The sequence below is a fragment of the Primulina eburnea genome, chromosome 15, assembly GCF_022965805.1.
Source record: "Primulina eburnea isolate SZY01 chromosome 15, ASM2296580v1, whole genome shotgun sequence".
In the NCBI taxonomy this organism is placed as follows: domain Eukaryota; kingdom Viridiplantae; phylum Streptophyta; class Magnoliopsida; order Lamiales; family Gesneriaceae; genus Primulina; species Primulina eburnea.
In genome coordinates, this window is record NC_133115.1 from 4,402,835 (window position 1) to 4,474,568 (window position 71,734).

General features: G+C 37.0%; 6 protein-coding genes and 2 long non-coding RNA genes across 9 annotated transcripts in view; 5 read left to right on the forward strand and 3 right to left on the reverse strand.

Annotated features, from left to right (window-relative positions):
- Positions 1 to 12,770: 12,770 nt before the first annotated feature.
- LOC140815392 (lysine histidine transporter-like 7) lies at positions 12,771 to 14,865 on the reverse strand. The gene is made up of 4 exons (XM_073174518.1): positions 14,423 to 14,865; positions 14,075 to 14,208; positions 13,383 to 13,966; positions 12,771 to 13,286 (listed from the first exon to the last, which is right to left on the reverse strand). Exons 1-4 carry the CDS (start codon positions 14,698 to 14,700, stop codon positions 12,771 to 12,773), a joined length of 1,512 nt encoding a protein of 503 aa, XP_073030619.1. The 5' UTR covers positions 14,701 to 14,865.
- A 15,927-nt stretch (positions 14,866 to 30,792) lies between these two features.
- Positions 30,793 to 32,293, forward strand: LOC140815216 (expansin-like A1). 2 transcript variants are annotated; one of them, XM_073174336.1, is made up of 5 exons: positions 30,793 to 31,010; positions 31,101 to 31,216; positions 31,308 to 31,486; positions 31,652 to 31,787; positions 31,871 to 32,293. In XM_073174336.1, exons 1-5 carry the CDS (start codon positions 30,893 to 30,895, stop codon positions 32,114 to 32,116), a joined length of 795 nt encoding a protein of 264 aa, XP_073030437.1. In that variant the 5' UTR covers positions 30,793 to 30,892; the 3' UTR covers positions 32,117 to 32,293. The 2 variants fall into 2 exon arrangements, with proteins under 2 accessions (XP_073030437.1, XP_073030438.1); XM_073174337.1 differs by having other exon boundaries at positions 30,794 to 31,010; positions 31,107 to 31,216.
- A 1,858-nt stretch (positions 32,294 to 34,151) lies between these two features.
- Positions 34,152 to 35,439, forward strand: LOC140815157 (uncharacterized). Its single transcript, XR_012114275.1, has 3 exons — positions 34,152 to 34,272; positions 34,371 to 34,477; positions 35,155 to 35,439. It is a non-coding gene; the product is annotated as an uncharacterized lncRNA (long non-coding RNA).
- Positions 35,440 to 37,212: 1,773 nt separating this feature from the next.
- LOC140815393 (uncharacterized) lies at positions 37,213 to 39,757 on the forward strand. Its single transcript, XM_073174519.1, has 4 exons — positions 37,213 to 38,427; positions 38,494 to 38,648; positions 38,797 to 39,236; positions 39,333 to 39,757. The coding sequence occupies exons 1-4, from the start codon at positions 37,213 to 37,215 to the stop codon at positions 39,755 to 39,757; spliced, it is 2,235 nt and encodes a 744-aa protein (XP_073030620.1).
- Positions 39,758 to 41,643: 1,886 nt separating this feature from the next.
- On the forward strand, positions 41,644 to 42,870 carry LOC140815279 (uncharacterized). The gene is made up of 3 exons (XR_012114321.1): positions 41,644 to 41,764; positions 41,863 to 41,969; positions 42,647 to 42,870. It is a non-coding gene; the product is annotated as an uncharacterized lncRNA (long non-coding RNA).
- A 2,914-nt stretch (positions 42,871 to 45,784) lies between these two features.
- Positions 45,785 to 50,715, reverse strand: LOC140815253 (uncharacterized). The gene is made up of 4 exons (XM_073174376.1): positions 49,153 to 50,715; positions 48,794 to 48,981; positions 47,930 to 48,153; positions 45,785 to 47,353 (listed from the first exon to the last, which is right to left on the reverse strand). Exons 1-4 carry the CDS (start codon positions 50,480 to 50,482, stop codon positions 46,606 to 46,608), a joined length of 2,490 nt encoding a protein of 829 aa, XP_073030477.1. The 5' UTR covers positions 50,483 to 50,715; the 3' UTR covers positions 45,785 to 46,605.
- Positions 50,716 to 60,546: 9,831 nt separating this feature from the next.
- Positions 60,547 to 62,589, forward strand: LOC140815395 (uncharacterized). Its single transcript, XM_073174520.1, has 2 exons — positions 60,547 to 61,079; positions 61,131 to 62,589. Exons 1-2 carry the CDS (start codon positions 60,547 to 60,549, stop codon positions 62,587 to 62,589), a joined length of 1,992 nt encoding a protein of 663 aa, XP_073030621.1.
- A 7,344-nt stretch (positions 62,590 to 69,933) lies between these two features.
- The window catches only part of LOC140814459 (protein ROOT HAIR SPECIFIC 17-like), a 3,643-nt gene continuing 1,842 nt past the window's right edge, over positions 69,934 to 71,734 (reverse strand). The window contains exons 6-10 of the mRNA XM_073173458.1: positions 71,565 to 71,734; positions 71,292 to 71,479; positions 71,088 to 71,190; positions 70,672 to 71,003; positions 69,934 to 70,588 (exon numbers count right to left, since the gene is read on the reverse strand). The exon at positions 71,565 to 71,734 is cut by the window's right edge and continues 5 nt beyond it. Of these exons, the coding sequence (XP_073029559.1) occupies positions 70,264 to 70,588; positions 70,672 to 71,003; positions 71,088 to 71,190; positions 71,292 to 71,479; positions 71,565 to 71,734 (1,118 nt within the window). The 3' untranslated portion in view covers positions 69,934 to 70,263. The remainder of the gene's footprint in view (positions 70,589 to 70,671; positions 71,004 to 71,087; positions 71,191 to 71,291; positions 71,480 to 71,564) is intronic.

Genomic DNA, 71,734 nt, shown 5'->3' on the forward strand with positions numbered 1-71,734 from the left:
TATAGCTGCCGTGATGTCGAACTCGCATGCCTTCGTCAACCTGCTGGAAGAAGATGAAAAAACAGGGTCCATCTTCCTCAAAGATGTCCCTGTTTGGGGAACCTATGTTTTGGCTCTTGGTTCTTACCTTGTAGGCGCTGCCACAAGGAACCCGCCTGCTCCAGAGACACTTGGGAAGATAAATAGGGCTGCGAAGGCTGTTGAGGGTACCGCTCTTCTTGTAGAAGAGTTGTTTGAGGCAAGCAACTGGGTAGGTAAACTTTTGGGGAAACCACATAACCCGGAGACGGTCAACAAAATAAAATCAGCTGCAACATCTATTGCTGCTATGGCTGTCGTGGTGAAAGAGGTGGCTGAAGAGTGACTAGAGTGGTGGCTGTCAGTAGTGTAGTGGTTTTTGTCCATGTTTTAGTCTTGTTTTTGATATTTTTTGTGCAATTCTTTGATATACTTAGGTTACCATCCACTAATTACATGTTACATATCTTATTATGAGACATCTATAAACTCTTTTACATTTTTATATGAAGATTTTATCATGAAAAATTGTAAAAAAAAAAGAAAAAGAAATCTTTCTCTAATAATTTGTAACCTCATTTGAAAATTTTCATCTATTATCAAAATATTTTTAAAGTGAATTTCAAATTTATGTACAATTATTTTTTAAAATTAAGTGCAGTCATGCAGGCACGCACGGGGCGTGACAAAATGATATCAAAGACGATCACCGGGAAATAAGTGTTATGCGCGGTAAATAGCTACGTGGATGAGAGCTACCTCTTAAACCTGCGGGCGATGTGCTACATGAAGTGAGCCACCTGTTGAACCTGTAGGAGCCACCTCTAGATTCTCGGCGTTGGTGGATCGAGGAGTCAGGCTGCTACGAGGACGTTGCGTTCTGAAGGAGGGATGATTGTGATACCTCTTGTCCCACATGATAAAAATTAAATATTTAAAATGATTTTATAATGAGCTACAATGGACTTCTTTAGAAACTTGAGTTAATCATTTTCGTAAAACGAAGATGAATACGAAGTAGTTGCAATATGAGCCCATTGTGCAGTCATGCAAGCACGGGCTTGGGCTCGGGGCGTGACAGAATGGTATCCGAGATGGTCACCGGCAAGGAACACCGGGAAATAAGTGCTATGTGGGGCAAAGTTCTACGTGCATAGGAGCCACCTCTTGAACTTGCGGGGAAAAGTGCTACATGTCGTGAGCCACCTCTTGAACCTGTACGAGCCAGCTCTAGATTCTCGGCGGTAGTGGATCGAATAGTCAGGCCGCTACGAGGACGTCGCATTCTGACGGATGGATTATTGTGATACTTCTTGTCTCACATGGTAAAAATTAAAGATTTAAAATGACTTTATAATAGGCTACAAATTGGACTTCTTTAGAAACTTGGGTTAATTATTTTCGTAAAACCATGACGAAAACGAAGTGGTTACGATAGGAGCCTATTGTGAAGTCATGTAGGCACAGGCCCGGGCTCGGGGCGTGACAACGTGGTATCATCTGTAGGAGTCACCTCTAGATTTTAGGCGCTGGTGGATCGAGGAGTCAGGCCGCGACGAGGACGTCACGTTTTGAAAGCGGGATGATTGTGAAAACTTTTGTCCTTCATGGTAAAAATAAAAGATTTAAAATGAGTTTATAATTAGCTACAATGGACTTCTTTAGAAACTTGTGTTAATCATTTTCGTAAAACGAAAACGAATATGAATTAGTTCCGATAGGGGCCCATTGTGCGGTCATGGCGGCATCGGCCCGGGCTCGGGGCGTGACAATTGTAATTTTTATATTCAATTATTTGATCATCTATTCTTCCAAATTATTCAATAGCGTAATTCATATGTTCTTCAAAAATTTTTCACAGATAAAGCACCAATACAACAATTACAGCCACCACTTCACTCACTTCACAGCCACAACATCAATTTCAGCAACTTCTTTTGCAGTTGTTCTTATTTTTTTGTCGGTTTCCGGGTTAGGCGTTGTCCCCAAAACATTGTCCGCCCAAGTATTTGCTTCAACCAAGTATTCTACAACAAGGGCCAAGCCCTCAACCGCCTTTGCAACCCTATTTATTTTCTTTAGCATCTCACCAGCAGTTGTCTTCTTTGTGGCCGTGCCTAATAAGTAGCAACCAAGAGCCAACACACATGTTCCTCATAAACTTTAATCATATCCTAACAAAGAAAAATGACGTGGTACTTCAAATTTTTCTATTATAATTTATAATCCATGATTTGGTGTTTTAAAATAATATAAATAAATTAATAATGTTAATTTTTTTTAACATTTTTATATAAAGATTTTGTCATGAAAATTTGTTACAAAAAAAATCTTTCTCTAATAATTTGTAACCTCATTTGAAAATATTCATTTATTATCTTAATTTTTTAAAAGTTAATTTCAAATTTACATACGATTATTATTTAAAATAAAATGCAGTCATGCAGGCACGGGCCCGAGCATGGGGCGTGACAAAATGATATTAGAGCCGATCACCGGCAAGGAACGCCAGGAAATAAGTGTTATGCGCGGCAATTAGCTACGTGCATGAGAGCTGCCTCTTACACCTGCGGGCAATGTGCTACATGACAGGAGCCACCTGTTGAACCTGTAGGAGCCACCTCTAGATTCTCGGCATTGGTGGATCGAGGAGTCAGGCTGCTACGAGGACGTTGCGTTCTGAAGAAGGGATGATTGTTATACCTCTTGTCCCACATGATAAAAATTAAATATTTAAAATGATTTTATAATGAGCTACAATGGACTTCTTTAGAAACTTGAGTTAATCATTTTCGTAAAACGAGGATGAATACGAAGTAGTTGCAATATGAGCTCATTGTGCAGTCATGCAAGCACGGGCTTGGGCTCGGGGCGTGACAGAATGGTATCCGAGATGGTCACCGACAAGGAACACCGGGAAATAAGTGATATGCGGGGCAAAGTGCCATGTGCATAGGAGCCACCTCTTGAACTTGCGGGGAAAAGTGCTACATGACGTGAGCCACCTCTTGAACCTGTACGAGCCAGCTCTAGATTCTCGGCGGTAGTGGATAGAATAGTCAGGCCGCAACGAGGACGTCGCATTCTGACGGAGGGATTATTGTGACACTTCTTGTCTCACATGATAAAAATGAAAGATTTAAAATGACTTTATAATAGACTACAAAATGGACTTCTTTAGAAACTTGGGTTAATCATTTTCGCAAAATCATGACGAAAACGAAGTAGTTACGATAGGAGCCTATTATACAGTCATGCAGGCACATGCATGACTGACAATGTGGTATCATCTGTAGGAGTCACCTCTAGATTTTCAGCGCTGGTGGATCGAGGAGTCAGGCCGCGAAGAGGACGTCACGTTCTGAAAGCGGGACGATTGTGAAACCTTTTGTCCTACATGGTAAAAATAAAATATTTAAAATGAGTTTATAATTAGCTACAATGAACTTCTTTAGAAACTTGTGATAATCATTTTCGTAAAGCGAAAACGAATATGAAGTAGTTCCGATAGGGGCCAATTGTGCGGTCATGCCGGCATCGGCCCGGGCTCGGGGCGTGACAATTGTAATTTTTATATTCAATTATTTGATCATCTTTTCTTCCAAATTATTCAATAGTGTAATTCATCTGTTCTTCAAAAATTTTTCACAGATAAAGCACCACTACAACAATTACAGTCACCACTTCACTCACTTCTCAGCCATAACAGCAATTTCAGCAACTGTTTTTGCAGTTCTTATTTTTTTGTCGGTTTCCAAGTTAGGCGTTGTTTCCAAAACATTGCCCGCCAGGTATTTGCTTCAGCCAGGTCTTCTACAACAAGGGCCAAGCCCTCAACCGCCTTTGCAGCCCTATTTATTTTCTTTAGCATCTCACCAGCGGGTGGCTTCCTTTTGGCCGTGCCTAATAAGTACAACCAAGAGCCAACACACATGTTCCTCATAAAATTTAATCATATCCTAACAAAGAAAAATGATGCGGCACTTCAAATTTTTCTATTATAATTTATAATCCATGATTTGGTGTTTTAAAATAATATAAATAAATTAATAATGTTATTTTTTTTTTAACATTTTTATATAAAGATTTTGTCATGAAAATTTGTAACAAAAAAAATCTTTCTCTAATAATTTGTAACCTCATTTGAAAATATTCATTTATTATCTTAATTTTTTTAAAGTGAATTTCAAATTTACATGCGATTATTTTTTAAAATTAAGCGCAGTCATGCAGGCACGGGGCCGAGCACGTTGCGTGACAAAATGATATCAGAGTCGATCAGCGGCAAGGAACGCCAGGAAATAAGTGTTATGCGCGGCAATTAGCTACGTGCATGAGAGCTACCTCTTAAACCTGTGGGCAATGTGCTACATGACGGGTGCCACCTGTTGAACTTGTAGGAGCCACCTCTAGATTCTCGGCGATGGTGGATCGAAGAGTCAGGCTGCTACGAGTACGTTGCGTTCTGAAGGAGGCGATAAGGGATTTTGCCTAAGGGCCTTCACCCCCTCCCTTTTGAGACTCAGCATCCTCGCTGAGGTTTGCCCCATCATCCCAAACTCATGCGGAGTCTCTCTGATATCAAATGTCACGGTCAAGCCCACTTGTGATATTTTCCGCTTTGGCCATGGCCTCACAGCTTTAAAACGCGTCACAAGGGGTTGCTACACGCTTATTTAAATGCTCAGCGTCTCTCCCGTGGTTTGGCGATGTGGGGTTTCGCCTAAGGGCAAAATCCGGCACAAAATTTACTCAAGTATTGTTATCAAATGTTTGGACGCAAAGGTCCAAATTGAGGATTTAATAGAATGTGGCCCAAATCTAGGAATGGCAAAAGCAAAAATCTTACCCTAGGTTTACGCTTTCAATTTTGGTGTCGCCACTACGAAGACAGCTTGTGTGATCCAAGTTTCCTCGGTTTACGCTTTCAATTTACTATTATTAAATCATTTAGTTGTTTATCGCATTATAACTGTTTTAGCTTTGGTGATTTCTTTTTTAGGTTTTGGATTCGGTTAGGTTTAAGTTTTGAGTAATTGGCTATCGTGCTATAATCGTTTAATTTTGTTGATTTTAATGTTGATTGGTTTTTGAATCATCTATAATATGAGTTTTGAGTTAATTGTTTTCCATATATCAGTTTAGGCTTTGATTCATGTTTGTGATCGAAACCTGATTTGGTTTTAATGTTGATCGGTCCTCGAGTCATATATAATACGAGTTTTGAGTTAATGTTAGGCTTTGATTTATGTTTGTGATCGAAACCTGATTTGGTTTTCATGTTGATTGGTTCTCTGAGTCATCAATGATATGAGTTTTGGGTTAATTGTTTGCAATATATAACTTTAGGTTCAAAGGAATCTAATCTCCGGAATATTTGAGAAAATAAACTTGGTCAAACTTTTTTTAAAAAAATAACCCTCCCATGTAGTGAACAAATACACTACTGGAGGCTATTTTTTTTAAAAAAAGTTTGACCAGGGTTATAAAACAAAACAGCCCCTCATTAATCATTAAACTTGATCAAGAAACTAAAATGAAAGTTCTGCGAATATTTAGGATATAAGCCAAACCTCGAAACTGGTTCAACTTGGCACCAACGAGAATCTTTTACATACCTCTACACACCATCTTTCATTCTTTCCATTCATATAAACGACCCAAAACTGTGAAGGTTTATAAATCATTTACCAATTACTCTTCGTATCATTTTTTTTTTTTTTGAAATCAAAGATTAAACTTCATTAGCAAGATAATAAGTCAAAATATACAAATTTTCTTTAAAAAAAACAGTAATGACAATTTAATATCTAAATTTCTCTTAGTCTGTATACATCTATGAACCAGAAGATATGCAACTTGATTTGCAATCCTTGAGCAATACCGTAAAATAGCCCCTATGTGATTGAGTGCATCGAAATCAAATTTCCTCGGGGATTGGTTCATAAGAGGGTATATTTTGAATGTTTTAGAGTTTTTTGGAATACACATTGATGCTCACGAGAAATTTAAGGTCCGATTCCAGCAAGTGTCACTAGTCCAGACTAGGGGTGTTCATCGGTCGGTTCGGTTCGGTTTTCGGTTTTTTTCGGTTTTACAAATATATAATCCGAAATCCGAACCATTTTTCTTCGGTTCGGTTTGGTTTTCTACCGAAATGGTTCGGTTATTTCGGTTTTGATACAATTATTTAAATTAATAATATAAATATACTATAAAATATAATATGTTATTTTTTAAAATGATTTCTTAGTAAAATATTTAAATATAAAGTACAAATGAATTACATACACAACAATCAACTAAGTATTATTCAAAATAATTCTTTATTCACTAATATCATCTCAATAAATAATATAAAATAAAAATAACATTATTAATTTAATTACATTTCGGTTTTTTCGGTCGGTTCGGTTTTGACATTTATAATCCGAAACCGAACCAAATTAATTTCGGTTTTAACATTTATATCCGAATTATAAAATTCGGTTTTCGGTTCGGTTTAGTGTTCGGTTTTTTCGGTTTGGATTTTCGGTTTTTTCGGTTTTATCCGAAGTTTGAACACCCCTAGTCCAGACGTAGGTTTCGAATTCGTCTTGAACCTGAAATCACAAAGAAGACAGTTAAAAGAGGGGCGAGAGGTGTTCCGACGTAGCCCCTCCGACGCTCAAGTCAGAGACTGAGTATATAGATGGGGAGCAGCTAAGGGTGTTGTTAAAAAATAATATAGTGAATGAATTATTATACGCTCAAACCTGGTATTTATAGGAAAATACTTGGACTTGTCATGAGTCTGTCTTCCATTTGGGCTAAAGATGAGCCAGGATTAGCGAGCCCATCCATGGGATATCACATATATTTTCTAGTAAATCAAATTTGTCAAATACCAAAAATACGAAAACTTCTTAAGAAAATAATTATGAAAATATTAAAAATAATAAGTTGTATAAGAATCTTTCTATATTATTATATTGAAAGCGGACCGGTTACGGTGGCCGGAAGCGCAACGGAAGTCAAAAATTTTATTTAAAATGCAAGAATTTTCGGCCACCCCATCTTTTGTGCAATATTTACAAAATAACACCAAAAACATACATAGGGTGTTAGAAATTTCATTACCTATCAACCTCACAAGGTTGATGAATGGCACCAACTTTGTTGTTAAACAACAAAGCTCTTCAATGGATGATAAGTCTACAAGCTCTCCTCCACCTTCAAAATTAGGCCCACCACTAGCAAGGTAAAACCCCTCTTGACTTGCACTAGAAAATCAAGAGGATTTTTCAATGAGAAGATTTTATTCTCCAAGAAAATGAAGAACAAAAGAAGGAGAAAAATTGAGAGAAATTCCCTCATAAATTTCGGCCAAGTGAGATACAAGAATGGAGGAGTGAAGTCTAGTCTTGGGTGTTGGAAAATTTGGGAGAAAAAGTTGCATGCCATTGCAATTTTTTAATCAAAAAGTATTCAAGACTCTTCACCTCCCAAGCATGCAAGCCCTAGCATGTCTCACATATATTATATGGTTTTTAACACATTAAAAAACCATGGACTAAATTTTAATTATCTGAAACACATTTGAGATTAATTAAATACTACTTGAAATTATTCAAGTCCCACTAGTTAAATAATTATTTTAATTGAGCTCTACAAGGCTCAATATTATTTAATTAATTCAACACTTGAATTAATTTAATTATTTACACTCTACTAGGTCCACTAGTGTTTAATTAATTCAACACTTGAATTAATTTGATTTAGTCCTCAATAATGTTTATGAAAATCACAATTTTCAACTACATTATTTACTTGGCCAAATTTTAATCTTAGGAACACTTCCATAAATTAAAATTTATATTTCTCTCATAGAAGTCATACTTCTATTTTTCTTTACGCTTATAAACACATTTATAAGCCGTTCAACACATTGAACTATTTTACTTCTCATCGGGGTTTACAAAGCCAATACTTGTGTGGCCCTCAATGGTTCATTGATACAACCAGCCGTGGGTTCACATCTCTATGTGATTCGGACTAAACATGTCCTTATTCGAGCATACCCCAATTGCTCCATTCTTACTTATCAACTCCTTGATAGTAAGAACGTCAGAACTCAAGTCTGATAGTACCCAACCAATCACGTTAAACTCCTAGCAGCATCGCTTACGTGATTCCCTAGGTATCACATGATAATGCCTGCAAGAACCATTCAATTATGGTTAGCGTACAGTACGGTCCCTTCAACTCATATATCCCGACCGATTCGACAACTATTGGTTTATCGAGAGTTGTCAATGAATCGATACTATGTGTCATGTTGTGGTTGCATCGATGGTGTAATCTATGAAACCCCTTTCATAATTACCACCATACTCTGATCAGAGATTTCAACCCACACATACATGAAAAATAAACTAAGCGGCCCCCCTCTCTCGAAATCCTAGATCCGCCCCTGTCTGCAACTACCTATTGTATCAGCAACTCCTTTTGTGGTATCAGTGGGAAATGGAGATCGTTTGATCACGGAAGGCACCGTACAACAATCGCCTTTGACAATCCAGGGACACACATTTCAACCCGAATTATTTGTTCTCGTTTTGCATGGGGCTGATGTTATATTGGGTGCTTCGTGGCTCGCTACACTCGGGTGGGTTCGTCAACATTATGATAAATTATTGTTTGAATTTGAGTATGATGGTAAAACCATACAATTGTTTGGCAACTCTCCGGCTCTCCCGACACCGATCCAACTTCATAGTTTCTCTCGAATGGCCTACACTGATGCCATGGCTCTATGTTATCGTCTGGATTTAATTCATGTATCTACCACAGACGATAGCTCAGGTCCACCTGAATTAGAAGATTTATTGAGCCAATTTTCTACGGTGTTTGAGACTACACATAAGTTGCCTCTGTCTCGGGTTTATGATCATGCTATTCCTTTGTTTCCAGGATCCCACCCTGTGAACGTACGACCATATCGTTATCCGCATTTTCAGAAAGCTATTATTGAGAAACTAGTCGGTGAAATGCTGGCAGATGGCATCATCTAGCCTAGCTTGAGCCCATTTTCCTCTCCAGTGGTGTTAATTCAAAAGAAGGATGGCACATGGAGATTTTGCACAGATTATAGAGCTCTAAATGCTATCACAACCAAGGATCGATTTCCTATTCCTACCATGGATGAATTGTTTGATGAACTCAAGGGCGCTAGTTTTTATTCCAAGATTGATTTGAGAGCGGTGTATCACCAAATCCGGCTCAAAGCCGAAGATGTTCCCAAGACGGCTTTTCGAACTCACGAGGGACATTATGAGTATCTTGTTATGCCTTTTGGCCTCACTAATGCCCCGGCCACATTTCAGGCAGCCATGAATCATATTTTCCGGCCCTTTTTGCGACGCTTTGTGATTGTTTTTTTTGACGACATATTGATTTATAGCAGATATTGGCCAGAACATATAGAGCATTTGCGGTTGGTTTTTCAGAATCTATTGGATCATAAATATTTTGCTAAACGGTCTAAATGTCAATTTGGGCGCAAAAGCATTGAGTACCTCGGGCATTGCATTTCATTTCAAGGGATAGAGGTGGACAAGTCTAAAATACAAGCAATAGTAGATTAGCCTCCTCCACAGTCTTTGAAAGCACTTCGGGGTTTTCTCGGTCTTTCGGGATTTTATAGACGTTTTGTCAAGGGATATGCATCTATAGCAGGACCTTTAACAGATCTACTAAAAAAAGATACGTTCATGTGGAATGATACTACAGATGCAACTTTTAAAAATCTCAAGGAAGCCATGACATCTGCCCCAGTGTTGGCCCTCCCTGATTTTTCTCTTCCATTTGTTCTTGAATCTGATGCTTCTGGCACCGGCGTGGGAGCGGTTCTCTGTCAACAAGGGCATCTCATTGCTTTTTTTAGTCAAAAGTTATCTTCACGCATGAAGGGAGCTTCCACATATCACAGGGAAATGTTCGCCATTACACAAGCTGTTAAAAAATGGCGGCACTATTTACTGGGACACAAGTTTTCTATCATTACCGATCAGAAAAGTATTCGTGATCTCACGTCTCAAACCATCCAAACACCTGAACAACAATATTGGCTCTCTAAACTCATTGGGTTTCATTTTGAGATTAAGTACAGACCGGGCCGAGATAACAAGGTTGCTGATGCTCTTTCTCGTGTTCACTGCTATGCCATTTCTCTCCCTCAATTTGATTTCATGGATGAAGTTCGTCTTGCCAATCAACATGATAAGGAATTGAGGGATGTACGCATTCAGGTGCAGGGACATAATGCTACTTTTAGCAAGTTTTCTATCAAGGGTGATTTCTTATACTTCAATGATCGCTTAGTAATTCCTTCCAATGGCTCCTTGAAACATAGATTACTTGCTGAGTTCCACGCATCTGTTCAAGGGGGGCATGCTGGATTCCACCGAACTTTCCATCGTCTAGCTTCAAATTTTTATTGGAAAAATATGAGGGCTGATATTCGCACGTTTGTGGCTCAATGTATGGTTTGTCAACAAGTTAAAACTAGCAACCTTGCACCAGCAGGCCTTCTCCAGCCCTTGCCAATTCCAACTAGAATTTGGGAAGATATATCCTTAGATTTTATCACGGGTCTTCCGAATTCGGGAGGCAAAACCGTCATCTTTGTTGTGGTGGATAGGCTATCCAAGTATGCTCATTTCCTTCCTTTGGTGACTCACTTCTCTAGTACTATGGTTGCTGCTCTATTTGTCAATGAAATTATCCGTCTCCATGGGCTGCCACGTTCGATAGTCAGCGACAGAGATAGAACTTTCATCAGTTCCTTTTGGCGAGAACTATTCCGTCTCCAAGGCACAACATTATCAATGAGTACCGCCTATCATCCGGAATCTGATGGCCAAACGGAAGTCGTAAATCGAACTCTCGAAATGTATTTACGTTGTTTTACGATGGACCGACCTTCTTCTTGGACTCGTTTTTTATCATGGGCAGAATTCTGGTACAATTCATCTTATCACACATCAGCGGGTATGACTCCCTTTGAGGTTGTATACGGGCGTCCCCTACCAACTATTTCCAGGTATTTATTGGATTCAAGTTCAAATGCAGCGGTTGATCAAGAGCTTCGTCAAAGAGATGTCATCTTGCAGCAGCTACGTGTTAACTTGGAAAGAACTCAGAACAGAATGAAGAACTTGGCAGATAAACATAGAACAGACATAAATTTTGATGTAGGAGATTTGGTTTGGGTGCGTTTACAGCCATACAAACAGTTTTCGGTTCGTGGCCATTCTTCTTCTAAACTGAGTCCTCGGTTCTTTGGCCCTTTTCCTGTGATTGAGAAGATTGGCATTGTTGCTTATAGATTACAGCTTCCTAATCATGTCAAGATTCATCCGGTGTTCCATGTTTCGAAACTTAAAAAGTTTGTGGGAGATTCAAATACTCCTCCACAACCTTTACCTAATTTTTCTGATGATTCGCATCCAATACTAAAACCACAAGAAGTTTTAGCAACAAGAGAGATTTTAAAGAAAGGAAAACCAATGCCTCAACTCTTGATTCGTTGGGAAGGGCTGCCCACCGAAGAAGCTACATGGGAAGACTCCGAATCCATGTCCTCTTTTCCTCAGAACCTTGAGGACAAGGTTCTAGTTGGAGATGGGAGTCATGATATGGACCCAAATAAGAGATCTGTCTCACAAAATACGACCTGTGAGACCGTCTCACATAAGTTTTTGTCAACTTGTTTGGTGTGTTTTACCAAATGCACCTAATTCAATCAAGCATTGGTTAAGAATTCAACAGTTGAAGTACCCGTGTCTCGAGCATGAGATTATGTCCTCGAAATGTGCAAGAGTCGAGTTGCTGCTGGAGCTCCTTTTTTTTTATGAGCATGTTGTGTTCTTTATCTGCCGATTTCTTTCTGTTTTGTTTGTGTGTGTGAGTTTTCCTGAATCACCAACAGCTCCATTCCCCACTATCTTCAACCACGATTACAACTGAACTGTTTTCTTCGCTCACTTCTGTCTATCAATATTTCCTATAAAACTTGGATGAATTTAATCGGTCCAAAATAATTTTCAACTCAAACAAATAACTTTATATTTCAAGCCAGCCCTTTCTCTAGATTTCAATAATTTACTAAAGAATATCACTTTACTACTGCCCTTGGCACCATTTGCTTTGGTGACCCATATCCGATAGACCGGTTCGACAAAAGTCGAGAGAACGAGCATCATTTTTGTGATGGATAGGTTCATCAAACCTTTTTTAAAAACAATTTTAAAAACTGCAGAATCCCACATGAATAAGCCACTTTAGACAGAAAAAAGTTGTAACTAGAGAATCCCCAAATCGTTATATTTCTACCAAATTCAGCAGATTTTTGTGTGTCAGCAGTTCCATTATCACCATTTTCTGAAATAAAAATAACATGGCATAATTATACTTGAACAAACCATTTATATTTGTATCAGCAAGGGGTAATAAGAGGCTTATACGAGGATATTACCGCGAGGTTGCATCTAATGTTCTTACATATATATATGTGTAAAGAAAAAAAATGTGGGTTATCTGATATACACTTGAAGGGTGAGTTGATCGAACGGGTCACCGTCCGGTAAACATATCTTATGTATTTAACTGTTTAACTTTTGTTTTTAAACTGATTTGATCATTTCGAGCCGATATCAGTCCATCTTTTACCATAACTTAACTAATTCTAGCAAAAACTGATTCCCCTTGTTTCAGTTAATCAGTTGACACAAACTAAAAGCTCTGGGTTTGAAGAAGTTGGCATCTAACCCGTTAACGATCAAAGACGAAAGAGCTGCGCTGAATAACATTAAGCTCAACACTACACCTAATGAACCAACACTAATGTTTAGGCACCACATTTTACTGAGTGGGAGGGGCTTCTTGATGGCAACCCACATGAAACAGGGATACACCAGCGTTAGAGGAAGTGCGATCGAGCCTAACAAGGCTCCTAAACTTGGTAGAAACGGGAAAGCCATTGCTACGAAATATGTTAATCCTCCGAACGAGACCTTAATGGCAGAACGAAGCCATCTCGGGCATGGCTGGTTTTTCTTGCTCGTGTAGATATGTTCAAATTTGTCGAACACGGGCATGGCGTAGATTTGGAAGGCACACAAGTAGTTGATCAGAATTATGAAATATATGGCACCGGTTATGTACTTTGATGTATGGTTCTGGTGGAACTTTGTAAAGGCACCAAGAATTCCTCCGTCCACTATCACCTGAGAGACAAAAGGACCATATTTTGATTGAGTGTTTCATATATTCGGTATTCAGATCAGGATTCATGGAAATTTATGTCTTAAGTATTTGTTTACCTTGCTTCCGTAAGCCCAATGCCCGACCATTGCCAGCGGATACATACACATAGCAATCAGTAGGTATGAAATAGTCACTCCTCTCCACATGGGCTTACGCGACGGCTGTGTTGGACTTGTAGGCAGGGTTCCCTGTATCTCGAGCACGAGATTATGCCCTCGAAAAGCAAGAGCAATGATTCCAATACCATTCAACACATTCTGAATTCTATCACCAGTATCGGTAGGTTTAACCTCCATCGTCGAATAATCACCCGAAACATGAGCCAGCTGGCCCTTACTGACCGACAGAACCCACAGAAGGCTGCAATATGCAACTGCGGTGACAGACCCGATGAGGGAAACACGGTAGAGTTTGTTGAGATTAGTGAAGAAAAGAGCAGTTAAGGTGGCTGAACATATGAAAACTAGAAACCATTCAGAAAGTTTTAATGCTTTCGCCTCGCATTCGAGCTGGTCATCTCCACAGAGGGCGTGGTGAAGTTGGTCCATGATGTTGCCACCGCTGATTATGTACAACACACATGTACCGGTAGATAGGTACATTGTGGGGAAGATAGCTACCAGCTTTCCCAATTTGTTACCTGTAATTAACCAGATATACGATGCGTTTATAATAATACACACACGTACGTGTATGTGTGTGTATATACACACACACACACATGCAATGTTTTGGTACGGATACTAACCGAAGGCTACCGTAGAGAGGTGGAGAAATCTACTGTAACGAATTCCAGAAGCTGATTCGTGAAGATTAAGAAGAAGCCATATGGTGTAGAGTTGCCACCAGAATACAACAGACAGACAAAGAATCCCTCCCGACCTGTGGACCGTCAAGAGTTTTAATAAAATATTTTGCAATCGCGGACAAAATATCTCCACGAATAAAAGATAAGGCATGATTCTTGATTCTCCATCAATCAATATGTAAAAGGCCATATTCTTGATCATGCATTACTAATCTAACTGTACGCTGTTGAATTCACAATCCTTTCGAACGTGAATTGAATCGATTTATGTTTATTTAACTTGCTCACCATCCGAGATAGGAGAAGGCAACGGGGAGTAGAAGAGGCTGCACTCCTATTCCAGAACATATCAAATGGAATGCAACAGTGGAAGTGTTGCCCTTTCTGGATTCTGTAATGGGTAGCCAAGAGTCTTGCTCGTTCCGCGGCGGCTCTGTTTCCGACACAATTATCACAAATTCTTGTTGGGTTTTGCTTTCTGTCCTGCTCCTCGAGACCTCTCCGGTTTCCTCCGCAACCGGTGCAATTCTTGCTGACCCGCCGCCCATCGCCATTTCTCCGATCATCACGTGATACAGAAAATCTTAGTATGTTTCAATGTTGTATGAGCAATCTCACACCTACGAGGAATCAATATATATAGACACGCACAATTTATCATATGCAATGTTTGTGTCAGAAATTATTTGATTTTTAAATTATTTTCCATTAAAATATACCAAAAATTATATTTAAAAAAAAATCAATACACATAAAACAAAGTTTTAAATTTTAATCTTCTTCTAAATAATCAGAAACCATTTGAAGATTTTTAATGGATACTGAAAAAATGTGATATATATATTGACACGTTTGAATGAATCGGGAAGGGTGTGTTTGGGTAGAGATCGCGATTCGCAAGCCATGATGTAATATTTAGAGCGTCATTGGCCATGACGTCATTATTATAATGTTGGTGTTACATGTTTTATTATTAAATTTCTTACTTTTTTGACAATGTGGGATTGAATTATATTTGTTTTTTTAAATAAAGAATCCATCATTACCGAAGTTGAATAAAAGGCGAAATCAAAGAAAAACACTTCCAAGTTGGGTTTTTTTTTAATCAGTTTAAAGTCATTTTCTAAAATCTTAGTGTTTTTCAAAGGGGAAGTTATTAAAAAATCCCCAATCAAAAAATTTCTTTGGCTTCACTCCCTACCCACAAAATTGTGATACTATGTCATACAAAATGTGGTACACTTCATGTGAAAATGTGGTACAATTCATGTGGAAATGTGGTACTAAAAAAGTACCTAGGGACTGAACACAAAAAAAAATGGCGGCTGGGGACTGAACCCAAATTTCCCGTTTTTCAAAATTGTAACAAAATAATGTGAACTTAAAAAAAAAAAATTGATTCATGCTGTCCCGTCGTAGGAGTAGGCAGGACACCAACAAAACTTTATTTTATAGTCTCGTGACTCTCGTCCATTGTAAAGGCGAGGCTGGTTAATATAAAATAACTATATTATATATATATATATATATATACACACACACTCATAGTGTATTTTATAAGAATTTTTGTTCATTTTATTAATAAAAAATAATAGTGTGCTTATTTTTTTTTATATTTACGAGACTTGTACTACTCAATATATTTTGGTAATATAGTTTCTAGAATTAGAGTTTAAAGTGAGTGAATTTTTTACCATTCTTAGCAGTTTTTAGTCGGCTAAATAATATTTTTGAACGGTTAGTTGGTCGATCACTGAAAAATGAGTAAGTGTGGAAATACTCTGATTTGATTACTGATGAACTATGTTTGACAGTTTAACAAGAAACAGTTTGAAATGTGATGGCAAGAATATAGAGTGTTTAAGAAATAAGACAAATGTAATCGTATGGATGTTTGGAGATAAAACACTTATATCACTACTTCTTCCCACTTAGGTTTTGCAACGATTTGCAACAATTTACTTCAACTAGGTCTTGTCACTGCCTTCTTTGTAATCATTTTACAAATCTGGATCTTTAAAAACCTCGGTTCACCAGAAAATGATACAAATACGAACGGTTAGTTTGACGGCTTGAGTTGTTGGTGTAGCATATAATGATCCTTGAAGATCTAATATATTCTCATATGGGTGTACTAAATGAGGATCTTGAAATCGAAAGATTGAGTATGCTCAAAGTTCTTGAAAATTGCATGCTTGAGAATAATTAACTGTTTTGTTGGTTAAGTTTTTGTAGTCTTCTTCTCTATGAATTCTAAATATTTATAGTTGAAAATCTCTAACGGTCGGAACTATTCAACTGTATTGTTTACTAACTGAATGGAAATGTCATTTTCAATTGCCGTACCTATCATTAAATTCTAATTAATGTTTCTTTTGTGTTTGCGACTTTAAGATCGTCGTTTTTCAAAAAGCCGACACACCATGTCCGAAATAGGTAGCTTTCTATCATTCAACAGTTGGTAGGATAATGTGTAATCATTTTAATATGATAGTTGTGGAATGACTTGACTTGCAGTGTCCTTTTTGAATTGATTGGATTTTCAAAGACATATGAGATCTTGTAGCTTGAGGTCTGACATTCTGTGGCTGGGCTTCTTGCCAAAACGACTTAAACTTCTGATGCTTTTGTCTAAATAACTTGAATTGATTCAACGATCCGTAAAACCTGAAATTAAAATCATTTGATAATTTATTTTAGAAAAGAATAAAAACTGATAAAACTCCTCTTCTAAGTTTTTTTTTAATACAACACATCTAGGGAGGTGGAATCGAACCCGAGAAGCCAACTAATCTAACGGAAAAGTGACCACTGGAATACAAGCTCGGTCTCAACTCCCCTTCTAAGTTAAACAACGCTGACTCCTATGAAAATTTAGTGTATAGTTCATCTACAGCTATAGAAGTTAGGTAGGTTAGCATTCCGATTGGAAAAAAATTAGTTTAATAACTAAAATAGTTTCAAATTTTATTACAACTACTTGAAATGTATTTGAATAACATCATTTTTCAGTTAGGTATGAGTTCTACTATTTCCTCCAACCCACTTTTAGAAATCATATAAACCATTATTCTCATGTATCATGAAATTTTTTTGAAAGAAAAGAATCAAATAATCTTTTGTGGTGGAACAAAATATCTCTAATTTCCCACTCAATAGATTTTTTTCTTTCAAAAGAAACATAGTAAAATAAATGTACATTTGGATTTAAAATCCAATGTTAATTGGATTTTTCTAAACAAAATAATTAGTTTGTTATTATGGATTTGAAATTTCCAACTATAAATTTTATCTATCCAAATGAAATATAATATTTTTGAAATTCAGGTAGAACTCAAAAGATAGGCCCTTGACTAATATAGCATATTCAAAATTTTATTTATTTTTCCATTAAGAAGAGTTTTTCAAAAGTAAATATGTGGATTATAAACTCAAATATATTAACATATAACATAATAATATTAAAACTACTTGTTCTTGTCAAATTTAGTAAAATTATAGTTTTGTTCGCTTCTATCAAAATTTATAAATTTTTCGGTTAGAAAATCACATCAAATGAAACAAGGATAAATTAACCGACATCTTTGGCTAATCCAATTTAGGTAAAAACTTGTGTGAGACAGTCTCACGGGTCGTATTTTATGAGACGGGTCTCTTATTTGGGTCATCCATGAAAAAATATTACTTTTTATGCTAAGAGTATTACTTTTTATTTTGAATATCAACATGATTGACCATCGACATGATTGACCTATCTCAAATATAATGATTCATGAGATCGTCTCACAATAGACATACTCTCCAATTTATATCAACTAAATAGGTGAAGATAAATTATCCACATGCCACAACAACGGCTTGCAATTTGTAAATCACAAAGGTTTGTGGAGCGCCTCTTGTCTCACACAAGTTAGAAAATTAAGTTTAAATTAGTTTATAATGGTTTACCATGAAGTTCTATAACAACTCGAGTTAACTATTTTGTAAAACTAGAACATATACGATCGAAGTAGCCCATTGTGCAGTCGCATGTACGTGAGTCTAGGTCGGATGCATGACAGAATGATGCATGACATGATATCTAGAAAGTACAACGAAAAATAAATGATAGACAAGATAAAGTGTTAAATAGGTTTGAGCCACATCTTGAACCAACTTGACAAAGTGATACGTGTACTGGAGCCACTTCTTGAACATGTACATTCAACTCTAGATTCTGGGTATTTGTGAATCGAGTGTTATGCCTATATGAGTATGTCACATTCTGAATGAGCGATAATTATAACACCCTTTGGCCACGTAAGCTAGAAAAAGATGTTTATGGTAGTTTATAATTAAATTTTATAGCAATTTGAGTTAGTCATTTTGTAAAACGAGAACAAATATGAATTATTTATTATTGGAGCTCCTTGTACAAGAACGCTTGCGGGAACTTGGTCTAGGAGCGTGACGGCTGGTCATTCAATAATTGTACATTGTATTTATAAAATCAAACTAACCATTTTATCTCATTAAAAATACAATCTTCAATGTCACTATTCATCTAGTCTCATACATTTGGAAAGATAAAAAAAAAATAAAGAAAACTAATCAATACAAATAGACAACCATACGTTTAATAAATACTAGCAGCTCGTGACACACACTATTCATGTGATAAGACGACATAAGAAATATAATGGGAAAAAAAATTATAAAAAATAAAATTGAGCGGGGGCAAAAATTTCTGTGAGACGGTCTCATAGGTCGTATTTTGTGAGATATATCTCTTATTTTAGTAATCCATAAAAAAAGTTACTTTTTATGCTAAGAGTATTACTTTTTATTGTGAATATCGGGTATGGTTGACACGTCTCACAGATAAAGATTCGTGAGACCGTCTCACAAAAGACCTACTCTTGAGTTGATAAAAGAGATTTTTGGAATTATGAAAAAAAAAAATCATTCTCATACCAAAAATTGGATATTACGAAAGGTTTAACTTCAATTAATAATACAGACTTAAATTCACCACCTTATAGCAGTTACAAAATTCCTAAAATTAGCATTCACAAGCACAAACAAAAAGCGTATGTTTTCATCTTACATAGGAAACATTTGAATTTTATAAACCCCATGAATATTTTAAAAAATCACTAAAAAAAACATTCTTTTTCATCGAGAATTAAAAAAAAAAGCATGAAATCAACTATTAAATATGGAAGACGAGTTCAAATGATAAACGCGATTCGAAATTTATCAATCCAAATCCAAACACGACTTAAGTTTTTTTTTTCCTCGAAAAATTCTTTATTCAATAAATGACATGTATTCCACAAATTTACGTTAGCAACCCACTGATATTATTGCTCCGCTAGTACTACAAAAATAGATTTATCAATAACGTGAAGATGATACGTAGCATCACATAAAAAGTAGATTTGAACAAAAATATCACAAATTTTAATGTGACACTCAATTATATTTAACCAACCAACTTATCAAATCACCCTAAAATTATCACTAAATCAAGTTCATTCAATTAACCAAGTAGTTGAGCAAAACTGATAACATCGATATTGAAACTCGGTTATGTTGGTTTCACGTGCGGCAACTTGCACTATAATATTTTATGGTGTACGAACACTCAATGTGTTTTCAAAGAGAACATGCATTCTATTAATACAGTAGAACAAACACATCACAAGTATTATATAACTAGCACTCAAATGCTATGAGATGAGATAAAAGAACTAAGAATGGAATGAATGAAATGAGAGGATGAGAGCTCTGTGTATGGAGCTTCTCAACACGTATTGTTGTCGTCATAAATATGACGGTCACAAACTACCATCTGCCAACCTCATCCCCCACATTAATTGCATTAATTTCCGACAGGTTCGACTTACTCGAGATTTGATTTTTTTTCATAAATATCGATTAAACAAAACTGATCCAACTTAAGAAAAACAAAATCTTTTATTTCTTCATTGAACCTAGTTAACAAGCTGTATTATTAAATATACACAATATGTTTTTTTTTTTTTTCGAAAAATCATATATTTTTCTCTCTCGATGTTTTATTATTTGTTGTGAAAATAGACGAATTCAACACCTTTGCCTCAGGCATATATAAGCAACAGAAGAGAGGAAATGTGAGGTGTGCCACTGCCACAGACAGAAGGAATAATCTCCATTGACATAATGGATCAAGGAATGGGATTCACGATATCAGGTTGAGTGATTAATTAGGTGTGTCTAAAATTTAACTTATGATATGATTTTTTTATTAAAATTAATGAATTTGATTTTTGATTTTTAATTTTACTTTTTTTTATATAAAAAAATAAAATCAAAGTTGAGCTTCTGAGCGGGTTCGTAAGTAGCTATACAGAATCTCTTGTCTTAGGTTATCTCTAATCCAAAACTCTATTTTAAAACAACTCTATTTTAAAATATTACAATTTTTGCACCAAATACAATATTCATCTCCAACTCATTTACTTCAACTCTTACTCTAAAAAATAATATTCTCGAAATATTCTTTTTTATTTGATTTATTAAATTTATTTTATTTTTTGAACAGAATGTGAACATTCTTCGATCCATCTATTTGATTTATTTTAACTTTTATGTTTAAATATCTAATTATTAAAATAATATAATAATTGTTGGGTACAATAATTGTCCCTGCTTGGTAAAACGATCGAACCGTGGCGCTTGAGCTGCTGTGCGGTTTAAAAGATTTGAGTTGCACCATTACCACCAGCTATAGCTTTTGGAAAAGCGGCAAACGCTCGGTCCTACAACTGGTATCAGAGTCAAGGTCACGTATTCGGTTCTCATTGATTGCAATGAATGCAATTATTGAGAGGGAAATTGTTGGGTGCAATAACTGTCCCTACTTGTCGTGGTGCTTGAGTTGTTGTGCGGTTTAAAATATTTGAGTTGCACGATTACCACCAGCTATAGCTTTTGGTAAAGCGGCAAGTGTTCGGTCCTACAATAATATTATATTATTATTTAAATAATATTTATAATATGTAATATAAATATTTATAAAAATAAAAATTAAAAAAAAGCTGGACTATTTTGTAAAATAGCGCAGCTTCGTTGGAGAAGGAAACTGAAACGGCATTTTAACGTAGGATTGGAGATGTCTTTAGTAGTAAAGTTGAGGCTGGTTCAAATCTCACCGATGTGTGTGAGATGAGTTGATTAAGTCATATTTATGTAAATATTCCGCACCTTTTGTAAGTAACTAGAGCTAGCCAAAGGATCTGGTGTTACATTTAATCCAAAATTTAAATGTTTACTGATAGATTGATATTTTTTATATATATAAATAAAAACTTATGATTTATATTTAGTTTTGGCCACATATACTGATTTTTTATTTTAATTTTTTTATTAAAAAAATCTTTAACTCGTTAAGAATTATGTGAATAATATTTTTTTATGAGACAAAGAAACCCAAAAGAAGTTGTCGGGGTCGGACAATTTAAAAGTAAAATTTTGTACGTGTTGGCAGTGCTGCTTCATGATTTCTACGACATAATTATGTTCTCGTTGAATATTATTATTTCTTTTCTTTTTTTTGGTATGAAAGATTTTTTTTGAAGTCGTTATGTATTTCGAGAAGAATGAAACTTTTAATGGCACGTTTGTCCAAATAAATTTGTACAAAACCTCGTATGTGTGATCGTGTCACGTATTAATTTCATGAGACGATTCTCTTACTCGACTCCTCTATTAAAAATATTATTTTTTATGTCAAATATTAATTTTCACTGTAAATATAGATTGATCGACTCGTCTCAAATATATAAATTCGTGAGACAATATCACAAAAATCTTATTAGATTGGTTGGTTTTAGTACATTTTAAGTCAAAATTAAGTACACACGCACATAAAGGACATATTATGGAACAACCAAAAAACAGTTGGTTATTCTGAAAAAAAAATACACAAAAAATTGTTTATTGTCCAAATTACATAAAATTATGTACTTCGATAGTATTTTTTTTTTAAAATTATTTATGTTATTGTTTGTAATATAAATAAAAATCAATAGATATTTCATTTACTAATTAGAACGATAAATTCTACAGTAAAAATCATTTAATTAGAATGAATATAATTGAAAAATGCATGATAGGTATGATATAATCTCTAATTATATCTCCATCTAGTAACTTACATTATTTTTATATTTGGTTATGTTTGGATGTTAATTTACAATTTTAGTCCAATAACTTATATTTTTCTTTCGATTTAGCCATTTTTACCGAAGTTCTGCCATGTCTATCGTTAGCGATTGTATAATATACCTTATCTAAAAATTCATATTATATATCGTACCGAATTGTATTAAAAATATTTATATTGATATCTTGCCGAAAATTTTGGTGTACTGAGACTCAATATATTTAAATATCCGGTTCATCCAATTAGCATATGAATTATACTGAAATGTTGTGGAATACCGAGATTCCGATACGATATCAGTATATATCATATCGTTTTATGTTGAAAAATACCTGACATTTTTAAAAAAATTTAACTTTATTATTTAAACATATTATATTTATATATATATATATATATATATATATTATTTTAGTATATATGGAAAATTTTCAAATTTCATATCGTACTATATCATATCGAGAATTTCGTTATTTTTCGGTACAGTATCCTCGATATATCGAAAATTCAATAATTTTCCCATCTTTATCTGTCGCTATATCATTAATTTTTAGTAAAACATAGTAAATTTTCGAAATCATATCAACACTCTGATAAAAAAACATATAAATTATTAAACAAACATCATAAATTACATGATCACATAATTTTCAAGGGTCGTGCTCAAAGTGGAGCAACTAATTTTCCGCTTTCACTCAGCTAGCTGTCTTCTTTGGTGTCAGCATTGAGCTGACGTTGGGAGACCACCACCACTAGGGGAAATTATGAGCAACAACGACCCTTAATTCCACCAACTTGACCTCTTACAAGCTTTCAATTTTGGTAAAAATTCACGTGAGACGGTCTCACGAATCATATTTTATGAGACATATATCTTATTTATGTCATAAATGAAAATGTATTACTTTTTTATGCTAAGGCATAGTTTGGTACACATGATAGGATAAACACGTGATATATAATATAAGAATAAGTTAAGGATAAATAAGATGTAGGATACTATATTTAATGTTTGGTATGATTTTAATAAGAGTGATTAGATTTATATATTAGATTGTAATGACAAAATTAACCTTATAATAATAAATTTTATAATTTCAAAATTGTTGCTTGAGTTTAGCTTTCAATCCCAAAACATGATTTATTTATTTTTACCTAATTTTATATATTATATAATATGATAATTGAGCTCTTAATTTTTTGAATCAAGTCAAATATCAATTTTTAAGGTTAATCGAGTGATAATAATAATTTTATTGAAATTTATAAAAATTATTTATATAATTATCTCGAATTCATTTATATAATTATCATATTATATATTATATAAAAATAAATAAAATATTTATTTGATTTTAATTTCTACCTACTAGCATAGATTTATAAAAAAAATCATTTATAACTTGAGGGTAATTAAGTCATTTGTAGTGTATTTTATCATTAAATTAAAATTATCACACCTTCTATTAGGGATATTTTATCCTTCTAAAAAATTATTTATCAAGTGCCCATGATATTATCATGAGCTTTTTAAAAATGTACCAAACATGGGATAAGGAGAATTATTTATCAATCGCTCTCTTATCTCATGTATCAAACTATGCATAAGAGTATTACTTTTTATTATGAATATCGGTAACACGTATAACAGATAAAGATTCTTGACACCGTCTTACAGGAGACATATTCTTCAATTTTTCCGTTGCCTTCATGAAAGTGACTATTTATTTCAAAGATATTCTTTATATTTAAAATTTAAATTTTTTATCACCATTACTCTTTGGTTAGCATGGTTGATAAATAAAAGATATATAATAATAATGGTAAGAAAATGAAAGATAAGACAAAAAAGTATAATAAAATAAATTATACTGTGTTTGATGTGATTTTAAAATGATAGACTAATTTTGTTTATTTTGTCGTAATGATCAAAATACCCCACTTCCATTTTTTTTTCCTATTTCTTTTATTTTTGAAAATTAAATAGTAATAATTATTATAAATTAGTCTTACAATTTGAATACATTTCCACATATATATTTACTTTTCAAAAAAAAAAAAAAACCAATTATTAAAATTGTTCTCTTCATTGTACATTTGGGTTGCTTCTTCACAATGGATTGCTTGGTTTAAGGTATACAACCATGGTTCGTCGGAACGGCTGCATAACGGGCGGAACGGGCGGAACGGAATGGGAACGGTGGCCACCGTTCCAAAGTTCCAGGCCAAATCGTTTATTGTATTGTAGCGGCGTTATGTGGCGTTTTATCGGCCGCATAACGGGAGAGCGGAATGGAACGGGCGGAACGGAACGCAAGTTGCGATGGATTTGTTTTGAACCGTCGCTACTAGCAACGGTTCATCACGGTTCATCGGCGACGGTTTTGGTAAAACCGTCGCTAAAATCCATGGGAAGTCGCGCACATGCGCCCCCCAATCTCGCGCCTTTGCGCGTGTTGGGCAGAAAATGCGCTCGGAAAGTCGCGCATATGCGCCCCCCAATCTGTAAAAAAAAAAAAACGTGTATGTAGGCACTAAAAGAATTATATGTTGCATTGGCTAGGGCTTCATCATCTATATGGCATGGTGTTGGACGTCATGGTCTCGAGTATAGATCTTCAAGTACAGCTGATAGTTCTACTGTGTATCGTGGATTCGGATACTATAATCGTCGTGACGAAACACTATTACAAAATCAATCATCCCATTCTAATGATATTTCGTCATCTCAATCTAATCAATATCCCTATGTACAATAACGTCAATATCCAAATGTTCGGAATCAATTTAATCTACGAGATAGTGATGAAGAATATAACAATGATCTCGCTCCTCCGCGTCACTCTTCATGGTATTAGCTTTGGTATGTTATAATTTTTAGTGTGTATTTTCTTATTGTGCTATTATTGTAAAATAGTTTTGTATTGATCTATTAATTTGTAATACCTTTATATATTTTATTTTTTAGTATGATGTAATTTATATTTACATTTTTTTACCAATTTTTTGAATTTATTAATTTTTTTATACAACCATTCCGCAACCGTTCCTCAACATAACATTGGAACTGGAACGATCGTTGCCGTTCCAAGCACCGCAACCATTCCGGCGAACCATGTATACAACACCTCCGGTCTGTTCTTACAACATTAGGGCTGATATCATGGTCGTGTTGTCCGAAAAATGAAAACTGAGGGTCACCCTGACTGTTTTACTTTGCATCCCAACGGAGACGAAAATGAATATCATGGTGATTTAAGATGTCTGAGTTTTAGCAGCTATGGTGGTGCTAGAAGTCGAGATAAACCCCATGAAGAGCAGGTTATGTCCACTGTTCGAGAAAGAAATTATGGTGCAGTTGAAGCTGGTTACGTTCATGTGCATGGGTTGCTTGTGTTTTTTTGAACTAGTGTTGGTTGTTCTCTTGTTGAAGTAAAGTGCATGTTGTGTTTAATTGTTGAAAACTATTTACGTTCATGGTTGAAAGATGGTTAGTTTGTGTTTAATTGTATTGTATCAGTGTGTGTTGAATTTGTAGTCAATGACGTTGAAAATGCTAAGCTATGAATTCTGTAATTCGTCGGGATATCAATGTATTTGTTTTTTTATTTATCATTCTTCAATTTATTCATTTTAATTTGAAGCAAAGATACTGATACAAAAATAACTAGAAAAATTGTTTCATATCATCCAAGAATCATTTTAGGAAAAAAAAATTTCATAGATCAAAGAACCATTCTAGATAAATTATTCCATGACCTAACAAACATCGAAGTTACTTGACAAAATACATCAAAGTATGACACAAAATACATCAAAATAGGGTCATGTGTATCCTAGAACCCCCATCTTTACGACCTTGAAACTGTGGTATTCTCTGCTGTAACTCGATTTGAACTTGTTCCTTGGCTCGAACCAGTAATGTTTGCATCTCCACTTGCAGTGGCTCTAGCGCTGGCAAGTCCAGTTGCGTTAGCTGTAGCTCTGGCACTTGCAACTCCAGTAGCTCTTGTACTATAGCTAGCACTAGCATCAGCATCTGATCTTTCTCTTGCATTTGTACGATATGACACAAGAAGCACATTAATATATAATATCATATAATTACCACTTACACTTGGATTTATATCTCACTTTTGACCATGTTTTTTCTTTTGATGATCCCCTTGAGGATTCATGAGATTTTCTTCTTGGTGTTCTGTTTTGAGGACTAGCAGCAGTTTGTGCATGTGTTTTTTTTTTGTCCAACAACTTCTTGATTAGCCCCCTGCATTGAATACTGCCAAAATCGTTGAAATATGAATTTTTAATTCAAATCTATTCATATGAAGCTACTCTAAAATATTTTGATCTTGGATGTATTGGATTTTTACAAGTGAAAACATATACAAGTTCCAAGCATATTCAACATGTATGAGTAATACTCCTTGTCTGTCCTCATCAGCTTGTCTCTTTTCATTTTCTGAGGTCTGCCCTTTTTGTTCTAATAAATCGATGCCTTTAGTTGTTGACATGATGTTTTGCAATGATCACCTTCTCTGAGAAAATCACGTATCATATTCGAGTATACCTTTAAATATGCATCTTTGCCTAGTATTTGTTGACAAAATCATCTAACTTGAGCCTTTTCTCACCAATAGCAGTGCATGAATGAGAGCATGGATAACCATAACCGAAACATCCCACATGTGCAAATCTTATTCACCAAATCAACAACATGTTGGGTTAACACACCTTGGGCCGACAAACACTGGATTTGATACTCATTTTCACCGGAATATATTGAATAAAAGATTCTAGAAAACTATTGATTCTTGTTAATTCTTCTCAAAATGCTAGGACAGATTTCTCCACTGTACTTTTCCATCCCAGCCTTTTTCACTTGAACTATCTTCATCAGCTTGTTTCTTATACACTCGAGCATTGTTATGATAAAGGCTTGTCCCTTACATCCATAATGTAATTGTTGAAGGATTCAAACAAGTTATTAACCACGACGTAAGACAAGCATCCAGTGGAGAAATGGCTTCTAGCTCAATGAATTTGTGGAATTTTCTTCAGCCATTCATATGTTTTTTCTTGGATTTCATTCAATTTAAGATCCACCATTGCCATTTTCTTCAAATGCTCCTCAAACTCATTTTTGTTTCTTGTTGTAGCAACCTTCCAAAACAAGAGATTTAACTCTAAACCTCTGAATTTTTTCTTGAAGTTTTGATATATAAGCCTCAAGCAATATCTATGCTCACAATCAGAAATTTTTTTTCAGTGTTTCTAATATTCTCTTCTTTCTATCTGAGATTAATGACCATTTATTTTCTCTTATTCCTCTTATATCTTCCAATAGAATAGTCAGAAACCATGTCCAATTCTCTATGTTCTCAACTTGTATTACTGCGAAGGCAATGATCACCATATCATCATATTATCATCTAAACCAACAACTGGCCACCATGTATTGTTTTCAAAAAACAACCATGCAGTTCGATAATCGGCTTACAACCTGCTAAGAAGAAAATTTCATTGCATGGAAGCTTACATAAAGATTGTCAAATATTAGGGGATCTAAATCTTCATTTCTCTCGAGGACAAAAGTACTTCCTGGGTTAAATTGTCTCATTGTCTCAAAGTAGTCCCATAGAAGATAGTATTGTATTCTGTCAACCTCCCTAATCAACCTTCCTGCAACAAGAGAAAAGTTATTCATATCCCGCCCATCTTTGAAAATAGGATGTCTAGGCCCCTCTTCATTAGAGTTTGGACATGAAGATCTTCATGATTACCATTAAATAGATCTTCCCCATATGGATCAAATTCAGAAAAGACGAACCAGAACAATCAAATGTTTCACAATTTTTTGTGTTATTTTGCTGCACAGGTATTGGTTTGGAAGCACTAGTTTCAGGATTAATTTGGTCGTATTCATTCTCAACTACTTGGTCAGAGGCTAGAATTTTAGGATCATTGGTACATAAAACATTCTCCAGATTAGGATTATCAGACTCCAAATGAAATGATAAAGTCTTGTTGTTATCATCCATGTTATATTAAATATAACCTACAGGACCAGAATTAACAAATGTTTTTCAACTTCTACCATGTTTCCTAAAGGTTCTAAAACCATTTCAAGGTATGTCATTGTCTCCTCAATCCAAATGGTTACTAAATCTGAATCCTTATACAATGCATACATGTTCGCGGCATCCAAATCTCCATAAATATTTACCAAAAAATGTTCAATCACCATACTAAGAATTCGGTAAAAACATCACATTAAACTTGTTTCCACCACACAACTTGTATAAATCATATAAATCCAAAAAAGCAATTAGCCCTTCAAATTGGGTATTGATTATGTGAATAAATGGAACTTGGGCTGGATTTGTAAACTTCTCCAAGAAAATAAAAATTGCACTACACATATGAAAAACTCACTTCAAATCGAAACAAATACTTTTCAGACAACCTTAGAGATCATTATATTCTTCATTTTCATCGGTTCTTAGAATCTTAATTTGCTTTTCACACTTTTTTCTACTCCAATCTTAGAAATCTCAATCCAATGTCGTGTTCTTATTATCATAAGTAATCGTCAATGAAAATAATGAAGATCATACTATATATGCATATCGTATCTGAATGTATAATCTCTAATATTTTTTTGGCCTAATGTTAAATCCTCCATCTTTTCACTGGTTTGTAAATTGCAATCCCTCTAAACATCCCACGCCTCGCTATAGATATGGTAATTTTCACTTAAAGAAAATATGCATATGCTAAAATGTCATTATTATTATCAAACAAAACCCGAGATTATGGCAATTCAGTAATGTAAAAATATGAGATTACACATATAAAAAAAAATGACGATGAGATTATCTCTATCCATATTCAGACAAAAAGTATGACAAAATTATTGTTCATATTGAAATCCGCACAAAAACATGAACGTTTGGTTTGGAGGATAAAATAAACTAATGATTAGTACGTAAATGATAAAAGAAATGATTGTGATAGAAATGTAATATATAATGTAAAATTGTATGTTGTTTGATATGATTTTTAAGTGTGAGATAATTTTGAATTTTTTGATAAAATGACAAAATTGCCCTTTTATTTTTTTTTCCTTCTTTACTCCGGCGGCGGCGACGGTGTGGTGGTTGGCGGAGGCGGTGGTCGGCGACGGCCGACCTGCGGCGGCTGCGGTATTCCGGCAGTCGGCCTGCAGTAGGCGGCGGTCGGCCGGTAGTAGGCGGCGGCGGCCGGCGGTTGTCGGCGGCGGCAGTCGGCGGCGAGTTTGGATATATGAGAAGGGTAAAATTGGAAAAATAAGATGGATTAAGAGTTGGATAAATAATTCTAGGGAGTGAGGAGTGATTATTTTATCACACCTTATACAACCTAATCATTTATAGGAGGGATTGAGTTGGTTAAATAAAAATCGTACCAAACGCTTGATAAGGTGGGTTTAAAAATTATAAACCCACCTAATCCCATGAACCAAACGCCCCCCAAATGAAATCATGCGTGTCAAGAAGATCAGATTACAACAAATCTTAGCTTAACATTTAATACTTGTTTTTAGTTAAATTTAATCCCTAAAAACAACATTCTTTCCACATCAATACAAGACTTGACACCTTTCACATACACTTCCTTTTGAAGGACCACACATAAAACCAGCTGGTAATTGATGTATATATATATATATATACACACACAAAAATTTTATTATGATGTCTACCAATCGTGTCAAATTTTATACCCATCAATGAGATGATACTTACATATTAAATATAATGAATTATATCAAAATCGATTGGGGAATGTTACCTCATTATAGACACAAAAATTGACACGATTAATAACAATATAACAAAAATATATACATGATCACTCAAGTTGTTAGACAATTGTTTGTTTGTATTTACCGACTTAGTTTTATCTACTATATATATAAACCCCAAATCATATAATGACACCACGATCCACAATTATATGAACAAATTGCATTCACATAGCAAAAGTCACTTTGATGTTGACCAAATTGGCCGTGTTCCTACACAATCACACACTCCATTGTATAATGCAAATTATGTCATATTTCATCTTCGGCAAAAACTTGTGTGAGACGATCTTACATGTCGTATTTTATTAGAAGGATCTCTTATTTGGATCATCCATGAAAAAATATTATTTTTTATGTTAAGAGTATTATTTTTTGTTGTGAATATCGATAGGATTGACACGTCTCACATATAGACTACTCTGTTCATGTTCATCTGCATCTTCATTCACGGAGAAAATGTTTATTTTTTATGTTAACTTGTCCGTTTTTAAGTTTGATTCGTTAACTTTTCAAATTTTGGTTAAGATATTATTGAAAATTTGACCTAACACGCTGTTGCCTGTCTCTTTCCTTCTCGAAAATTAATCAATTTCTGTTGTATGTATGCGTATATAATACATACTAACAGTACGTAAAATTCTATGACCTGTACTCCACTCAAGATCTTCATCATCATCATACCAATCGCATTCTCAACAGATTCAACACCCACAAATATTCAATGGATATGTTTTCCCTTTACTTGGTAATCTTCCATCTCGCCTCGTTCGCTACCGCGTGTGATCGCTGCGTCCACCAAGCTAAAGTTGCCTTCTTTTCCGATGAAAAAGCCCTTCAGTGTAAGCAATTATCAAGAATCAATTGTATTATATCGAACCCAGATGAGAGATATACATATATGTTATCTGTTTGAAAAAACATTGTGCTAGCTGCAGTTGGGGCTTGTGGGTACGGTTCCGTTGCAGTAGGATTGAACGATGGCCGGCTCGCCGCGGCGGCCCCGGCGGTGTACAATCAAGGAGTTGGCTGCGGTGCATGCTTTCAGGTAATAGAAGGAGTAAATTCTATGATTTTTGGTACATATATCTAGTTATCTTATACATGACTACGGAGTTGACTATTACAATTGCGCGCAGATGAGATGCAACAGAGGAAACATCTGCAGTAAAGGAGGGGCAGTTGTGTTGGTGAGTGACAGAAATGGCGATAATGGGACAGATTTCGTGGTGAGCACCAAAGCTTTCGCGGCTATGGCTAAAAAGGGCAAGGAGCATCATCTTTTCCAACTCGGAATCATCCCTGTACAGTACAAGAGGTATTCTGGAATCACAAAAAAAGAGAGAATTCGGTGACATACAAGCAAATCAAATTTGATTAGTTACAAATTATAAGAAGGTTTTTGCAATTTTCCCGTTAGAATTTATCCTTATAACGAGCAGATTTGTATCCTAATAAATCTGAGTTATTATTATGTGTAAAGGGTACCATGTGATTACGCACAGAACAAGAATTTAAGTATTCGGGTTCAAGAAATGAGCCAGAACCCGTATTACCTTGCCATATCTTTCTTGTACCAAGGTGGACAGACAGAAATCGTTTCAGTAGACGTAGCTAAGGTATACATACATTATATGTATCCTAGTTACAAAATCTTGTATTTGGATGACAGGTTGTAATGGCTGATTTGATAATTGTTTAGGTTGGGTCACCAAATTGGAATTTCATGAGTAGGAATAACGGGGCTGTTTGGGACACGAGACGGGTCCCTTCTGGGCCTCTGCAGTTCAGGTTTGTGGTGACTTCTGGGTACGACGGGAAATGGTATTGGGCCAAGCATGTGCTGCCTGCTGACTGGAAAGCTGGTGCCATTTATGATTCGGGTCTACAAATTAATGATACTGCCAAACAGGGTTGTTCTCCATGTGACTACTCTGCCTGGAAATGAAGATTTAAGCCTATCTGATTTTGAGCCAACGACAACAACATAAATATAGGTTTTTTTGGTCTAACAATGTTGATAACTACACTTGCTTGTAATAAAGAGATGCGCACACAGAAACATGCGTGTAAACATAAAATTCGCTTCAATGGTTGAACATTTTTATTGCAAGTCTTTTCTTTTAAGTGGCTTAGTGATATTGAGGGGAACACCAATTGTAGGTGTTTCCGGAGATCTCGATTTAGGTGGGAGGATTTTATTTGGATAAAGAATATCAAATTCGAACCAGATGGCATTGATCTCGATCAGTTTGTTTGAAAATCCGGTAGTTTGAAACTGTTGAAAATCCAAATCCATCGATCCAAGTACACCCTTGTGGGGACCCGGACGTTAATCATCTTCTTAATCGTTATTGGGACTAATTTAATCAATTATAATAAACATGGTCTAATTTTTTTTTTTTAAATGCGGAAGGTAATGGAATCAAACTCCTATACATATCAGTATAAAAGTATAAATCTGATACAATATAAAATCATACACATCTCAGGTTCAACAACTAACTATCAAGTGTTTAAACCCTATCTCTAGTCCAAGTCCATAGTCTCCACTCTACTCGATCTTTCTTCACCTCTGTGACCCTGAACATGTCCCACCTGTTGCCATGCACACATACAGACAAGACAACAGCCGGATAACTCCGGTAAGATATAAATATCCCAGTATAAACAATGTATACATGCAATCATATAAACCATATATAAAAGCATAAACAAACATCAAAACATGTATCTAATCTGACTACATGAATCAATGACTCGTGATCTGATCTTATCTTATCTCTAATCTAGGTATCCCGATCTAATTTAGACTTTGGTATGCTGTATCGAATGTTTACAATAGACGTCGATCTACATCTAAGCTCATCGATACACCGTAAGTCTAGAGTCTTCGTGGTTCTGATAAAGACTCGGCGGTTCTGCCCTAGCTAGGCTGATCTGCCCTAGACTCAAACTCTGACTCTGCTCTAAGTCAATAGATTAACATATCAATCTGATAATCTGCAAATATCAATGCAATAAAATAAAGTATGTGATTTAGGGAAACTCAAGTCAAACCTAACTCGAGTTGTGCAATCCCGAATCAACATTTATTTATACCTTTCGTTCTGTCGCTCTGATACAATTGAAGTCTTGATTCAAATTATGTCATTGTTCAATCTGGCAATGACAATATCAATATATTGTATCAATATTCTAATCACATCAAAACATCTCTGTTTTATCAAATTCCGACAGTATCACAGTATAATCCTGCGATACTGGTGATACCAAACCAGTATCTACTTATTCCAATAATTTACAATCAACCACCGTACAAATCTGACATCACATCTCAGTCAATTTAACTCCGAAATTCATAACAATTCCATAATCAGTCTGTTTCTTAATCTGACTTCGATTCTACGCTGTCTATGTGAAGACCGTGCAAATGGAAGGCACCAATCTTGGAAGAAATTCTTGCAACCGTTACCTTACAATTTAAGGAAATCAAAAATCACTCCATTGCAAGCATGAGTCTCGGACGTGAACTTGGACCAAGAAAAGGCCACATTCAACTTCAAAGTGTAACCAACCTTTGACTAAGCAATCAGCAAAAATCTTGTGGAGTGATTTGAGACTTACCTTGTAGCTGAGCATTCAAACCGTTATATAATAAGTACCGAAGGTAGTAACCCACCTCATCAGTCTGCAATTCCTCCCCCTTAGCTGCAAGGATTCGAAAATATAGCTGCTGGGAAAAAACAGATTTCTTGATCCAATTTCCGGCCAAATTCTAAGCTTTGTGGTAGTATTTCGGAGTCCAGTTGCTGTCGTGATTAATAACCCAGCCTTAGCCTAGTTCCTGCACATTATTTCGAGACCAGTTGCTGCTCGACGTTGGTCCAGGAATAGCCGAGGAGCTTGATCAAACAAGCTATCCAAAAACCCGAGAATTTCCGCAACGGTTCGAAGCAAAGTTGCTGCCCTTTTTCCAGACCACTATCCTGTCCATTTCCGAAGGTGATAGCAGCCGAATTCAGCCAAGATCGAAGCATTGCAGCAGCCTAATTTGAAGCTTTTCCGCAACCTTGTTCGAAATCTTTTCGGTCCAGTTACTAGGTAAATTTCTATCCATTTTTCTAAGCTATGCCGTAGCCTCTTTCGGTCTAGAAATTCCATCAACATTTCAAGTAAACGGTTGTCTCATGCTATCACAGCTTGAACCAAAAATTTAGATCCTAAGTTCCAGCAGCCGTAGAGCCAATTCCAGTAGTTGTTGGAGGTGTATTGGTCCAAGCCTAACAATTCAATCTCAACGATAACAGTAAGTGGGTTTTCTCCTTTGTTTCCTTTTGTTTTATATTATTAAATAAAAATTGCACACTTATATTTATTTAAGTGTCACTTGATATTTATACCCTTTTAACTAAATATGGTTCACTTATTTGATTATTTTAAAGTGGACTTTTGAATATATTAATTATTATAGAAAGGATTTGGCTCACCTATTTTCTCTTTAAGTGAGCATAATATATTTCGAAATAAATTAAATAGGACTTTGAAAATTCGATCGGCATAATTTATTCGTTTTCATTTGGTATAAAATCTCCCTAAATTATTCGTTGTTCGATATCCGCTATAATATTTGAAAGCATGTCGAATTATTTGAAATGCACTGTAATGATTTGATTTAGAAATGGTAAAGGAAATTCCGAACTTTGATATACTTTGTTTAGGCCCTGATGCGGTGGGTTATAATAACCGTTCATTTGGCCTCGCCCCTTAGAGGAGTAACATATAGGGGACTGATCAGTAAAACTATGGAAAATGAAATGATTTTTAGTGCTATATTCGTATTTTTGTTATTATTTGATTCAACATGCTTAATATTGAAAATTCGATAATTTATTCGTATGTATATCCTCGATATTTGTTATGCTCGATCGGCCCCCATTTACTGAGTATTTCCCCAAAATACTCACCCCTTACATTCCCACCCAGATAAGAACGAGGAACAAATCGAGGGTGAAGAGCAAGATTACTTTTGGGGATGGTAATGAAGAAAACTCCATTTGAGACCAGTCGAATTTATTCTGTCTTTAATTTTATCATCATGTATTCCGCTTCCGCATTTTATTTCTATCGCATTGTAAAGACGATTATTGGTTATGAAAAAGACTGGTTATTTTGATTTACTACGAGGCTTGTTGTTTTGCAATTATGTGATTGTGAGACAACGCCGGTGTCGACTAACCCCGGTCTCGGGGCGTGACATTTAAGTGGTATCAGAGCACACCGGGTTCATAATCCGGATGGGAGACTGCCATAGGAAATTTGACGAAGTCAAATTTTGGCAAAAAGCTTAACCATTTTCTAACCAACTTTGTCATCAATATCCTTATGTTTCATTCTTTAGAACCCTTGGAAAATATTCCTCGTTTTGTATAATGTTCCTTGACCACTTTTCCGATACTTGTTAAACCTTTCCTCTCGTTATTTCAGGAAATGGCTCGCATACGTTTAACTGCCTGTAAGAGTGTAGCTTCGATTACTCATAGGGAGACATTTCAGCTAGACAGTCCCCGACCTCGCACGCGCGCTCAGTCTCTTATGCGTTTGGATGATTTGACTCTAGCACGCCACGATAGGACGGCTAGGAGGCTAAGAGCTAGCAACCTGGAGAGGAGGAAGCAAGTGGAGGATCTGACTACCAAGCTATTGGCAGTAGAAAAGAGGATCGATCAGGTATATGAGATGTTTCAACTCGTTAATGAAGATAACGGCGAACTGCGAGAGTCACTACAACTGACGAGGGGCCAAACCAAACGAGCTATGGATGAATTGGACCGACGTACCGTAGAATTGGCTGAAGCTCATCACGCACGGGTAAGAGATAAGGAGAGAGTGGAAGAGTCGTGGAAGGTGGTCATGCAATTGTCAGAAAATAACCAAAGGCTATCAAGGGATATAGACGAAAGGAAGGCAAGGGAGAAGGCACTCATCCAGAAGGATCAAGCAAACTGCGCGCGTGCAAAGAATGAGTTGGACGACGCGATAGGGAAGATTCTGACTCATAGGGAACAGATTGCTGAATTAGAATCGGAGAATCAAGGCCTGCAGATGCAGCTGGCAGAGTTTTTAGACCCGGATGTGCCGGAGGAGGATTCCGAGGAGGAAGAAGCCCCACCTGACGTAGCCGTGGGGAATGGAGAGATATCAGATTAGAATATTTTAGTGAACCATTTTTAGTTTATTTCCGTTGTTGCCATTTTTTTCCATTCCAATAAATTCCCATTCAGTTGTTTATGTTTAATTGAGAAATCAATAAAAGTTGTTAGTTCTATTACTTGTTGGCGTCAATTTATTTTCGCGCAAATTATTCAATGCATTCTATCAATTTGTGCAACAAATATCTTAGAAACTTGTACGCTTGTAGGAAATGGCCGGAAGACCTCCACGAGCCAATCGCAACCCACGGTACGCCAACAACCACAATGACAATAATGGGAATCCGAATCCTGACGGAAATCCACCGCCACCACCTCCCAGAATGGGCCTGAGCCAAGCGGATTTGATGGCTATAGCCACCATAGTGGCAACAACTATCCAGGGCTTGGGAAACCCCAATGGTAACGGTAATCAGCAGCCTCAACCACCACCGGCACAGAATGGAATCAAGTACCATTATGAGTCCCTTCGTAAGAACCGTTGCCCAGTGTTCAAGGGAGACGCCGACCCTGAAAGTAGCCAGAACTGGTTGAAAAGTGTGGAAACCCAGCTGCGATTATTAGAGATACCCGAGGCACTCAAAGTAGAGGTAATAACACCATTCCTGGAAGATAAGGCGAGCAAGTGGTGGGAAACAGTCTCACGTACCCTGACAGCCGCGGAGCAATCACTTGGCGACAATTCAGAGATGTCTTTCTCAAACAATATTTCCCAGCAGAAGTCAGACTACAGAAATTGAGCGAGTTTGAGAACTTCTCGCAAACTCCAGGCATGTCAGTGGTAGAGTAAACCTCCCGATTCAATGACCTTGGAACTTATGCCCCGAAAATCATGGCAGATGGAGTTCTGAAAATGCACAGATACAAAAAGGGATTGAGCAGCCGTATTCAGTCATCCTTAGCAGTGTATCAACCTACGAGCTTTGCTGATTTAATGGGAGCAGCAATAAGAGCTGAGACCGACATCAAGCGTCGGGAGGACGAGAACAAGAATAAACGGCCTCTTACTGGACATCCATCTCAAGGGAAGCCACCATTCAAGAGACCGAATCAGTCCAGTGGACCCTTCAAAGGTGCTTCGTCCCACCCAACTTACCAAGAACCAAAGATGTGCCCCAAATGTAATAACCGTCAATCTGGAGAATGCCACCGACAGACGGGAGCATGTTTCAATTGTGGGAAATTAGGGCATCGAATTACTAATTGCCCCGAGCCATTGAAGAGAAGTACAAAGCCTAATGCTGATGCTAACCCCAACAAGCCAAGGGAGAATAAGCCCAACGCTCGTGTGTTTGCAATAACCCAAGAAGAAGCAGATGATGCAAACGATGTCGTGGCAGGTACCATTTTTGTCAATGAAATGCCAGCTTATGTGTTGTTTGACAGTGGTGCTACTCATTCATTCATATCTAAAAGATTCACTAAGAAACTAGGGCTTACACCTGAATTACTAGTCGAACCATTTAGAGTAGCAACTCCTACTAGTAAGACAATCGAAACACATAGAGTACACCGACAGTGTAAGATCTGTATCCATGAGCACCTATTCCAAGCAGAATTGATACAACTGAAAATGGTGGAATTCGACATCATCTTAGGAATGGATTGGTTAGCAAGAAAAAATGCGATGGTAGATTGCAAGGGAAAGAGTGTTAGGCTCCGAACCCCGAGCCAAAAAGAGGTCGTGTATCATGGCAAATCCAAGGAACGGAAGTCACTTCTTTCCGCATCCCAAGCATGGAAAGCCGTGAAATCCGGAGCAGATATCTATCTAGCAATGATTAACGTAGTGAATGAGGAGATTGAACTTAAACCAGGGGATATCCCTATCGTACAAGAATTCCCAGACGTCTTTCCGGAAGAACTACCAGGGACAATCCCGGATCGTGAAATTGAGTTCGAAATCAACTTAGTGCCCGAAGCGGCACCCATCTCCAAGGCACCGTACAGAATGGCACCAGCTGAACTTAAGGAGCTAAAGGAGCAACTTCAAGAATTGCTAGACAAAAAGCAGATTCGACCAAGTGCGTCTCCGTGGGGAGCTCCAGTACTTTTTGTCAAGAAGAAATATGGGAGCATGAGACTGTGCATTGACTATAGGGAATTGAATAAGATCACTATCAAGAACAAGTACCCTCTTCCGAGAATAGATGACCTGTTTGATCAGCTTAAGGGAGCCACAGTATTTTCCAAGTTGGATTTGAGAACGGGCTACCACCAATTGAAGGTCAGGGCTGAAGACATCCCAAAGACGGCCTTTCGGACAAGGTATGGACACTACGAATTCACAGTGATGCCTTTTGGTCCTGACAAACGCACCAGCAGCCTTTATGGACCTAATGAACAGAGTATTCAAGCCGTTCCTGGATCGGTTCATAGCGGTATTCATTGATGACATCCTTGTCTACTCTCCTAGCAAAGAAGATCACGAAGAGCATCTCCGCCTCACCCTACAAACCTTAAGGGAGAAAGAACTCTATGCCAAGTTCAAGAAATGCGAATTCTGGCTAAACAGTGTGTCCTTTTTAGGGCATGTGATATCGGAAGCAGGAGTATCAGTAGATCCAAAGAAAGTGGAGTCAATTCTAGATTGGCCGAAACCGAGAAACGCCACAGACATTAGAAGTTTTCTTGGATTGGCGGGATATTACAGGAAATTCGTTGAAGGATTCTCTTCCATAGCCGTACCATTAACAAGGCTTACTCAAAAGAATTCTAAATTCATTTGGGATGACAACTGCGAGAAAAGTTTTCAGACATTGAAAGAAAAGCTCGCGTCTACACCAGTGTTAGTCTTGCCCACTGAAGATAAGGATTTCACCATCTACAGTGACGCATCGAAGGAAGGGTTGGGATGTGTACTCATGCAAGAAGGAAGAGTGATTGCCTATGCATCAAGGCAGTTGAAGCCGCATGAACGAAATTATCCCACTCACGACCTCGAACTGGCAGGCAGTTGTCTTTGCTTTAAAGATATGGAGACATTATCTCTATGGCTCCAAGTGCGAAATCTTCACGGACCACCAGAGCCTCAAATACTTGTTCACCCAAAAGAATTAAATATGAGACAAAGGCGATGGATTGAGCTGTTGAAGGATTATGACTTGACTATAAGCTACCATCCAGGCAAGGCAAACAAAGTAGCTGATGCTTTGAGTCGGAGGAATATGAGTAAGGTTACCTTAGCTGCACTCTCCGCTCAACCATGTCTGCGAGAAATCGTCAAGTTGAACCAGGATCGAGACCCAGTTCTAGTAAAACTTAAGGAACAAGCTAAGGAAGCAAAGTCTCAAGATACTCAGATCGACGACAAAGGAGTCCTTTGGATAAAAGACGATTGTGCGTACCAGACATCGATAACCTTCGACAAGAAGTAATGTCAGAAGCACATAAGTCGAAATTTTCAGTCCATCCTGGCAGTACCAAGATGTACAGAGACCTAAAGAAGAATTTCTGGTGGAGTGGAATGAAAAAGGATGTTGCGATATTTGTTTCCAAGTGTCTTGTGTGCCAACAAGTCAAAGCAGAGCACCAAAGACCTGGAGGACTTCTTCAACCTCTAGAGATTCCAGAATGGAAATGGGAACATATCTCCATGGACTTTGTGGTCGGGTTACCAAAGTCTAGACAAAGCCATGATGGCATCTGGGTAATCGTAGACAGACTCACAAAATCTGCGCATTTCTTACCAGTCCGCATGAACTATAATTTGGACAAGCTAGCCACGTTGTACATGAATAATATCGTACGATTACATGGAGTTCCAGTCAGCATCTTGTCAGACAGAGACCCGAGGTTTGTATCTCGTTTTTGGAAGAGTTTTCAACAAGCCATGGGAACTAAGGTCACCCTCAGTACGGCCTACCACCCTCAGACCGATGGTCAAACAGAGAGGACGATTCAAACTTTAGAAGACATGCTGAGAGCATGTGCTCTAGACTTTAGCGGTAATTGGAGTGAACATTTGCCTTTGATTGAGTTTGCTTACAATAACAGTTTTCATAGCAGCATCGGAATGGCGCCGTATGAAGCTCTGTATGGGCGAAAATGTCGGTCACCACTATATTGGGATGAAGTAGGAGAAAAGGCCATCACTGGACCCGAATTGATCCAAGAAACAGTGGATAAAATCGCTATAATCAAGGAGAGACTCAAAGTTGCCCAAGATCGACAGAAAAGTTGGGCTGATTTAAAAAGGAGACCAGTGGAGTTTATAGTGGGAGATAAAGCGTACGTGAAAGTATCACCAATGAAGGGCGTGGTTCGATTCAACAAACCCGGGAAATTGAACCCTAGATATGTTGGACCTTTTGAAATTCTGGAGAAAGTGGGAACTCTTGCTTATAGACTGGCACTCCCACCGAGTATGTCTAGAATCCATAATGTCTTCCATGTGTCACAACTAAGAAGATATGTTTTGGATCCAAGCCACATCCTTGAAGCTGAACCACTCTTAGTCGAGGGAGACTTGAATGAAGGACTGACTTATAAGGAAGTCCCGATCAGAATCGTGGATACAAAGGACCAAGTACTAAGGAGACGAACAATTCCCTACGTCAAGGTACAATGGTCTAATCATACCGAAAGAGAAGCCACTTGGGAACTCGAAGAGAAAATAAAAGATCTATATCCCTACCTGTTTGAAGGACAAGTTAATCCAAGTTTCGAGGACGAAACTTAAAATAAAGAGGGGAGAATGTGAAGACCGTGCAAATGGAAGGCACCAATCTTGGAAGAAATTCTTGCAACCGTTACCTTACAATTTAAGGAAATCAAAAATCACTCCATTGCAAGCATGAGTCTCGGACGTGAACTTGGACCAAGAAAAGGCCACATTCAACTTCAAAGTGTAACCAACCTTTGACTAAGCAATCAACAAAAATCTTGTGGAGTGATTTGAGACTTACCTTGTAGCTGAGCATTCAAACCGTTATATAATAAGTACCGAAGGTAGTAACCCACCTCATCAGTCTGCAATTCCTCCCCCGTAGCTGCAAGGATTCGAAAATATAGCTGCTGGGAAAAAACAGATTTCTTGATCCAATTTCCGGCCAAATTCTAAGCTTTGTGGTAGTATTTCGGAGTCCAGTTGCTGTCGTGATTAATAACCCAGCCTTAGCCTAGTTCCTGCACATTATTTCGAGACCAGTTGCTGCTCGACGTTGGTCCAGGAATAGCCGAGGAGCTTGATCAAACAAGCTATCCAAAAACCCGAGAATTTCCGCAACGGTTCGAAGCAAAGTTGCTGCCCTTTTTCCAGACCACTATCCTGTCCATTTCCGAAGGTGATAGCAGCCGAATTCAGCCAAGATCGAAGCATTGCAGCAGCCTAATTTGAAGCTTTTCCGCAACCTTGTTCGAAATCTTTTCGGTCCAGTTACTAGGTAAATTTCTATCCATTTTTCTAAGCTATGCCGTAGCCTCTTTCGGTCTAGAAATTCCATCAACATTTCAAGTAAACGGTTGTCTCATGCTATCACAGCTTGAACCAAAAATTTAGATCCTAAGTTCCAGCAGCCGTAGAGCCAATTCCAGTAGTTGTTGGAGGTGTATTGGTCCAAGCCTAACAATTCAATCTCAACGATAACAGTAAGTGGGTTTTCTCCTTTGTTTCCTTTTGTTTTATATTATTAAACAAAAATTGCACACTTATATTTATTTAAGTGTCACTTGATATTTATACCCTTTTAACTAAATATGGTTCACTTATTTGATTATTTTAAAGTGGACTTTTGAATATATTAATTATTATAGAAAAGATTTGGCTCACCTATTTTCTCTTTAAGTGAGCATAATATATTTCGAAATAAATTAAATAGGACTTTGAAAATTCGATCGGCATAATTTATTCGTTTTCATTTGGTATAAAATCTCCCTAAATTATTCGTTGTTCGATATCCGCTATAATATTTGAAAGCATGTCGAATTATTTGAAATGCACTGTAATGATTTGATTTAGAAATGGTAAAGGAAATTCCGAACTTTGATATACTTTGTTTAGGCCCTGATGCGGTGGGTTATAATAACCGTTCCTTTGGCCTCGCCCCTTAGAGGAGTAACATATAGGGGACTGATCAGTAAAACCATGGAAAATGAAATGATTTTTAGTGCTATATTCGTATTTTTGTTATTATTTGATTCAACATGCTTAATATTGAAAATTCGATAATTTATTCGTATGTATATCCTCGATATTTGTTATGCTCGATCGGCCCCCATTTACTGAGTATTTCCCCAAAATACTCACCCCTTACATTCCCACTCAGATAAGAACGAGGAACAAATCGAGGGTGAAGAGCAAGATTACTTTTGGGGATGGTAATGAAGAAAACTCCATTTGAGACCAGTCGAATTTATTCTGTCTTTAATTTTATCATCATGTATTCCGCTTCCGCATTTTATTTCTATCGCATTGTAAAGACGATTATTGGTTATGAAAAAGACTGGTTATTTTGATTTACTACGAGGCTTGTTGTTTTGCAATTATGTGATTGTGAGACAACGCCGGTGTCGACTAACCCCGGTCTCGGGGCGTGACAGCCTAATATGTCAAGAACAACATATATGACGTGTATTCAATTCCAACAACATCATAATTTCAAACATGTCTAAACGTAATAAAACTTACGTCATGTAGTAGCCTGCGTTGATATGAACACAGTACCGAAGTCGGATTTAAAATCTAACGGACGGATTTCTCACAAAAGGCGTAAGGATTTTTCACTTCTTTCCCCCAAAGCTTTTCTCGATTTATGTTGTGTCAATTATGAAGTATTATCATATATATATACTCCCCCTGCATGGCAAAGCTACGTGTCTTACATTTCACAACTTGAAAGCGGCGCTCGGGCGGTTAATCTTTACCGTCCAGGCGCGGCACTCTCTGTCCGGCACTTTCAAAGTGCACCCTTGGCGCTCGGGCGGTCAAAAACTACCGCCCGGGCGCCACATCCTCTGCCCGAACATGTTCTTGTTGAACATTGGCGCTCGGGCGGTCACTTTCTACCGCTCGGGCGCCAATCGTTCTGCCTAAGATTTGCACAATTCATATGCTTTGTTCAATCTGGTCTCGGAATGGCCCAGCTATTATCACCTCAGTTTAAAATCAACAATCTCAGATTAATATAATCAAAATATCAGATTAACAGAATCAAGATCTTGGCCCTTACAACCCTCGTCGCAAGAGAAGCTCCGGGAAATAAGCTAACATTCTCTTGCGATTACTCATACATGCGTATATATTTAAAAGCGATTACATATATAAAGAAATAACATTAAACAATATAAGCATTTTTCCCAATTTCTTACATCATCAATCTCTAGCATCACTTCTATTATAGTAGATGTCCCGGACACCAATTTTTGATTCGGACTTTATTGACTATTACATAACAACGATATTTATTTTAATAATTTTTTTCGGTTTTATCTAATTACGACAGAGGCGATGGAGGAAGCGATATTTATAACTGTATTGTTAAATTGCAAGCATATAAAATGTTTTGTCGCAACGAGAATGCAAAACGCATAAACTAAACAATTCAACAACTGACAAAATATCGATATTTGATGTGTAGAACGTGCAGAAATTACGTGATAACAAGCTAGTTAGACAATGCATGCAAGGTGGTGTTCTCTAGGAATGAGAAAACATACCGATTTTTCGATATAGCGAGATTACCGTACTGAAAAAATGTCGAATTTTCGTTATACCGAAGATTTCGGTACGGTACGGTAACAATCAGAGACGGATCTACGCTAGGGCTATACTGGGCTGTTGCCCAGCCCATTTTTTTTATTTAGCGACGGTTTTAGCGACGGTTTTTTGATAACCGTCGCTACTTTTGCGACGGTTTTAGTAAACCTGTCGTCGATGGGGATCGGCGACAGTTTTATCAAAAACCGTCGCAAATATTAGCGACGGTTATTGCTAAAATCGTCGCTAAATTATTAAAAAATAAAAAAAAGGTGGATCGGCGGTTTTAATTAGCGACGGTTTATTCAATAGAACATCATTACCACTTTGATGTTTTTAATGCAGCAATAGATTTCATTTTGATGGAGTTAAATACTCGGTTCAATGAGTTATCGGTGAAACTTCTTTCTCTTAGTATAGCTTTAGATCCTAAAAATTCATTTGACTCATTTAACAGTGATGATATTTGCAAGCTTGCGAAGAAGTTTTATCCTGGAGATTTCACAGATCAAGAAATTGTTGTTTTGAAGTATGAATTGATACATTTATAAACTCGATGTGATGCAGAATTTAAAGGTTTCTACACTTGTTGAGTTGTGTCAGCAATTGACCGAGAGTGGACGGTCAAGTGTTTATGTTATGTTGACTAGATTGATTCATCTTGTTTTGACATTATCTGTGTCTACTGCCACTATTGAACGGGCTTTTTCAACAATGAAGCATGTGAAGACGGCACTTCGCAATAAAATGGAGGATGACTTTCTTGCTGATTGTTTGACACTCTATATTGAACGAGATTTAGCTAAACATATTGATGTAAATTCTATTATTAATGAATTTTATGTTTTAAAATCTCGTAAGGCACAACTTCGTTGAACGATATAATGTACTTTTTTTTTAATAATATATAACTTATCATATTGAGTTCAAGCTCACCCCAACTCTTATTCCTGGTCCCTGGTAACAATACCGCTTTTTTCGGTACGGTAACGGTATGCAATTTGAAAATCTCGATATATACCGGAATACCGAAAAAATATGCAATTTTTTTAAAATATATAATATTTTAAAACAATAAATTTATAAAAAAAAATTAAAATGTAAGGTTTTTTTCGATATAAAATTGTATATGCCGATACCGTACCGAAATTTCGATATATCGTACAATTTCGATATAATCGATATGCCAGTTATATGTATCAAAATTTTCGGTACGATATGAATTTTCTTATACCGTAATTTTGATAAGATATACGATTTTCGATACGATATGATGTCATATTTGGATATGTATCATCCATCATTTTCTTCGTAGGCTTCATAACAAGCAAAACTACTAGGGTCACGTTGTGGTCAAAGAATACATGGAATTCGGTGTAGCTTGTAAGGAACAAAAACATGCAAACATCAAGTTGGGGAAAATTGATTTGTCAAGTTCTATTTAAACACAGTTATATTCTCATTTGTACATATCAATTGCTTAAGTACCTGTCACACGGAATATCCTACCACAGTCCGCATCACTGGTGTGTCTAATGATGTAGCATGTGTTCAAATCCACGCTAGAACAAAAATCTAACCTACACTCAATGTCACGCAAAACAAACGACGAGTTGAGGCGGCAAGCTAGCGAATAGCATACCGCCCCGGGTGGATTAATTCGGTGAACCTGTCTACCTAAAACATAGACATGCACTAACAGATGGTGCTGACCTCAACTACAAAAATAAGATTAATGCAAGGAATCAAGTTGAACAATCCATCAAGGGGGTCAAAAATTTCAAGCCCGTAATAGATAGGACTGAGGAAAGACCCCTCCCTACTTTAAGCAGCTTCTTTTTTTTCGTTTTAACTTCATAAGTTCATATACATCAAATATCCTCATTTAGGATAACTTACACTTGGAAAAAACACCGGAAGGATGATGATGATGATGATGATGCAAAATTGAATACACGTGACCGTGAAAAGGAGGGAATATACACAACCGACACAACCGAGGCACGTTCTATTCATGCAACTGAAACTGTATCCTGCATGGCTCCTTAAATAGCTTCCTCCTCCCCGTATTTGAACGAGAAGACCAACCCATGTTTCAAATGTTTGTCACCCACAACGGTATTTGATATATCTTCATGGTAGATGCAACGAACTTGATAAATCTGATTGGCCCAGAAAAGACATTACGCAGCATCTATAATGATACTTCTGTTGCCAAGGTCCCAGCGCTTTTAAGCTGCCTCCACTAACCTTTCACCGCTTTGCCTATTCAAAGATCATCACACCAATTGATGCTTGGACAAATATCATCGCAAACCAATTGATGGCGCCAAGCGAACCATATCTTGCTTGCATGAAAGGAGACACCAGTTGGATGAATCCACCGAAAGTAGCTCCCTCCCCCCATTTCACGACCAAAAAATAGTCAAGAGTACAGGTGTCGTGGATACAAAGCTTTAAGATTGAAAATTTTATTGGACAAAATCTCGCCAATAGATATGACCTCGGTTTTATCTCAACAGAGCACCACTAAGAAACTCTTTCATGATCCCGGGAAAGATGGTCCTCTTCCATTCGTTGCAACAACTCCTCGTAAACTTTCAATGAGTTGGACGTAAAACCCTCCATGGCCTCAAAAACATGTTGCAAACTTGCCTGCAGGCTTCCCCCTTTGGTGGTCTCACTCTGATACACAGCATGCTCAGTCGATGCCGTACCGTTGTCTTTTGTGGAATTTAATAAAACCATCCTTCTGTCCAAAGCCAGAATCTCCTTTTGTATTTTCTGGTCTTCTTTGTCCAGGCTCTTAATCTTTCTATCATCCTTGTTCACCAACATCCTTTGGCGCATTTCAGCCTTGTCCCTGTCCCACAGCTGAAGAAGATTAGAGGCGAAGTCTCGCATAGAACCAACCACTTCTTTCTCGGAAATCCTTTCCAGGGATTGCCACCACTGATTGCAAACAACAAACACTGGGGGGGCACCAATCCTGCCTGGAGAAAATGGGACTATTCCATCAGCTGTTTCTTCGGGAACATAGAGGAGACAATTCCTGAGCCAGCTATTTAATGCTCGGACAAAACCCTTTTGTGCATCAACCCAATATGAGAACCTCAAAGTCCAATTAACCAGATCACATTCAAATTGACGAGTTGCTTCAAAATGAGCATCACTAAGGTATTTGTGGAACGCAATGGCATCTAACCGTTTGGCTTCTCCAATTGCTTGGCATTGATTACGATGACATTCCAGCATGGACTTCCACATAGTAGTTAACCTAGGATGACAAAATATTTAAAAGATGCATCATGAAACGACATTAACTTAAAGCAATATTGTCAAGGCATACCAAAAAAGCGGTTCAAAAGTATAATGGTAAAACAAAAGAAAGAAAAAGAAGAAAAATAAACACATCGGGAAGTACTGCTGCTTTCTGCGGTAATTTACGGAACATTATCGGACGATCGTAACCGTCTTCATTCAATATTATTCCAGGTGATGGCCATTATATTCTTGAGCTAAAATAATATATTCACCCATCCTAGTTCAACCAGCAAAGCCCTTGTGCATTTCTCACTGATCCCCTTATCATACAACATAAAATCACGACCATGGACCAAATTCTGAATCAAGCTATGAAAGTGCTCCCCTGAGGTTTATTCTGGCTGGTGATTGTGTATCCATTAATTTTTTTACCCAATGCAGATTAGCCAAGTATATGATAAAATGAAAGAAAATAAGGGATAACTGCCGGCTAAAAATTATATCATGCAAAAAATAATGACAGGCAAATTTAGAGCAGTATAATTCATCATAACCAGGGCTTAAAATTTAATAGATAGACCATGCATACCCTTGAATGAAGTCATTTAGCTGCGGCCACAATTCTTCATCCCTCAAGTTATTTATCTTCACTGATATTTTATCCACCACTTGAATAGCAATTTTAATATTTGTGGAAAGACTCCTGACCAAAGTTCTCGTTACATCAACTTTAGAAGCCTCGGCACCTCTTTCATCCAAATGCTTAAGTTTTTTAGACTTGCGATCATGAAGTACCCTCATTTTCTCCTCAGCCTGTAAAAAAGGCTTATAAAAATGGCTAACAAAACTCATTTGGCAAATATTTTGGCCTTTCTTTATATAGGATAGTATTCGGAAATGGCCAAATGGGTACACAGAGAATGGGATGCAGATGAACCACTGGCATTCCTAAAGGGTCCTACATGCTTTACGTTATACTGCAGCTTATTATCCCTTTAAAATGCACCTCATGCAAAAATAAAAGAATAAATCCAATGAAGCACGACGTATTAGTAACATAGGCTGACGCTGATGTTGCTGCTATTTTTAACAAAACAATTGAAGCATACTATGGTTATATTAAAAATGTTTTGGCAATGCAATAATCACGGATTGTTTAATAAACTCCAAGGGTCATAAATTCGAATGCTCTCGTGTAACCAACAAATATGGAGTGAATTTAAAAGTAAATGACAGTAAATGAGCCATCACATTTGATTCTTGAATGATTTCATAGAAAAAAGAGCCACGTTGGGGGGGACCACAAACCATATTAGTCAGCACAAATGCACAATCGAACAACAAGAAGCGTCCAAAACATATTAAATTCAGAGAGGAGGTTGCCAAAGGGGAACACAAGAAGCTAAAGATGAAAGAAAGACCATAGAGTTTATCTAAGCGATTAGCTGTGTACCTTCACTTCTTCGTACAGTTTCTTCTCCCAGAGGTGCAACTTATGTAAAGTAGAAGAAAGATTTCTGGACCTTGTCTCCAATTCCTGATTAGCATCTAAGTATGCAGGATCGGCCATATTAATCTCTGAGCCTTTAGACGCGGAAGGTAGTGAGGACACCATAGGCAGATGCAACATCTTGGAAGACACTGCCACATAAATATCCATCAAATCGAACATCAGAAAGGCATAAAATTTTATCTTAAATCTCTTTTACAACAAACATACGCATATCTCAACTCAACATTAGGTAACAATAAACCATGTTAAAAATCAAATCTTGAAGCTAGAATACACAATATATATATTGTGTCTTTTACCGTGATTGACACCATGCCTTCGTTTATAACGGAGCTTGCCAACCTCCAGAAACTTAGAAAGCTCACTTCCTGACTCTGAAGCTCGGTCAAACTGAAGTTGAATCTCTCTCACAACTTCCAAATCTCCTTTGAGCGCACCTCGAGGCTTGAATCCAGAAGCACTTCCCTGATCTTTTGACCTGTCAGCACCAACTACCTTTTTATCCACGATATGCACCTCATATTCAACTGGATCTGTCTCCATTTCAACTTTCTGCCGCGACCTGAACTGTAATTGGGCATCATTCGCCTCCTGCGCGTCGGATACCCCTGGCTTTGAGTGACTGCTTCTTCCGCTATCAACAAACTTCTGATGGCCGTGAACTTCCTTTACTACCTCATCATCCTCATCTTCCAAATCTGGAATCCCCTCTTCCTCCCTCACATCCCTCGAGTCGCGGCTCGAAGTGGCAGCCGGATAAAATTTTTCGAATCCATCAAAAGGGTTCAAGAAATCCCAACCAGAGCTCCTCGGTGGTGATGGCGGTGCTTTAGAACTTGAAGCCACCGCCGGCTGAGACGAAATCCCGCCACCATACGACACCGGCGTGGCAGAAGAACCACCGTAAAACCCGCCTCCAGCTCCGTAATTGGAGTAACTTGGATAACCACCATAATTATAATTAGTATTAGAAGAAGGGTTGGGATTTCGATTGCTCTCATCCTGATAGGTAGGATAAAGATAGTGAGAAGAAGCGGAAACAGAAGATTCATCAATGTGCGAAGTTTTTAGAGTCATGGGCCGTTGGATATATCCCACAGATGGCGCCGCTTGATTTTTCATATAATTTATGTGCATAAAACCCCCTCCCCCACCCCCGCCGGCCGCAGCTCCTGGGAAATTGAAATTGAGATTCTCGTGACCCGGCATGTAACCAGCGTACGATCGTTGGTTCCGTACCGGCGAGCTGACTTGATTATTATGTAAGGAGTCAGCCTCCTCATCTTCGGATTCGGAGTGGAAGTTCAGGTGGGAGCCGGAGTCGGAGTGTGAGTGGGAGTGGAGGTGGTGGATATTCTCGGAAGAAGAGGAAGAGTGTCCATGAGGATCCCCTTTCCTCTGCGTCGGAAGATTCAGCACCGGAGACAGCGGACGATTGACAGAACCATCGAGATCTTGAATGAAAAACGTGTGCAGAGAGACACCAACCGCCTTAAGCGACTGAAGGTAAGCAGCGTGCGCATCAGCAAGTGCGAAGCGGAGGCGTATGGCCTCATCAAGAAACGCGCAGCGCTCCCGGCACATAGCCACAGCGGGGAGATCATCCAGCTTGGAAGTGGCGCAGCCCATGTGGAAATCGATCAATCCAACATAAATGAAATCTTGCTACAAAAGGAGGGATGAGAAATGGGATACGGCAGTGGAGGAGAGAAGTGGTTTTCAGCAAGGAATTTTGGGAAGAAAAAGGAATCTTCGTTGATAATTGATGGCAGGTGGGGGAGAGAGAGATGGTGATGGGAGATGTATCGTGGACCGCCGTGACCTGTTGGAGATAAGCAATGGAAACACGCACACACTGCTTTTCCAATTTTGATATTACTCGCCGAACCAAATGGGAAATGCTTCGAATATTGCTATTTGATTTAGTATCAATTATTTCTAATATCGATGGTTTTGATGATATATTTGTGAGATTGATTTTACGAAATTTAACATTTGAAAAAGCTATGAATCGGAGTTTCGATATGTTGGAGACTACTCGATTTCGATTCATGACTCGAAAGAGTATCAAGTGGAATCTCACCTTTTTCGTTTTTGTTATTTTGGAACTCTAAGTATTGATAAAAAGAATCGACTATAATTTTGATTCATGATTCGGAAGAGTATCACGTAGAACCTCACTCTTTTTGTTTTTGTTATTTTAGAACTCTCAAGACGAAATATTAATTTTTGGATTCGGACAATGCTTCGATTATTTAATATTGGAGTAAATCTCTTGTGATACGGTCTCATAAATTTTTATCTGTGAGACGGAACAATCCTACCGATATTCATAATAAAAATAATATTTTTTCATGGATGACCCAAATAAGATATATGTCTCACAAAATATTACCCATGAGACAACTCGCAAATATTTTGACCATTTTATTGTAATTTGATTTTATATGTAAGCAAGAGTATTTAATGTGTTGTTCATGTGATTTTTGAACTTTTTCAATGAGTGATATATGATATATCCATTGCTTTGTTTTGATTGATTGTTGAGAAAATATATTATTTTTTAAAAAATAAAGAAAGAAAGAAATAATGGTGATCAGCTTACCAAATCACTACAAAATAATTGTCGTCACCTTTTTTCACGAAAAATGCATGCCAATAAAGAATAACTAGTCATAGAAACACACGCGTGATAGTATAGAAATATGAGATCCCTTGGGTGTGAAATCGAAATAGTTGTGATAGTATAAATTGAATGAAAAATAGAAAAAGAAGTGGAAGGAGATTTGATTAAATCTGATTTTTAAAATATTTTCTTAATAAATTTTATTTTTTATTATAAATATAGACAGAGTTGACCCGTCTCACTAAATCCTATTCAATAGTAATAATTCAATTGGAGTCTGGTAAACATATAAACATAAACAATTAGAGTGAGTCTCATGTGAGATCGTCTCACGGGTCATAATCCGTGAGACGGATCAACCATACCCATATTCACAACAAGAAGTAATACTCTTAGCATAAAAAATAATACTTTTTCATGGGTGACCCAAATAAGAGATCCGTCTCACAAATATGACCCGTGAGACCGTCTCACACAAGTTTTTACCAAACAATTATTGAATCAATGTGAAAAAAGGAAAAATAAAAGCATTAAATAGGGCACACTTTTAATCAATGCACGATAAACGTATATTCCACTTTTGGTGAAATTTGAGTATTGACTAAACCTCTCTTCAAAAGTTCGAAACAATACATACACACAATCAATTACATAGTACTAGAGCTACCTGTTTTATGTCGTAAATCTGACATTCTTTAATTACCTCGTTACCTCATTAATTTTTCAATTCAAAGTTTACATGCTAAGATTTTAGCTTTCCTCCAAAATGAATATCATATTCTTAATTTATTTTTATTTTTTTTGCGAAAAACTTTCGAGCGTGGGTCGATCTTTTGTTTCGATGACTATTGTATACTTTCTAGCATTTGAATTACTCTTGAATTAATGTGTGTAATTGCACATAAAACTAGACGTTACAAATGTATATGATACAAACTAGTTATTTTACTGTTTGTGAGTTATTTCTTATGGTAATTCGATTTTGGCAAAAAATTGTTTGATGCAGTTTCACGGATCGTATTTTGTGAGACATATATCTTATTTGGGTCATCTATAAAAAAATATTACTTTTTATTGTAAATATCAGTATGGTTGACCCGTCTTACAGATAAAAATTCGTGAGACCCTCTCACAAGAAACATACTCTTCGATTTTTCTTATCATATTTTGATTTGTATATGGTTTATCTAAGTAAAATTTTGTATGTTGAATTTCAATACTCATGATCAAGTTCTTTTTTATTAAGCGATAAATTGTATCATTATTATTTTACTATATAATAATAATACTAATACACGTGTTTCATAGCCGATGTAATGGATTTGGAATGACATTTATACATTGTAAATTCCAAATTATATATATATATATATATATATATATATATATATATATATATATATATATATATATATGTGTGTGTGTGTAGAATCTAAATCCAGGCTAGATGCGCACGTGCGAGCCAGATAGGGTGAAGAAATTGGATGAAAAGCTTATTCACATCATGTGGTTTAGAGCTATAAAAAAATAAAGGTAAAAACTTGTCTGAGACGGTCTCACGAATCGTATTTGTGAGACGGATCTCTTATTTGAGTTATCCATGAAAAATTATTATTTTTTACGCTAAGAGTATTACTTTTTATTGTGAATATGAGTAGGATTGACCCGTCTCACAGATTAGGATCCGTGAGACAGTCTCACAGATTAGGATCCGTGAGACAGTCTCACATGGTACTCACTAAAAAATAAAAGAAAATATTATATGTACAAGTAGATTTACAGATTGAGTTACGAAATTATAAAATTATCATTGTATTTTACTTGAAAAACTCTTTCGAAAATGAATTTAGAATAATTTTATCATTTCAAATACACTTTATAAATTAATATGTAACTCTTGCTATACATGTAGTATGACCCTAAAATAATATTATACACTCCCAAATTTTGATTCTTATCATACTTTATTGATGTGGTAGTGAAGCTTCAATTTGGTAATCACACAATATTACACGTTGGGTATGAATTCCTATGGTGTAATACTAACATGACATCGCATATTATTGATACGTTTAACGGTGTATCAATATTTCGGATAAATCATATTAGTTATGAGAAGTGATGATAATTTTCTCTTCCAGTAATTTTATCAATTTTGGTTGGCAAAAACTTGTGTGAAACGATCTCACGGGTCGTATTTTGTTAAACGAATCTCTTATTTGGGTCATCCATAAAAAATATTACTTTTTATGCTAAGAGTATTACTTTTTATTGTGAATATCGGTAACGTTGACCCGTCTCACAGATAAATATTCATGAGACCGTCTCACAAGAGACATACTCTTTTTTGTTTTAGTCTACTATCTTTTAATATCACTACAAGAAAAATGATTTTCCGCAGCACGTCATCAACAGCGTGCATTAAACGCACGCTGCGAATATTACTTTTCACGGCGTGCACCCATATGTGCATCGTTAATAGTGTTGCATTTGATACTATTAACGGCGTTCATTAAAAGCACGCTGCGGATATTACTATGGACGGCGTGCATTAAAAATACGCTGCAGATAGTAACTTGATACTATTAACGACGTGCATTAAAAAAATTATATAAACGATTCTGCAGCGTGCATTAAAAGCACGCTGCGGATAGTAATATCCGCAGCTTGCATTTATGTGTGCTGTTAATAAATTATATAAACGACAGCGCACAATAAAGGCACGCCGTTAATAATATTATTAACGGCGTGCAAGTTTATGTGTGCTGCAAAAGTAAATCATTTTTTTAAAAAAAAATCGTGTTCAGACATTAACGGCGTACATTAATCGTACGCCGTCAATAGTATTATTCACGGCATGCATATTAAAAGTACGCTGCGGAAAATGAGTTCGAATTTTAAAGTAGGGACGGCTTTGTAAAATCGTCGCTAATTTTAAAGTTGCGACGATTTTAAGACCACATTTAGCGACGGTTTAGAACAAACCGTCGTCGGTTTAGAACAAACATTTATTATATTTTATTATATTTTATTTTATTTACTACTATTATTTTTACTTTTACTTTAGGATCCATCCATCCATCAACTCAACATATGCATGGCATTCACAGGGGGCGGTGGATTTGTCTGCCTCGTTTCCGGTCCACTATATAAATTATAATTTATATATATATATATATATATATATATATATATATATATATATATATATATATATATATATATATATATATATTTTAATTCGATAAATTTAATCTTTTGAGTTTACTTTTGGTCGTTTCTTTCAAATAGTAAACGCTTAAAAACTCACGATTCCAATTTTAGATCGAATATTTTTTCTGTTTGATGAAAGTTTTAGTTTATATATTTTTATTTAGGGAAATAATTAATGAAAAATAAGTTGGGACTCCATAATCAAGCTCAATTACAGATGAATAAATTAGAAAATAATTGATATTTTAAAATTTTAATATAATATATATGTGGCTTTTGTTTCTTTTTAATTAAATTATTCAAACATTTTATTATATTTCTTTTTTGTTTTGGTACCTCGAACGCGTTTGAGTTGTTATTTTTCTCTGATATATATATATATATATATAATCTGTGTGTGTGTGTAATTTTTTCAAAAAAATTTATTATTTTGAACATGTATGTTGTCAAATTTCAGTCCGCTATTAATTTTACTCTTTTTTCGATGTGACACCAATGTAATGGTGGAGCACGTCAACACTCGATTTTAAAGATAAATAAAATTTTCAAAAATCAGATGCAATATTAAAACTAAAATCGGAATAAGCAATCCTGATTGAAAATGTCTAAAAACTTCAAAAATAAGAATATTTATATAGGATCAAAATTACATGATCAAAAATATAATTTTAAAAAAATATATAAAAAAATAACGGACAGGAGGAGGAGAAGAAAACCCTCGCTCTTTATCAGTTCCCCAGTCCTTGGTGGCAAAGTGAAATCGAAAGTGGAGTAGAAAAAGCAAGATCCCTCTTCCCCATCGAACAAAACAATTAAGGCGCCACATGTCACATGCACAAATACGTTTATGAGGTGATATTCATCTGTATATTAAATGTACAATTTTGATATAGATGAGTATATATCCCTTGAGGAGCCACAGTAGTCTGGTGGTCCAAATTTTTTTAAAAAAACTTATATGTAAATTTTTGTATAATTTTGGATAAATTTGATATTAGTTCGGGTATATCAATTTAAAATATTAAAAGATTTTAGAGTTTAAAATTCTAGCTCGGGTAGAATCGGATTCCTAGCTCCACCACTGCTTGCATCCTTTATAAAGGCACTGAATATTTTAAGGTCCTTCAATCCATTATTCTCACATATCCCATCTAGCGTGTGTATATGTGTATATATATATTTATACACACACACACATATATATATATATATACATCTGTATTATATCATTAAGTGTAAAAATTTTATAGTAACTATCTTAGAAGAAACCAAAATATTTAATTATATAATTATCCTTCTTATCTTATTAAAAATCTCCTGATCCAGTCACTCCATATTTTACATAGAAAAAACCTAAACAAAATTCTTTTTTAAATCGAACAACTCTTCTAAATTGAAAATAATTTCGTTTTAATTTTTTAGTATTGTTTGATCAGATTCAAAATATCAATAACACATGCAACGTGTATGTATCTCTTTCTGATGTATATATTATGTATGAGCAAAAAAGGAATGAAGATCGATGGATCTCAATATTATAAAAAGTGGAATTGGAGTTTGACATATTTGTTAACATGATCCACTCACACCCCATTTTCAACTTGTTGCTCCGTAGTATATACAAGTCTTGTGGTGTCAAACTAAAGATACATATGGGGGGTAGCTTTTCACACCAAAAGTCGTGAAAAGAAAAGGTATGTTATACAGATGCGACACGAATTTTATTCTCAAAGTAACCACAACATAATTACGAATTCATGATCAATTAATCTCTACTTACGTAGAACAAAATTTTCCACTCATGAAATTCTCCAAAGGTACGTACTATATGATTTGTGTGTCAATTAATGGAAACCGGAACCTAACTGTGAAGACCATGCACCAGCTGAAATCACTCCATGCACCAGCCGAAATCACTCCAGCCGAAATCAAGCCATCGGCGTCATTCATGGAGCCATCAACGCGGCGTCATTCAGGGAGCCATCAACGCGGCGTCATTCAGGGAGCGACTGGAGCCTACCTTGTAGAAGGTTTTCTTGTGCCTATATAAAGGAGGGCTCCTCATTCGAATTGGCATCCACTCTCGAAATCCTCTCTAGCAACACTGTAGTCTCGAAGCTCTTCGCCCTCTAGAAGCTCTGCCGCAATCTCGCCGTTCGTGTTCACGTTTCTTTGAGCAACCGAAATACAGTAAGTGGTTTTTGCTACTATTTCAATTGGCATAATATTTTCGAAATATATTATTCGAAATAAGTGGGTTCTTGACTACTATTTTCGAAATAGCTATGACTTTGATAATTATATCGGCATGATATATTCGTTCTACGTCGTATGTAACCTTTCTTGGAAATTTCGTTCATTGAAAGTATGTTGAGTATTTGTAAAGCACTGTAATGATTCGACTTAGAAATGGTAAAGGAAATTCCGAACTTTGAAATCTTTGTTTAGGCCCTGATGCGGTGGGTTATAATAACCGTTCCTTTGGCCTCACCCCTTAGAGGAGTAACATATAGGGGACTGATCAGTTAAAAACCATCGAAAATGAGATGATTTCAGTGCTGTATCCGTTTTCTTTTATTTCGACATACTAAATATTGACATTGTGATAATTCGTTTATATGTATAACCTCGATATTTTTCGTGCACGATTGGCCCCCATTTACTGAGTATTTCCTCCCAAAATACTCACCCCTTACCTCCCCTCCCAGATAAGAATGAGAAGCAAATTGAGGATGAGGAGCAAGAATACTTTTGGGGATGGTGAAGAGGAGTCTATTTCGTGATCGATTGATTATTCAGTCTTATGATTTCAGTATTATGTATTTACGATTTCAGTATTATGTATTTACGCTTCCGCATTTTATTTCTATCGCATTGTAAAGACGATCATTGGCTATGAAAAAGACTGGTTATTTTGATCTACTACGAGGCTTGTTGTTTTGCAATTATGTGATTGCGAGATAACGCCGGTGTCGACTAACCCCGGTCTCGGGGCGTGACACTAACGGTAAGCCCTTGGTTCCATATTGGTTTCGGAAGCTAGTCCGACTCATGGAAAAATACATTTGGTTTTGATTCTTCAGAGAATATAGGACATTTTTAGTTCTGGTTTACTTTTCTCTTGTAATCAGAGTAGATATTAATTATCCGTCAAAACAAAAAGAATTGATTAGTAAGACTAACTATGCATGGATTCAAGGGCGGAGCCGCCTTATAGCCCACCCGGACTTTCATTTTTATATTGAGATTTTAGTCCAAATTTGTATTTAACTCAGGTAGGTCGAATAGAAAAGAGTAGGTCTCTTGTGAGACAGTCTCATGAATCTTTATCTGTGAGACATGTCAACCTTAACGATATTCACAATAAAAAGTAATACTCTTAGCATAAAAAGTGATACTTTTTCATTGATGACCCACATAAGAGATATGTCTCACAAAATACGACTCATGAGAAACTTAGTATAAGTGTTTTCTTGACCAATCTGAAAGAAGATCATCATAATTAACCTCTCCCCCCACCCATTACATCAATGAAACTTTTAATTATGATGCTTTCATAGGAAAGTGGGAAACTTGATTCAAAAGGACATACATCGATCTAGATACCTTAAAATTTATTAATTCATTTTTATTACATACAAACACACTTCTTACCAATAATATTTAATTCATTGCTTAGTTTGCTGCTTTTTTTTAACGAGGAGATCCAACATAAAAGACGAGACAAGGTGGGAGCATTCACCTCTTATTTGAATAAATCATTTTATGATATTTTATTTCAAACTTTTATAATATATAACATAGGAGGTTTGTTGTTACTAGAGTTTGAATTACGAAGAGATGATTATGTCATTCCAACCACAAAAACGGTTGTTGACAATTCATCGCCCTTCCTTTGCTTTCTAGCAGCATTTTTTGGACTTCTGGTTAAAATTAAAATCATTCACAAGTGTTGAATTTTTTGTGCACTCTTTTATTTTTGAAAGAAAATTTTGCATCACGTGATCTTCGATCGAATAAATTATGGTTTCGTTATAGTAAATTATTATTATTATTATATAAGAAAAACATTTAGTCCGATTTTTTAAGAAAATACTGACATGATATGAGACAAATAATCAACGTCCCACGTCGACATGTGATTTCGATATGACGAATTTTCTCTGGTTATATTTTATTTTTTCATTTTTCACACAGTTGCAAATTTTTGAGGTATTTGAGGCTCTACTATATATGTGTGCATATTTATTTAAAAAAATTATTATTTATGAATAATTTTGTTGTCAGAAATTATTGGTATTATGAACAAAAGAAAAGCATGTGAAAATATGCATTATGTAGTGCACTATATACGGCCTTTCTGCGCGGTCTGTACGGTTCCATCGGTATCGTCTTAAAATCCTCAGACCAGTCGCCCCACAAAACGGGTGGAACATATATAGAGCAAATTAAAACAGTCTTAATATATATATATATATATATATATATATATATATATATATATATATATATATATATAAATATATATATATATATATATATATATGTTATCGTAAGCACCAGTAAGTGTGTAACTATAGACCCCGGCCCAGGAGATGTTCGCTCGACCTATATATCATTAAGTGTGCAATAATGCACGTCGCTAGATGTTCACGTGAACATTTTGTGCAATTCCATGAACATTTCTCAGCAATAGACGTTCATTATATCAAAATTATATATATATATATATGTATGTATATAGTTTTGTTTGATTTACTCATATTAAGGGCTTCTCCAACCCAACTATTTCTTCATTATAGAGAATGAATTTTCCTCCAACCCATCTTTATTTGTCTACTCCATTTTAGAGGAAAGAATAGTAATCCTCTAAAAATAGAGAACAACTATTCAAATGGAAGATGGGGTGAAAGATACAAATAATTACAAAATTGTCATTATAAAGATTGCAATATAACCCTTGTAGTTTTATAAAAAAATTTGGTCAATTTTTTAATAATTTCGAATTTTTTTAATTATTTTTTATGTTAAATAATTTTTTGGCCACTTTTTTTAATTTCTAATTTTTTAAATGTTTTAATTTTAAATAATTTTTTTGTCCATTTTATATTTTATATTTTGAATTATATAATTCTGAAAAATTTATTTTAATTGTTTTTTTTGCATGAATTAGTTATAATTTACAATTTATAATATTCACGAAATATAATTAATGAACAATGTAATGACAACAAATACATAACATAATTTACTACTACAAACATTTATTATCGATTTAACTTAATTTGAAAATGAAATAAATTAGAGAAATGAAATATGTGTGTATTTGAAAATGAAATAAATTGGAGAAATGAACTATTTGGTAATATTTAAAAGATATGAGTTGAAAATGAAATAAATTAAAGAAATAGAGTATTTCTTAATATTTAAAGGAAATGAGTTAAAAATGAAATAAATTAAAGAAATAGAGTATTTGGTAATTGATACCCCATGGATGAGCCCATTACCCCTGGCCCATCCCTAGCCCAAATGAAAGACAGGCCCTTCAAGGGCCCATGTATTCTCTTATAAATACCAGGTTTGATTGTTAATTCAGGCATTCAATTCACTATATTGTTTTCAGCAGCACCCTTAGCTGCTCCCCCCATATATCCTCAGTCACTGACTTGAACGTCGGAGGGGCTACGCCAGGACACCCTCCTGGCCCCCTCTTAACGGTCTTTTTCTTGATTTCAGGCTCAGGGTCATCTTAAAGCCCACGTCTGAACTAGTGACTCTCGTTGGGATCGGACCCTAGATTTCCCGTGAGTATCACTTGGCGCCGTCTGTGGGAAGTTTGAGTTGAGACGTAGAGATGGTAGGCAGGAGAGGAAGCAGAAGAGTTAACTCAGCGTCATCGTGTCCTCAGAGGGGACCCGAACCGTCTTATGTTGAGGCGAGGCAGGAACAATCCCGTCCGGAGACGAGAACTGAACAACCTCGTCAAGAGACCAGGGCCGAGCAACCCCGTCCTAATGAAAATGTGGGAAACTTGACCCTGGAGCAGTTGGGCCAATTTATCACTCGGATAGTGGATGAGGCTATGAAGAGGAATCAAGAGTCTGTGTTTGTAGAGGAACAGGCCGCTCGTCAGGAGCGTGAAGAAAATGTTGAAGTCCACCAGAGCAGGGTGGAGGAGACGCACCCCCTCCATAGTGGGGAGATTAGTGAGATGGGGGAGATGTGGAAGGAGATACGGAGGTTGAGGGAGCAGGTAGGAAGCAGAGCACCGGTACTCAAGAGAGGAAGCCCTTTTTCACTAGCCATCTTGGAGGAAAGGCTTCCTCCGAATTTCCGACAATCAAACGTTGGAGAACATGATGGACATTCTGACCCCGAGGAACACTTGTGAAGATTCGAGAATGCGGCTTTGTTGCACCAATACTCGAATGGAGTCAGGTGCAGGGTGTTTCTGGGCACGTTGGTGAGGTCTGCCCAGCAATGGTTTAATACCCTGCAGCCTAACTCCATACAGTCTTTTGAAGATTTTTCTACGGCTTTCTTGCACCGATTCGCCAGCAGCAAGAGGCATCAGAAAAATTATCTGAGCCTGTTTGTGATGAAGCAGCAGGAGGCGGAAACTTTGCGAGAATTTGTCCAGCGCTTCAACAGTGCAGCGCTGGAGATACCGGCGGCTACCCCCGACATAATGATAAGTGCCTTTACACAAGGACTGAGAGGAGGGGAGTTTTTCAAGTCGCTAGTCAAGAAACCTCCGGCAAGTTATGATGATCTGTTGGCTCGGGCTGAAAAATATGTAAACTTAGAAGATGCCCAACGGTACAGAAGGATGGAGAGCCGGCCTGGAGGAAGTAGAGTTGAGGGAGCAGATAGAGGAGGAAGGAAGAGGGGTGCGGGGGAAAGAAATGAGGACATAACCAAAGGTAGAGGACAATTCTCATCACATGTTCCTCTGGATAGGAGTCGAGATAAGGTGATGGAGGTGAGGGAGTCAGGAGAGAGGGGGGAGAAGTCGCAGAGGGTTGAGAGCAGTGCTCGACCTCCGTCGTGGGGTAGACAAGAGGGGTCCTCGTCCGGGAGTGAGTTGAGATCTCGCCCGTCTTCTTGGCGGGGTCGAGGCCCTCCATGGATACATCCGAGGATCGAAGAGCCAAGGAGAGAGGGTCGATGTCAAGATGTCCCTCAGGAGCCCGTCGAGCCGAGAAGGGGAAGGAACGAGGATAACCACCCTACGAGAGGAATGATTCATATGATCTCGGGGGGTGCTACTGATGGAGACTCTGGGCGAGCTAGGAAGACACATGGGAGAAGGTTGGAGAACTTGGAGATATCTAAGGGTGAAGACTTACCACAAGATCCCATCATCGGCTTCGGACCGGAAGACCTTCGAGGCGTTGTGACTCCCCATAACGATGCCTTGGTGGTGACGGCCACCATTGCCAACTATGATGTGGCGAGGATATTTATTGATAATGGAAGCTCTGTAAACGTCTTGTTCAAGAGGACGTTGGATCAAATGAAGCTGGAAGGATTCGAGTTTGAGCCAGTCTCCACCCTGCTGTATGGGTTTGCAGGACACGTCATCCAGCATTTGGGTCAGATTATGCTTCCCCTATCCTTGGGAACTGATCATCGGCGGATAACAAAGATGATAGCGTTCACCGTGGTGGATACGTTTTCAGCGTATAATGGAATTCTAGGACGGCCAGCCTTGAAGGATTTCAGAGCCGTAGCTTCCACTTATCATCAGAAGCTTAAGTTTCCTGTGGGAAAAGGAGTTGGAGTCTTGTGCGGGGACCAAAAAGTCGCGCGTCGGTGTTATGAAGGGATAGTGAGGGGGGAGGGAAAAAGATCACGTGTGGAGCTTAACATTATTGGGAAAGGAAGAAGTGGGTAACTTTGTCCTGTTGAGGTACAAGAGGAGCAGATATGAAAGTTGGAGAATGCACCGGGAAAGGCTCTAAAGAGGCTCGGGAACGCTTACCACCGTAGATAATATTGATCTTGACTTGAATTTTTCTGTATTTCGTTTCTGAATTTGTCTTAAGTTATCAGTTGAAATTTAATAAATTCAACTTATTCTATTAAGTTCGTGGATGTTGTTGTATTATGATGATGAAATGAATTTTATTTTCCTGCTACGGCATCGCCTAGCAGAGGAGCAGAGTGGATGGGGAGAATTAAATTCTATTTTTCCTGCTAAGGCATTTTCTAGCAGAGGAGCATAGGCGGCGAGGAGAAGAATGTTATTTTCCTGCTAAGGCGTCGCCTAGCAGAGGAGTAGAGAGTGATGGTGGAGAATCTTTATTTTCCTGCTAAGGCATCACCTAGCAGAGGAGCAGAGTTAAGGATGAGAAAAATGTTATTTTCCTGCTAAGGCGTCGCCTAGCAGAGGAGTAGAGAGTGAGGGTGGAGAATCTTTATTTTCCTGCTAAGGCATCACCTAGCAGAGGAGCAGAGTTGGGGATGAGAAAAATGTTATTTTCCTGCTAAGGCGTCGCCTAGCAGAGGAGTAGAGAGTGAGGGTGGAGAATCTTTATTTTCCTGCAAAGGCATCGCCTAGCAGAGGAGCAGAGTTGGGGATGAGAATTTTCATTTTCCTGTTAAGGCATCGCCTAGCAGAGGAGCTAGAGAGTGACGAGGTGAAATTTTCATTTTCCTGCTAAGGTATCACCTAGCAGAGGAGTTAGAGGGTGAGGAGGTTGAATTTTTGTTTTCCTACTAAGGCATCGCCTAGCAGAGGAGCTAGAGAGTGACGAGGTGAAATCTTTATTTTCCTGCTAAGGCCCGGCTTAGCAGAGGAGTTAGAGGGTGGAGGTGTTGAATTTCTATTTTCCTGCTAAGGCCCGGCTTAGCAGAGGAGTTAGAGGGTGGAGATGTTGAATTTCTATTTTCCTGCTAAGGCCCGGCTTAGCAGAGGAGTTAGAGGGTGGAGATGTTGAATTTCTATTTTCCTGCTAAGGTATCACCGAACAGAGGAGTTAGCGAGTGGAGGTGTTGATTTTATTTTCCTGCTAAGGCATCATCTAGCAGAGGAGTTAGAGGGTGGGCGCGTTGAATTTTATTTTCCTACTAAGGCATCGCCTAGTAGAGGAGTTAGAGGATGGGCGCGTTGAATTTTATCTTCCTGCTATGGCGTCACCTAGCAGAGAAATTAGAGGGTGGAGATGTTGAGTTTTTATTTTCCTGCTAAGACCCGGTTTAGCAGAGGAGTTAGAGGGTTGAGGTGGTGAATTGCTATTTTCCTGCTATTGCGTCGCCTAGCAGAGGAGCAGAGTGGAGGAGGAGAATTAATTTGTCCTGCTAAGGCATCGCCTAGCAGAGAAGCAGAGTTTGGGAGGGGCGAGCTCAGCAGGGGCGAGACTGGCGAGGGGCGAGCACGGGAGCTCGGCAGGGGCGAGCTCAGCAGTGGCGAGCTCAGCAGGGGCGAGACCGGCGAGGGGCGAGCTCAGCAGGGGCGAGACCGGCGAGGGGCGAGCACGGGAGCTCGGCAGGGGCGAGCTCAGCAGGGGCGTGCGGGGCGAGCTCGGTGAGGGGCGAGCTCAGCAGGGGCGAGGCTCTTGTGGGTGAGCTTATGTGCTGGGCGAGGGGCGAGATGGCGCTGCTGGGCGAGTGTGCAGGGTTGCCGAGAGGCGAGGGGCGAGATGGCACGCAGGCGGTGGGCGAGCTGGCGGCGCGCTGCTGGGCGAGCGTGCAGGGCGAGCTCCGGCTGCTGGGCGAGCTCGCGGCATGCTGCGGGGCGAGCTCGCGGGGCTCTTGCATGGGATGAGCACTCGACTTGTTGAGCGTCGGAGCAGGCGAGGGCGGGGTTGTATGGGCGAGAGCGCGGCTGAGCATGGCGTGCACGCGGAAAGGCTTGCTGGGTGAGGTGGCTAGGGCTGTTGTCGCGGGCGGTGATTTGCGGGGTGATGTGTAAGCAAAGGAGAATTGTTGAATGTAACGCAAAGGAAATTTTGAGGAGACTAGTGAGCAGCAGAGTAAAAATGCACAACTCACATGTTGCATAACGAGGACAATACAATTAATCGAACTTCGAACCTGCGATTCAGTTCGACTTGGGAGGGGGAGACTGGTGATACCCCATGGATGAGCCCATTACCCCTGGCCCATCCCTAGCCCAAATGAAAGACAGGCCCTTCAAGGGCCCAGGTATTCTCTTATAAATACCAGGTTTGATTGTTAATTCAGGCATTCAATTCACTATATTGTTTTCAGCAGCACCCTTAGCTGCTCCCCCCATATATCCTCAGTCACTGACTTGAACGTCGGAGGGGTTACGCCAGGACACCCTCCTGGCCCCCTCTTAACGGTCTTTTTCTTGATTTCAGGCTCAGGGTCATCTTAAAGCCCACGTCTGAACTAGTGACTCTCGTTGGGATCGGACCCTAGATTTCCCGTGAGTATCAGTAATATTTAGAGGATATGAGTTGAAGAAGGTTTTTGAAAATAGAGATAATGAATCTCTATTTTAGAGGATAGATGAAGAAAAATATAGGATATGAGTTGGAGATGGCCTAAAGGAATAATCAATTTGATTTTAAATAATGAAAAGTTAAAATATGATAACTAATTAATGATATGTTAGGTGTAAATAATTTCGTGGGGTGTTTGAAACAATAATCTAGTCAAATTTATGTTAAAAACGACATATTTATGATTAAAAACATGTTATATGAATTTTGTAACGAGACAATTAAATTTTTTTAGTGATGTAAATTAAATATTTTTTTTATCATATCATCGGTCAATTGACCATATATAGTCAACTAAATTATAATTTTCATTTTTTATTTTTTAATCATTTTTCACCATAGTGTTGACACAATGTTCGACATGTCAGCAATACTCATCGTCAGATCAACAATTTTCAGTGACGAACTATCATTTCACTGAGTCACGTTAAAAATTTGAGGAAAAATGACTAATCAGAAAAAATGCAAATTAATGAATTAAAATTATGAATTGATCGATAATAAAACAAAAAATTAAAAATATGCAAGTTATATAACCAAAAATATAATTTTCCCAACTTAGAACCATGCCTATTGTGTTTTTTTGTTTTTTGTTTTTTGTTTTGATAAAAAGAGATCTTTTTATAAAGAGAACACTTGAAACTTTGGTGAAAGAAAAAATTTCCAAATTTATTTTTTTTCTTCTTAAGATGATGAAGCATTGTTTTCCTATCGAAATAGATTTATTTCTAATTTTAACTTAACCCCTCGTTTCGAGTTATTTTGTTAACCCTGTGCATGATAACAAATAATTCTTTTGCTTTTTTAAAAATGTTTTTTGAATCAAATAAAAATTTTACCAACCAAATTTTTTCTAAGCACACCATTCACTCTTTATCAAGTCAAACAACATCTCATCAAATGGAACAGTTTGTTCCATATTCTTACTTACTTCAAAAATATAAAAACACAGGCTTACACTTCTTACATATACATGGATCACGAAATAGTAGTGGTTGGGCAACTCTAGAGGGCGGAATATATATTTCCCGAATTTTGTGCACACCAATTGACTGAACGAAAATAAAATTTTCAGAAAAATCACTTCTCCTTAGCGAAAATCGTAGAATTCGTCATAATGTCTAATTTCGATGATCTAATTAGTCAAGTTTTAGTTTTACTGAAATGATTTTACGATATTATTTGCTTCTATGCTGTATTGTTTGTTGCACAATATATGGACTGATATAGTACATAAATCTTTCGGTAAAGAAAAACTAGAGTACAGTGAAGAAAACAGTAGATGATGGCTTAAAATAAACCAAACTGATGCTTGTATGAAATACAGTGTCTTTAAAACAGATTCGTCTCCTCTAGTATGTGCATCGAGGATATACTCGGACGTATGTTTCTCAGGATATAACGGAGCAACACGAGAGCAGAGGAACAGCAGCCGGAGGAAGGAGCAGCAGCCGAGACAAAAAATAAGAGTGTTGAAGGAATGAGACTGTAGTAGAGTGTGTGAGGTGATTCTGAAGGACTTGAGACTGCCTATATACAGGCACTCGGTTCCATATGGAACAGTCACTGCTGGCCATCCGAAAGTCCAAAGGCCAGTCCACCTGGAGCACAAAATGTCATTCCATAAAATAATTTTCGAAAATAAAAATAGCAAAAGCCAGGTGAACCTTGGTGGGAAATTTTTGTCTTGATCGGTCCGACATTCGACGCACTCAGCTCACGTTCGTACGCTTACACACAAGTCAAGCATTTTTTCATTGTAAATCGGGCTCATTATTTGCACCCCTGCGCGGTGTGCACATGAGATATTCTCTTGACCAATCTTTCTTACACCTTCACAAAGTATAACTCAATATAAGCTCACCAATGTCATGATTATTTTCTTATGTGGGACATTTTCCACTTAACGTCTACTAGGCTTTACTTGTTCAATTTTTCATTTAAAAAAAAAAAACAAGCTCAATAAACCTCTAAGTCCAACATTATTGACATGGTCATGCCAGTATCTCAAACAAAAAAGGATCAAAATTGTAGCAATGTAAACAAAAATTTTACATCAAGCCATAAATTTTGACTGATTATAGATAGGATCAAATCACTTAACATCACCATACATAATTTTCTTGATTGATTGATTGATGAGGCACTCATGAAGCAAAGTCTTTCCAGCTTTTCTAAACGTTAAATCTAAACAAGAGAATAATCTTTTTAAAAATATGTTCAATGCACCAATCATTCATTTCAACGGAACTGTCAATTTTTTTACTCAAGTAAATAATCATAGCCTCACTTTTTGTTCTTTATCCACTGGTCGGGAAATTATATTTTTGATTCTCTTTATATATTTAGATGATTATTATTCACCGAAATTTTGTTCAATTTTTCTTTTTAATCCATTGTATTTGTTTTTTTGTTTTTTTTTTCAATTTTAACATGTCGTTTTACCATGTTAGCCAGTGGGAAGGATGGCGTAACACTGATGTATTCGGCACCACATTAACACATTCACGACTAAAATTACAAAATAAAAAGACTAAATAATTTGTAGAAAATAAAAAATTATCTTTTATTAAGATCCAATTTGGACAATATGGAGGATAGGGAATGTGAAAATACATGGGGTGCATGTTGTTTCACTAGAATCAATTTTTTTTTAAAAAAAAACCAAATTCAACACAAAATCTTTTCCTCTGGCACCAATTTAATTTGCGTCAAGTCCTTTGTTGTTTTTTCATCATTGCATATTGCCAATTCAATTTGTCAACTTTTGGTCGTTTCCCTGTACAGTGTCAGTTTGTTAGCAACATGGGATCCAACCTATTTGTTGGATGCGATGCAAAAACCGAAGTTAAACGAGAGATATATTTGATTTTTTTGTGGGTGTTTTTTTTAGATTTCGACAAAAACATAATATATTTTTATGGCACACATCTTTTATGATACGGTTTGTCATGTTCCGAAACTCAAGGTTGACATCGACATTGTTTAACAATCACACAATCAGAAACAACCAATCTTGTAATACATTATAAACCAAAACAAGTTTATATCATAATTTCAAATAGAAATAACATTGTCTTAACTAACCAAAAATGACAGAATAAGTGCGAAAACGTTATAACTCAACTAAACTTAAACTTAATTTTTTAAATCTCGAATGTCGAATTTCACCAGCCTCAATACTGGTCCGATTCTTCTTCCTTAACCTGTTCCTCGAATTTATCTGGGGAAGAGAGAGTAAGGAGTGGGTATCTTGGGAAATACTCAGCAAGTGAGACCATATCAAACACAATATAACAACATGCATAAACTTCGAAAATCACATGACATGCATACATAATTCATAACACATGCATAACCTTGACCAGACACAGAGATTTCTCTACTTTCTATGATTTACTGATATCAGTCTCTAATTTTTATTCCTCTAAGGAGTCAAAGACATATAACGGTTACAATCCCACCATGTAGGAGACATAAACATGTCATATGGAGATTTTCCCACCTATATACAGTCGAATCCTCACAGTGCCCAAATCATATGGCAAGCAACACAGGAACAGAATAGAAGAAGAACGTGTACTCGACCGCATTTTCGAAAACAAAAATAAATATGCATAAACGAAATTTAATCTTTAAAACAAGCCCACTTACCTTAGTTTTTGAATGCTAAAAACGAGGGTGCACGACATTGTGAATTGGATCGTTTCTTGCCTCTTGCTCGGACAGCACTTCGGTTCACTTTCTAGCCTAACTCTTGGATGAATGCATGCAGAACTTCGCCTCAATTATGCTGCTGGATATCGAAATTTTGCAGTTGGGAAATTCGAAAATGGTAGTGTGTTGTGGAGTGGGGGTGGTGGCCTATTTACAGGTGATGGGAGGAGACTAAATAAAGTAGTCAAATTATGTACAAATTGGCCTCCTACGTTTTACTCTCAAAAATTCCATTCCGTGATAAACTTATTTAGCTACCAAATTGTGGGTTAATTCCCTAATCCCCTCCCTTGATTGGTTAGAAAGGTAAGGTGGCTACATCCAACGGTTTTTGTTCAAATTTTTGATGATATGTTTCCAATTAATCTTGTAAGCCTCCTTAGATCTATGCATCACCATTATAGTAGAATTTTCGAATTTTTCTTGCAATATCATGCCTTAATTCCTTGTATGCTATCTCCCAATCTGCACTTATTTCCTACCAAATTCGAAAATGTGATTATCTTGCCTTAGTGTAGATATTATTAACTTGATATTAAAGATTTCCAATATATAAAAATTTCCAATACATAAAGATTTACAATATATTTCCCACTTAATACAAGAATCCAACATCCTAATTTTCTTGCAATATCAATTACAAGGTTTGAAAATAGAAGAAAAAATCCGATTCTCACACGGTTCTACGGATATTTATTCGTGAGATATGCCAACTCTACTCATATTTGTAATAATAAGTATTTTTTCAGGTGACCCAAATAATAGATATGTATCACAAAATTACCTCATGAGACCGATCACAAAAGTTTTTCTAATTTTTATATTGTCAATTTTGAACTTTCCATTTTCTGAAATATTTTTTCCCCGAATATTATAGATACATTTTTTTTGGGTGTTCTATATAGAATAGATATGGATGTGGTTTTGGTTAACGAAGTTGGTCGAATTCGAATAAAAAATACTTGGTCTCTTTGTTTGTTTTCATTTCTTTGCCGATTCTGTGTGAATCAATAGGAGTTATGAACAACTTATGATTTCATTGAGTTCTATAAACATGTAAAATTGTTTGCCTGGTAACAGCTAGATAGGAATGGAATGGAATGCCTTTGAGAAATTTACAAGTTTTGCCATAATTAAAACTAGCACTGTACAGTTCATCCATCGATCATCTTGCCTCAAAACTGTGCCGCTCCTTGAATCTATACATAAATTAATCGACGACCGTTAGGTTATTTATGAGATCGAGTGCGTGCCGCCGCGTATATCTCCATTTATCTGTCAGAAAATGTATCATCCGAACCTGCATGCATGCCTGTGGATGCTCCTAAGAATTTAAGGGAGACCTGGAAGATTTTGCATGGTTATTTAGGCCACAGTCTGGATCAAAATCCACTGGAATATTCATTATAAGTACTCGTGTCTGGTGAAACTTGCTCATCTTCTAATGGCAATTCATCTTTATCATGTCTACCGTTGTTAACATTGTCCTTTGATTCAGAGTACTTTTCACAGATGCAAGTCTGCGGGTTTTCGTGGAATACAGTACCCTTTCCTGGCTTCACCTCATCAGGCTCTCCCATGAAACCAACTTGGGATTTTCTCACCTGCGAGGCGAATCCATCCCATCCCATTCGGTGTCGATCATGAAATAATCGATACAGCTTCCTGGCGTTGGGGCGAATTGTTGGCTTGTGTCCAAAATATCTCCTGCAATAATTAAAGAAGACTATATTTATCGGAGGAGTTAATGGCTGACCATGCATAAGAAAAGAGTACTGACCAATAATTACCTCCTCCCAGCTAGTATTCTTGCCATATTTCCGTTGTTATTCGCCACGAAAACATCACTTTCATCGCAAACAATGAAGTCCAATGCAGCCATGCGAGAGGAATACGGTGAAAACTCTGCTAGCTCTTCCTTGCTTGCAAGGCTCTCTTTAGTGTGGAAATTTGGGAAGAGGGCTTTCAGAGGTGCTAGTGTTTCATCACCTCCATATACTTCCCCTGACGCTATGTACATATGCACATCGCTCCCGAATCCTAATGCTCTCAACATCAGCCCAACTTCCTCAGGACTAAGAGGGCACTTTCCATTCTTTCGTTCCTTGTCGGGATTTTTAGTCTGCAATATTTAATGCCAATGGTAATCATATATACTATGATCAAAACTTTTGATGGGGGTATATACATAGGAGGCCTGACTTACAGGTAAAGTAGCCCATCTCTTTCTTATCACCCCAAGTTCTTTTATTTCTTTCTCTCCACCACCATAATAGCATCCAGAGAATGCCAGCATATCGGATTCGTATCTGTCGCATTAAAAGCTAGCCAACTCTTAGCACGAATGCGGAATACTCTGTGTATGAATGTTAATCATACATTGCAAATAATGCTTAAGTTTTATGTATACCTTAAATGCAGAGCAACAAAATGTTTGCTTTTCATTCTCATTCTATCCGTTAGTTTCCTGCCCATCTCAAGAATAGGATCAGTATACTTCAAAGCATGGTAGTTAACTCTACATCTCAGTTTCTGTAAATCCACGTCCAGCCGATTGGACAGCCTGTAATCAAACTTCGTAAGCCGAACTGCCTGCACCTAAAGAGACACACAATATATCGAGTGCTTTAGTGCTTGTATCTCCATGAATCAAAGAAAGAAATGACATTTAGACTATACCCACATGCTTTTCGTTAAACTTGGGCAAGATACGAGTCCGGTAGCATTCTGGATCGCATTTCCTCGGAACACGCATAGTTACGACGTTTCCTGCTTCATGTGGAAGCTCTTGTACAATTTTGACATCTTTTGATAGAGATGTCTTGAACCAGGCTACGTCAAAGATCTCAGAGA

Excerpts from the sequence above, each read along its gene's own strand:
- LOC140815216 (XM_073174336.1), top strand. The coding sequence starts at position 30,893 with ATGGATATGTTTTCCCTTTACTTGGTAATCTTCCATCTCGCCTCGTTC. Across the intron at positions 31,011-31,100 it reads CGATGAAAAAGCCCTTCAGT|CTGCAGTTGGGGCTTGTGGG; the intron begins GTAAGCAATTAT and ends ACATTGTGCTAG. Across the intron at positions 31,487-31,651 it reads ATCCCTGTACAGTACAAGAG|GGTACCATGTGATTACGCAC; the intron begins GTATTCTGGAAT and ends TTATGTGTAAAG.
- LOC140815253 (XM_073174376.1), bottom strand. The coding sequence starts at position 50,482 with ATGGGCTGCGCCACTTCCAAGCTGGATGATCTCCCCGCTGTGGCTATG. Across the intron at positions 48,154-48,793 it reads AACTGTACGAAGAAGTGAAG|GCTGAGGAGAAAATGAGGGT; the intron begins GTACACAGCTAA and ends CCTTTTTTACAG. Across the intron at positions 47,354-47,929 it reads CTAAATGACTTCATTCAAGG|GTTAACTACTATGTGGAAGT; the intron begins GTATGCATGGTC and ends TTGTCATCCTAG.
- LOC140815395 (XM_073174520.1), top strand. The coding sequence starts at position 60,547 with ATGGTAGGCAGGAGAGGAAGCAGAAGAGTTAACTCAGCGTCATCGTGT. Across the intron at positions 61,080-61,130 it reads TCTGACCCCGAGGAACACTT|GTGCAGGGTGTTTCTGGGCA; the intron begins GTGAAGATTCGA and ends GAATGGAGTCAG.
- LOC140815393 (XM_073174519.1), top strand. The coding sequence starts at position 37,213 with ATGGCAGATGGAGTTCTGAAAATGCACAGATACAAAAAGGGATTGAGC. Across the intron at positions 38,428-38,493 it reads CGTCTCCGTGGGGAGCTCCA|ATCACTATCAAGAACAAGTA; the intron begins GTACTTTTTGTC and ends GAATTGAATAAG. Across the intron at positions 39,237-39,332 it reads ATCGAAGGAAGGGTTGGGAT|GCAGTTGTCTTTGCTTTAAA; the intron begins GTGTACTCATGC and ends TCGAACTGGCAG.
- LOC140815392 (XM_073174518.1), bottom strand. The coding sequence starts at position 14,700 with ATGATCGGAGAAATGGCGATGGGCGGCGGGTCAGCAAGAATTGCACCG. Across the intron at positions 14,209-14,422 it reads GCCTTCTCCTATCTCGGATG|GTCGGGAGGGATTCTTTGTC; the intron begins GTGAGCAAGTTA and ends GACGGTCCACAG. Across the intron at positions 13,287-13,382 it reads ATTGGGCTTACGGAAGCAAG|GTGATAGTGGACGGAGGAAT; the intron begins GTAAACAAATAC and ends TTTGTCTCTCAG.